Source organism: Xenopus laevis, chromosome 7S (genome assembly GCF_017654675.1).
Source record: "Xenopus laevis strain J_2021 chromosome 7S, Xenopus_laevis_v10.1, whole genome shotgun sequence".
NCBI classification, from domain to species: Eukaryota; Metazoa; Chordata; class Amphibia; order Anura; family Pipidae; genus Xenopus; species Xenopus laevis.
The window spans coordinates 68,849,629-68,921,717 of NC_054384.1; the positions used below are offsets into that span (position 1 = coordinate 68,849,629).

Consider the following 72,089-nt stretch of genomic DNA (forward strand, 5'->3'; position numbering starts at 1 on the left):
GGCAGGTGCAGCTACAGCAAAGCTGATGCTTTTGTATTAATAAAAATGATGATAACTATCTCCTCAAAGAAGGAGCCTACAATCTTATATTTATCAAACAAATAAAAAAAAATCATCCTAATTATTGAGTGCGCAATAGACGCAGCACTCATGCCAAGTAGACACGATGCGCAATAGACGCAATGCTCCACGACATTAACAATTTTCCTTTCTGGGGCAGCTGGGAGGAGCAGGTCTAGGCCACTGGCCCAGTCCGACCCTGCACTCAACGCATTTAACCTGCGTACACCCTACCTATACTATGGTTTTGCTTATATTGCACGAAATGGAAACAGATACTTGGTAGTCATTATATTTGTGATTTCTGTTATGCTGAGCAAAAAAACAGAGGGCATCATTTGTTATTTTGCTTGAGGAAGGAAAAAGTAAACAAAAAAGTGAAGTTTGCTGGCCATAGAAAGGGAGAAACAGCCAGTTTACAAATCACTATGCTTATGCAATATGCTGTTTGAAGGAAGAATGTTTGCATCTACCCTTCCTTATACTCAACCCCCTCATTCAGACACGCAAGTCTGATTTTTGGAAGGGCTTTATGGGTGAAAACTGCTTGTCTGGATTGCCAAATTAGGAATCAAATAAAATTAATTGATTCATAATAATCAGCACTGGCTGCCTACACTTAGGGGCAAATTTACTTATGGTCGAATATCGAGGGTTAACTAACCCTCGATATTTGACTGTCGACTGTCGAATTAGTTCGATCGAATGAAAAATCGTTCGATCGAACGATTAAATCCTTAGAATCGTTCGATTCAACCAAAAAAGATAGCAAAGCCTATGGGGACCTTCCCCATAGTTTAACATTCACTTCGGTAGGTTATAGGTGGCGAACTAGGGGGTCAAAGTTTTGTTTTTAAAGAGACAGTACTTAGATTATCGAATGGTCGAATAGTCGAACGATTTTTAGTTCGAATCGTTCGATTTGAAGTCGAAGTTTGTAGTCGAAGGTCAAAGTAGCCCATTCGATGGTCGAAGTAGCCAAAAAAAACATTCGAAATTCAAGTTTTTTTTATTCTATTCCTTCACTCAAGCTAAGTAAATGGGCCCCTTAGACACATACTTGGTTAAAGCTAAAAACATTCAAACTGAGAACAGCTTGTAACTGATGGACAATTCAGTCAAGTTCAGCCAATCACTTTTGTACTGTAAATGAAATCCTATGCTTTTGCAAGTAACAAACAGGAAAAAGGTCTATAAGCACAAGGCATCAGCACCCCAAAGAAAAAACAAGAAATTCTTAAATTTTATTTTAATTTGAGCATATAATTTTTTTCTTCATAATAGAAAGAGCCCACACTTTGAGTCTTTAAGAACAACCCCATTTGTTAGAACTTTGCATTTCATGAACACAGCATATTAGAGCTTATTATTACATCTTCCATTATTAGTGGTTTCTCCCATATAATAGATAAAGATTTTTGTGCCAGGGGAACATTTGAACACTTCAGAATAACAGTAATGTTATTATTTACCCTGCAGATAAAGGTGGAGTGAGGGCTAATTAATGAAGAATACTGCCAGCATGAATAGACAGCTTCGGAATGGCCCTGTTTATGGAAGCTAATCGATTAACCTGCCAAAAAATAACTGTAAATCAGTCAATTAGTTAATGGGTTAGTTGGTTAGTACAGTAATTTATCCTCAATGTCCTATAATCTCTGTGCAGCCCTAAAAAACCTATACTAGGTTAGGTGCCCTTTCCAAATTGAGGCACTACAGGACTACTGGTTGTCTGACCTGCATTGGCTTGTCCCAGGGGCTGACCTCCACCCTCCCTCACATATAAATAAAGGATTTATCACAGACTCTCCTGTCTCAGTGTACCTTTCCTGGAGCCCTTGTTGCTTAAACGGGAATGCTGATTTGCCTATAGCAAATATTATTGGGCCAGCATCTGTCACCAAATTTCTGCCATGTAGTTATTGACCATGTTCCCCCTCTCAAAAGAAGTGGGGACAGAAACATTGAACTGCTACAACTAGTAACATTGGATACACAAACTGAGATGTATCTAAATGTTGGATGTTTTGCAACTTCTACTGTGTAAATTAGATACAGTGCTTCTGTTTTATTGTTTTGTTTTTTTACTTTTGTTCTTTTCCCGAAGTTTTTTCTTTTTCCCCATTATCATTTTTTAGCAAAGTTGTTTGTGTTTTTTTGTGTTAATTAACAATAGGCAATAGTGTGTTATGTTAATGTGCTTTACCCTCCAAGTTATCTGATTCTTGTTCAAAATGCTATTTTTTGGTTCCACATATAATTGCTGATACTCAGTTTAGCATTAACACTTTTACTGGATCCCTTATTGACCCCAGTACTTTTTCCAGACTCGGTTTACATATTTATTTTTTGCCCTCTTTTTTCATTTATTTTATGTGCTTCTATAACTTTTGGATTGTGCAGTATCTAGATTGTCTAATATGTCCATCTGATTTCTGAGTGGCCATAAGAGTCACCATGATAATGGTGTTTTAACACTGATCATTGGAAATTATTAAACACAAGGAGACTTTTTTTGCCTGATTTATGGCAAGATTCTGTGCAAATCAATCATAACAATAATAATAATTTTGTAAAGAGAACAAAATAGAGACATTAATGGTTGCCAATATAACAGGTCAGTTAATAAGCCACAAAGGGGCTTCCAAAATTATACATACATAGGCAAAAGCAATCAAACAATAAGTTGAAACAAATATCAAAGATATTGGCATGGTCAGCAATATGAAATGCCTTGATAATAGGTATGGGATCTGTTATTCGGAAACCCGTAATCCAGAAAACTCTGAATTATGGAATGGCCATCTCCCATAGACTACATTTTATCCAAATAATCCTCTACTCTGTAGTAATAAAACAGTACCTTGTACTTGATCGAAACTAAAATATAATTAATTCCTATTGGAAGCAAAACCAGTGGGTTTATTTAATGTTTACATTATTTTAGTAGATTTTAGAAGATCTGAATTACAGAAAGATCCTTTGACCGTAAAAACCCCAGGTCCCAAGCCTTCTGGATAATAGGTCTTATACATGTAATGAATTTAAAAACTGACCATAAAATGCCATTATAAATGGATCATTAATCAATTTAAATCTGTTAAAACTAGCGATGGGCGAATTTGTGCCGTTTCGTGAAACGGCGCTGGCATCTCGTTTTTTTGACGCCCGCGTCCATTCTTTTTGGACGGCGACGACATTTTTTGTTACGCTGGCGAATTTTCTCTGCCGTTTCGCAAATGTATTCGTCGGCGGCGAATCACGCAAATTCACCGTGAATTCGTGCCTGCCGAATAAATTTGCCCATCACTAGTTAAAACTCATCTGCACAAATCCAGCAGTTAATAATCAAGGTTAGGACCATGGCACTACTCTATAACCTATGCTTTAAGATTTAAGATGACTTGTATCTAAGTTATGGACCCCCTGGCAATGTATTTAAATATATAATTGCTGAGAATGTATCTGTATTCTATGAGCAGAAAGGGTCTGATTGTACATCGTATCTAACACAAACCACATTTACACATCTTCAATTAATGCCAGAGCCCAATCACGCACCAGGAATTACCGCACATACTGTACCTAAGTTTGCCAAAGGGATAATAAGCATATACCCTTATAAAGGTCAGGATAAATGCACTGTGTACCTATGGAATTTTAGAAAATGTGTATTTAATACAAAATTAATTGTTATTGCTGTTTAAGACAGCAAGCCCCCGTAACATTCTAAACATACCCCTCCCTATCCTGTAATATTAACCTTGAGAATGTCCAACTCATTACCTTTAACAGTTGGGCTAAAATATCATCATTCACCTTTTACACTTCAAGCAAAGGATGTCTCTTTTTTCTGCGAAGGCACATGACCTGATTCAATCCATTACAAACTCAAGGGAAGAGCGATTTCAATTCACAGTGAATGAAAGAGATAACCTTCTAGCTAAATCTTTCCTAGCTCTATTTCAGGCACAAGGCTGTACTATATTAAAGATTACCTTAGTTAAAATTGCCAACACAGAACCAATAGAAGAAATATAAATATATGAGCAAAGATCTGTGAGTTAAAAAAATATTGTTACCTTTTTACCAAAAAAAAAAATTAACAATTGTTAGCCTGATTGACATACCACATAATTACCTATTATTAGCTAAGTGGAAGGCCTCAGGTCACATGTGTCTATCCAAGAGATTTTTAAAATGTTCAGACCATTCAGGTGCTCCATTGATGTCATTGGACCTCATGATCAGTTTAATATAAGCTGACACTCAAATATATAGTATATAGAGACAGCTGGATCCCACTGATCTAGAGGTATTTCTAGTCCACACTATACAACCATTACAATTGTGTCTGTGTGCAGTTGTTTCTTTCCATCAAATTAAATGAGCTAGAGCAATTGTTCCAGTCCTTAAAAAAAGAAAATGTCATGTATGATTTATAATAATGAATCCAGCAGAAAATAGTTTTGAGCATTAACATTGTAATTGCTGTATAAAGTTATTTGTTTGCTATAAAATGAAAAACGTCCATTTAAGAGGTATGCAAAAGCTCCAGAATTCAGTATATCTCTGAAGGAAGTGTGGAATTGTGAAAAGGCTTTACCCTGCTAATATCGAAACCTTTTACAATCTCAAATAAAACTACATGAAATGGCATGCTTTATAATTGTGACGACGAACAAAAAAACCCTAAAAAGCATTGCTGTTTTCAATGAGCGCACTTTTGTTAGCAGCTCACAATATGGCACCATCAGGTTGAAACGGGTAACCATTAATTGTTAATGCATTTTGCATTAACCCTGGGAGATCCCAGCCCCTGTGGTCGCAGGATTAAAAAATGATTTCCAGCATGTTGTTAAAATGGTTGCAAAGCAGCAGGACTCAATTACTTTCAAAGTAATATACTGTGACTTAAATGGCAATTTAAAATTAGGCCATTAACAATTTGAGTCAATTACTAGGCTCTTTCAATAATATTATTTTACATTTTGAATTAACTGTCAAAATTAGATTAGCTATAAATAGTTTGTATATTTATCTGATAGGTTATTTATTCGCTACATGAATTGAGTTGAGAGTTTTAATCTAAGTGCATCTGCAGCAGAAAACTAGTAATCATGTCACTAAACTATGCACAAAGAGGGTCAAGCAACTGGCTATATACCTTTTCATTTGTGCTGCTTAGAGCCAAATTAATTCTGCTTTAATTGTTCATTATTATAAAAGAAAATGTAAAGTTTGTTGGTGTTGATCTGTAATGTTTTACACTATTTTACTAATACAAAATAAAACAGAACAGGACTGACATAAATATATTGATACAGGTGTGTATATAAATAATATATAAAATAATGACGTAAGTGCAAAAAAACCCTTACCTATTTCCTTGTCTGAACAAAATCCTTTGAGAACTGGATGATCCAAGTGGGGTATGAAGTGAACAACAAATAGCTTGGGGTGACAGTTATTTATACCACTTTTTTTGCCACATTAGTGTTTAGAAATCAAATTAAATGTATTTTATCACAGGACGGCCTATTTGCCGAAATTTGTGCAATTGTCAATGTTTTTTTATACTTCAAATCAACTTTAAATGATAAAAAAAAACATGAACGTTACCTTATTTATTTAAAAAAAAAATCAGAATATAAAAAACTTGAATTCATAAAATTGTGTGGGGGGGACTTGAATACCTCATGTGGTGTCGTTTTTATTTCTAAATTACAATGTTTACATTACAAATAATTCACTTTACCATAACATCTCAGGTCATTGTGCCTGATAAGCGAAATTAAGCTATTGTTTCTCCTACTCAATGTAACTGGAGGATTTGCAGTGGGACTTTTACTATTGAGTGCTATTCTCATATCTACCAGGGAGTTGTTATTTTGAGTCAGGGCGCTGTTATTTGTTGTTTGTTGCTTGGGGGGAGGGGGTGATATCTTGCAGCACAGCAGTAAAGAGTGACTGAAGTTTATCAGAGCACATGGCTGAGTGTACCTAGGAAGCTAAAAGCATGTCTATCCCCATGTCATATTTCAAAATTAAATATAAAAAAAATCTGTTTGCTCTTTTGAAAGATGGATTTCAGTGCAGAATTCAGCACTATTAAAGGAAAACTATACCCCCCAAACAATGTAAGTCTCTATAAAAATATATTGCATAAAACAGCTCATATGTAAAACCCTGCTTCATGTAAATAAACCATTTTCATAAAAATATACTTTTCTAGTAGTATGTGCAATTGGGTAATCATCAATAGAAAATTGCCATTTAAAAAAATAAGGACCGCCCCCTGAGATTGTACGATTCACTGTGCACACAAACAAACCAAACAAACTATACTTCTTAGGTCACATGAGCCAAAAAACAGACAGAGTTGCGTCTTTTGCTTCAACACTATTAACTAATGTTGGCCAGTGTACAGCTACTGTAGCTTTAGAATGCAGTTTCTATACCATATAAAACAGGGATCCCCAACCTTTTGAACCCGTGAGCAACATTCAGAAGTAAAAGGAGTTGCGGAGCAACACTAGCATGAAAAATGTTCTTGGGGTGCCAAATAAGTGCTGTGATTGGCCATTTTTGTAGCCCCTAGGGATCACTGATATAAAACATACATTTTTTAATAATGAATTGTCCCTTTAAGTTTCAATACCTACAAGGTATGTAGGTATTTTGTTGTGTATTTTCTGCGACTCTAAAAGAAGGCATTGAAGAAATCATAGATGAAATGAAATGGCCAAATTTATGACAAATTTGTGGTTTTATTATTGTTTTTAATTCACACAGTGTATGTTTTAATTCACTACGACAATGTAAGTAAATTATATTGTAGTATATGCCACATAAAACCATCAGTCCTGATTTCAGACTCAATAAGTTGGATAAGAACTTTTTAATAGGCAGCAGTGTGTCCTTTACACAATATTGAGTCACAAATAAAATGACTGAATAACAATGTTTTATTAATGAAAAACTCAATTAAATAAAACATAAATAAAAAGAAAATACTGTGTACTACTATATCACTACAATGCAAAGAAAATAAAAGCAACATTATTACTAGGGTTGCACGGAATGATTCTGTTTGAATCTAACATTTTTAGATTCAACTGAATGCCAGTTCTCCTACAAAAGATTTAGTTGAATACTGAACTGAACACAAATCTTAAATTCCGCATTCCAACTTGAATAAAATAAAAATGCAACAGCTTTAATAAAAAAAAAGTATCACCTTTATAGAAGAATCCAGCTTTAAAGGGGAAGGAAACCTAGTTGGCGCAAAAACCCTCCCCTCTCCCGTGTGTTGTCCACCCTCCCTCCTCCCCCCTGGCCTTCCCGTCCCGCTGGGCAAATGCCCCTAACTTGTTACTTACCCTTCTGCGCAGGTCCAGTCCAGGGAGTTCACAGACGTCATCTTTTTCCTCGCGATCTTCTTCCTGCTTTGAACGGCGTTTTGGCGCATGCGCAGTAGGAGCATTTCGCCAGTGCGGATCTACTGGGCATGCGCCAAAAGTCACAAAGTACTTTTGGAGCATGCGCAGTAGATCGTACCAGCGAAATGCTCCTACTGCGCATGCGCCGGTCAAAGCAGGAAGAAGATCGCGTGGAAGAAGATGTCTTCTGTGAACTCCCTGGACTGGACCTGCACAAAAGGGTAAGTAACAAGTAAGGGGCATTTGCCCAGCGGGACGGGTAGGCCAGGGGGGAGGAGGGGGGGTGGGCAACACACGGGAGGGGGGGAGGGTTTTTGCGCCAACTAGGTTTCCTTCCCCTTTAAGGGATTCAGTGCACCCTTACATTTGTTTTGAAAGGCTCTATTGCTCTATAGGGGAGCTGAAGAAATTCTGGTCTCACATCATTTCAAACAATCTTGCATGTGGCCTGGAGTTTAAAGAATTTCATGGAAGCTGCATTTAAGGAATAACTAAAAAGTCTTCTGAGTTTTCCCTCTCTTAGCCAGCAGTTCATAGGTAATCGGCAAAGCAGGTATTTTGATGACATTGATACACTCACAGTTAATGTCTCTGCCAGAAATGAATGCCGTGAAAATAAACAAGTCTATTTGTGTTATAAGATTGTGCTCTTTTACTAAATGTTCTGATAACTGTCCAGCATCACAAAAGGATTGTTTATAATAAAAATAATGGCAAAATACATAAAATATTGGTTCACATTTATGTATCATATTCAATACTCTCCTATAGATGTTAGAGTTCAGCAAAGAGTATTGAACTCTAACACCCTACCGATTAGGTAAAGTTTCATGCATGCATCTATTGATTAATGCTTTTCTGACTCTTTGAATTGTATACAAGCGGCTGGTAAGTGCGTTCAGAAGTAAACCATGGTTTGGTACCGGAATAAAAGGCTAAAAGCTAAGTGTAAATATTTTTTTTTGCACTGGATAATCCAAGAATGAAAACATTCAGATTTCTGTAATAAACACATTATAGCAAATGCAATGCCATCATGGAGCCGTTAAGGTTTGAAATGTAGCTATATCTACTGTATGTCTTTTCCTGACCTGCAGCTTCTGCAGTCTTAGACAGCCTTAATTTCAGAGAATAATAACTCAATAAAACATTGTAAATCTCTTTTGGCTAAATCTAATGGTGCTTTATTCTACAGCATAGAATGGTGTGCTAACATGATGGAGACTTGTTATTGAGTGCAAACTCTGCATGCATTTACTTTTGCAATATAAAAAAAACATTCAGAGAGAAAGGATGCTCTTTAGAGTTACTCATAAAGAAAGAAGCTCAAAAGAATAACGTTAAAGGACTTGGAAGGGGTATTTTCTCTCCACTAAGTGCATCCTTCCCATGAAATCTTTGTGTTGATTTGTATCGTTTGGTTTCATTGGTGTCCAATTTAGTTATATTGGAACAAAAGCCATAACATTTCATAGGCTATTTTCTAACTAATTATCAACTAAAGGATATGAAGAGCACTCAAAGCTGCAACTGCAACCTTTTCTTGTTCATGCCTCATTTGAAGCGCTTCCAGCAACTTTATTTGGGAGGAGAATTGATCATGAACTACTGGCTGTGTGGATCTTTCTTCTTTCTTCTGCTCAGTAGGCTTCGGGAAAGGTTGGGGCTTTGGGATATTCTTTGCATATTCCAGACCCTGTAAAACAAAGTTATGGTATTTAAAATGGTCAATGCTCTAAAAAGAAACAATGTATACATTCTGAAAAAAGGGATCTTGGTTTCAAGCAATGTCTCTTGTTTAGGATGTCACATTTTGCACTTTGTGCTTCACTCTCCGAACTTTATCCTGAATTCAGTTGCAGAATCCACAAATCCAGTGAAAGGAGTTCAAAGAAAGATAGATGAAAAGCAAAATACAGTAATTGCACACTTGACAGCAACGAGCCATTGACCACAACTGTTGTTTTCTATCAAGAACTGTTTGGGTCAACAAACATTTTACATTTTTGTGCTGTAATAAATCATTGAAAACCCACAGCTCCTCTGTAAACACAAACACGTGGAACCCAGCTATGGCATGTGTCAAACAATATGAAAACTTACTTGAGTTGTAAAGTTGTACAAATCCATATCATAAAAGAAGTACATCTTTTGCCAGCCAGGCTAAAACCTATTTATATAGTGAGAGCACAAACTCTGAACATTTTGAAACTCTGAATAAAGCTGCCAGCTAGTATGATTAGTCATATCAGTATCTGAAAAAAATGTATGTCCCCATTCCATTATGTCATTTGGCTCTAACACTTGCAATGTGCTTGCACTTTATAGGAAGGGGCTATATTTGTGGCAAAACAATTTTTCTCTACATTACTATATTTCCAGTAGTAATACTGAATATTTTTCATGTGGGGAGTATTAGTATTGTGGTTTGACCAGAAGGAATCCAATCGCCAACCACTGTACATAATGAAATCTGGCCATTCCTGTGTTCAGGGTATAGCTATAAACTTGCTTATGTTTGTAGGTCTTGCTTATCTTGCTAAACATACATTTCATTACACCTGCAATAAGATGTTTCAAAAACCATAAATAGAAAGTGTTTTATAATGTACTTTGTGCCATGCTCCCTTATTTCTGTCATTTTGCTCTGTCTGCAGTTCAGGAGCTTTTCGAACAGTAGCAGTTTTATTTCTGTTGCATTCTTGTATAGCTTTTGCATATTCCTTCTGACTGTGTAGTTGTTCTTTCTGGAAGAAAAAATAGATTTCTCTGTAAACTTAGCAACTCACCATATTGTTAAAAAAATAAAATCAAAGAAAGGAAATAAAGAGTTAATTGCGATGGAGGTGAAAACTAACCCTAAAAAGTTTTTTAAATATATTTATAGTAAGAAGATGCAGGTTGAGAGTGTTGCTCCATTAAATAATGGTACCAGTATGGTTGTAACAGATACAGATAAGGCAAATGTGTTAAATCAGTTCTTTTCTTCAGTGTATACCAGGGATCCCCAACCTTTTGAACCTGTGAGCAACATTCAGAAGTAAAAGGAGTTGGGGAGCAACACAAGCATGAAAAATGTTCTTGGGATGCCAAATAAGTGCTGTGATTGGCCATTTGGAACCCCTTTATGGATTGTCAACCTAAATTGAGTCTCTGTTTGGCAAAACACTTGGTTTTTATACAACCAAAACTTGCCCCCAAGCCTGGAATTCAAAAATAAGCTCCTGCTTTGAAGCCTCTGGGAGCAACATCCAAGGGGTTGGAGAGCAACATGTTGCTCACGAGCTACTGGTTGGGGATCACTGGTGTATACAATAGAGGAGTCTGAATTCCCAGGCTTACTTTATAGCTGCACTAATGGCTCAGCTCAATCTAGTCAGTGGCTGACTCAGGATATGATTCATAAAGCTTTAATAAAAATTAATGTAAACAAGGCTCCAGGGCCTGATGGCATACACCCCCGGGTTCTAAGAGAGCTTGGTTCAGTTTTAGACCAGCCCTTATTTCTGATTTTTCTCAGATTCACTTTCATCTGGTATGGTGCCTATGGATTGGAGAAAAACTGATGTTATTCCAATATTTAAAAAGGGATTACGATCTCAACCTGGCAATTATAGGCCAGTAAGATTGACATCTGTGGTGGGCAAATTATTTGAAGCCTTGTTAAGGGATCACATTCAAAATGTTGTCCTAGTGAATGGCATTATGAGCAGCAATCAGCATGGCTTTATGAAGGATAGGTCATGTCAGACTAATTTGATTGCTTTTTATGATGAGGTAAGTAAGATGCTGGACAGTGGGGGGGCAGTAGATGTGACCTATTTGGATTTTGCCAAAGCGTTTGATACTGTGCCCCACAAACGACTGCTTTCTAAACTAAGGTCTGTTGGGCTTAATGAAGTCGTTTGCACATGGATAGGAAACTGGCTACAGGATCGAGTACAGAGGGTGGTTGCTAATGGGACATTCTCTACTTGGAGTAAGGTTCTTAGTGGGGTCCCTCAGGGCTCGTTATTGGGTCCACTTTTATTTAACTTGTTCATTAATGACTTAGGGGAGGGTGTTGTAAGTAATGTATCAGTGTTTGCAGATGACACAAAACTATCCAGCCCAATTAATTCCATCCAGGATGTGGCATCCTTGCAACATGATCTTGACAAACTAGCAATCTGGGCAGTTAAGTGGCAAATGAGATTCAATGTTGATAAATGTAAAGTCATGCACCTGGGATGTAAAAATATCCAAGCCACTTATACCCTTAATGCACTAGGCAAATCCATTATGGAAAAGGAACTTGGCTGTAGCAAGCAATGCCAGTCAGCAGCATCAAGGGCAAATAAGGTCATGAGATGTATTAAAAGGGGCATAGAGTCATGGGAGGGAGGGTCATTCTTCCACTTTATAGAGCACTTGTAAGGCCCCATCTAGAATATGCCATTCAGTTTTGCTCTCCATCACTCAAACAGGACATTATTGTATTAGAGAGGGTACAGAGAAGGGCAACTAAGCTTGTGAAAGGTATGGAAAATCTTAGCTATGAGGAAAGACTGGCCAAATTGGGGATGTTCACACTGGAGAAGAGGCGCTTAAGGGGTGATATGATAACTATGTATAAATATATAAGGGGATCATATAATAATCTCTCTAATGCTTTATTTACCAGTAGGTCTTTCCAGCTGACACAAGGTTACCCATTCCGATTAGAAGAAAAGAGGTTCTGCCTAAATATTCGGAAGGGGTTTTTTACAGTGAGAGCTGTGAAGTTGTGGAATTCTCTCCCTTAATCAGTTGTACAGGCTGATACATTAGATAGCTTTAAGAAGGGGTTGGATTGCTTTTTAGCAAGTGAGGGAATACAGGGCTATGGGAGATAGCTCATAGTACAAGTTGAGCCAGGGACTAGTCTGATTGCCATTTTGGAGTCAGGAAGGAATTTTTTCCCCCTCTGAGGCAAATTGGTGAGGCTTCAGATGGGTTTTTTTTTTTGCCTTCCTCTGGATCAACTGGCAGTTAGGCAGATTTAAAAAAAAAAAAAAAGTTGAACTTGATGGACGTGTGTCTTTTTTCAAACTTACTTACTATGTTACTATGTTACAAAGAAACACTGTCAACAACAATGGCTCTAAATTTCAGAAAAATAACTTTAATACCTTAGAGCAAAAACACAGGAAAGAAATGTAAAAGTTGTCAAGAAACAAAAAATAAGCAACTGATCACTTAATACAAAAACCATCCCCCCTCTAAATATGTACAGTAGGTATATAAACAGAAAAAGATGTATTGTGCCAACCCAGTTCTTTTTCGCAGTGTATACAATACAGCAATCAAAATAAAGTCTAAAGAATGGTGACTGGGAGTCTTATTTATTAAACTTTATTTAGAATTTTAGAATTTTTTAAATTCAAATAAACTTACTAAATTTGAATGTGTGTTTATTAATGAAAGAACTCAAATATAAAAAAACGTAAAAACCCCAGGATGCAACAAATTTATATTGTACTCATCATTTTCAGTGCGTCTACCAACTCTCAAAAAAATTTGAAAAATTGCAAAACTTTCCTTTGAATTTACCAGCTTTTAGATGCCAAATTTTACATTTGAGGGTTTACATTTAGGGGCCGATTCATCAAGGGTCGAATATCGAGGGTTAATTATCCCTCGATATTCGACTAGGAATTGAAATCCTTCGACTTCGAATATCGAAGTCGAAGGATTTAGCGCAAATTCTGCAATCGTACGATCGAAGGATTATTCCTTCGATCGAACGATTAAATCCTTCGAATCTAACGATTCGAAGGATTTGAATCCAGCGATCGAAGGAATATCCTTCGATCCAAAAAACTTAGGCAAGCCTATGGGGACCTTCCCCATAGGCTAACATTGACTTCGGTAGCTTTTATCTGCCAAACTAGGGGGTCGAAGTTTTTTTTAAAGAGACAGTACTTCAACTATCGAATGGTCGAATAGTCGAACGATTTTTAGTTCGAATCCTTCGATTCGAAGTCGTAGTCGAACTAGCCCATTCGATGGTCGAAGTAGCCCAAAAAACACTTTGAAATTCGAAGTTTTTTTACTTCGAATCCTTCACTCAAGCTTGATGAATAGGCCCCTTAGTGTTTTTTGACCGTACTAAATCTAAATTTTGAAAACTCTTATTAGAATGGAGTAAGGAAGGTCTTAGTTATGAGAACAGATCAACTGTGGTTATTTAACAACAAGATTCCCTGTCAAGTGTACTACATGGTACAACTAAAGGATTGCAGTTTGATAGACAATAGGTTCTGTTCAGATCTTTGATTTTATGTAAAAAAGAGCTAAAAACTATGAGAATATGCATTACATTCTGGGGGTTATTTACTAAAATTCAATTTTTTCTCATATTTTACCAGAAGCAAACTCTACCTAACTCCCATCCACAAATTTTGCTTATTTACTAATATATCAGGTAAAAAAATCGGATTAAAAGAAAACTAAAACTTTTCGAGTTTTCCAAAAAAACTTGAAAAATTAGCGTTTCAATTTGAATCGTATGTCTTTATCGAATTGCCACTCAAAGAACTGTAATTTATCAAGTTTTCGAGCGAAAACCGATGTCAAACACCCCAAAATTCGTGAAGGTTGCCATTGACTTTTACATGAATTTGACAAGTTTTAGATGGCGTTTTTTCAGTTTCAAACTTTTTGCAGCTTCAGGGCATAACATTTTTTTCAGCAAAAATTAAAGTTTTTTCACAAAAATTCAGAGTCGCACTGATGCACTGTATGAAGCACATCATCAGTAAAAAGGGTTATGTAGCTTATCCTAGGGGAGAATTATTAAAATCAAATGACAGTAGTGTATAAATACATACATATTTTGTTAGTTACAAGAAGAAATGGAACAAATGTGTGAGCAAGGTAAAGAACCGGTGGATAAATTGTTATGCCATTTAGTTCATTTGGCACAGACTACCAATCAGCCATACTTGCATAATTATACGTCAGAAATAAAATCTAAAACGGGCTATGCCATGTTTCAAATCCAAATCAGAATGAAATGCAACACTTACTTTCTGTTTGCTAATTATATAACTAGGGCCAATGCCTCCCAGCTTTATCTCCTGGTTTACATATCCTTTAGGAATCTGTTATAAACAAAGAAAGAGTATTCATTACTTTGCAAACGTATTTCATTTCATTTACATTTTTTTCATCTGGATTTTGTTGGACTCTGTTCACAACTCAGTATTACAAATTACAAAACTTTCTTGAGTTGGGAACAAGTTATGAAATTATACAACTCTGTAAACCACTGAAGAGTCTCTGGGTTTTTTCTGTGATATATAAATAAGAAATAGTAACAAGGTTTGGCCGCGTAAATAAAGAAAAATCAAAATACATTTTTATGTCTCTAGACATTTGTGATAAAAGATAAAAGATAATTCAATATTTCAGAGGATTTAAAGACACAGCAGCAAAGGGAGAGAGAAAGACAGCTGAAACCTTGATTTTACAGAGAGACGTATTACTTACAAAGACGGATACATGATAATCATTCATAATAAGACCTCACTACAGAGACTAAATTACTTTAATGTGGATAGCTTTTGGAAGAAAAAGGCAACAAAGAGCATAATGCTCATATACATTAATATATTTAACAAAATACAAGAGCAAAGTATGTTAGAGAAAGAGCCCATCTACTTAAGTACAGAACTAAAGATCTGAAAATAAACACAATTAGCTCACAAAATTTATTTGGGATTACTACATGATGGAAAGGATATTACGATTAAAAAAACTCCACCAAAAGCAACAGGTGCTAATGCAGTATGGTAGTTAAAATGAATATGTAGGGATAGATATGGATTGATCTTGACTATATAGACAGAATGTATTTAATGTGAACTAGAACTTTACAAAAAATTAGGATATGATACATCTTATGTTTTGGACCTCTGTAGCAGCCTGAGACCACCACAGCCCTTCAGCAGTTAAAATCTGTGCAATTTAAAGGAGAAGGAAAGCTACTGAAGCAGTTTATTGCCAATAGATTAGCCACAATAGTGCAAGCCATAACACTATATTTATTCTGCAGAATGTTGTACATTCCTGAGTAAACAGCTCTAAAAGTTTTCTCTGTTTGTGTAGAATAGCAGCTGCCATTTTAACTTCTTGTGACTTCACTTCCTGCCTGAGGCTCTTCCTGGTCACTCATAGCTTTGGGCTCCGATTACAGCAGGGAGGGTAGGAAGGAGGGGGAAAAGGGAAGGGGATAGGGAGAGAGAAGCAAACTGAGCATGCTCAAGCCCTAGCCCTGGTGGTTTATGCTGAAAACAGGAAGTCTGATACAGAAGCCCATGTGTACACAATAGAGGGAAAGAAATGCTGAGTTTCTTTTAACAGAGGATTCAGAGAAGCACTACTTTGAGGGATTACTGATGTATTTATATAGGCCTTTCTGAGAAAGCTTTCTTAGGGGCAAATTTATCAAGGATCAAAGTGAATCGAGGGAATTTTCGAAGTTAAAAAATTCAAAATTCGAAGTAATTTTTTGGATAATTTAACCATCGAATAGGATACTACGACTTTGAATTTACTTCGAATTCGATTCAAAGTAAAATAGTTTGAATATTCGAATATTCGATAATCTAAGTACTGTCTCTTTAAAAAAATGTCCACTTCAATAGTTCGCCAAATTAAACCTCCCGAAGTGCTATGTTAGCCTATGGGGACCTTCTAATGCATTAGTCGAAGTAAAATCATTCGATCGATTGCTGAAATCGTTCGAATCGTTCAATTCGAACGATTTAATCGCTAGGTTGAAGATTTTACTTTGACCGCAAAACGGTCAAATTCGGTAAAGAAAACTTTGACTTCGATATTCAAAGTCGAAGTATAGCCATTCGATGGTCGAATTTCGAAGTATATTTCATTTCGAAATTCGACCTTTGATAAATCTGCCTAAATTCAAAGTAAATTCAAAGTCGTGGTATCCTATTCGATGGTCGAAGTATCCAAAAAATTACTTCGAATTTCAAATTTTTTTACTTCGAAAATTCCCTCAAATTCACTTTGACTCTTGATAAATCTGCCCCTTAATGTTAGCCTTTCCTTCTCCTTTAAAATCCCATGATATACACATCTTCGCATATAATCTGGGTTGCTGTTAGTTAACAGGGCACAGGGAGCGACAATACACAATAAATATCCACTATACAATTCATGATAGAAGCCTTAAACAATAATTCAGATTTACATAACAAGGCAAAAGAAAAACTAATTTAGCATTTAAATTCAGCTAATTGTCATTTCCACATATGAATATATGCACTTGCTTCTCATGAACCTTACAATAGCTAATATTATAAAAATTGCCATTTATCTCAATGGGGCAACATATTTCACAATTTTACCTGGTATTTTAAAAACACAATAGAGTTTCTTTTAATTATTTATATACATTTCAATAAAGACTTCTGTAATTCAGTGCCATATGAAAGGTTTACAGCTGTGAATAACAAAAATCCATAGACCGGCAAGACCAATTTCCAACATGCATTAAACTACAGTCCTTAGCCAGCAACAAAATCAATAGCTGGAACAAAATGAGAAGTGGATTATTAAGCAAATATAAGTTATGCCTGCGGATACATAACATAACTTGGTGTATTATAGCAGATTTTGTCCTAAATGGTATTGACAAAGTAGAGTGGGTACATTTGTTTAATGTGATACAGTCTAATGAAATAAAGTGTCATTCATTATTGTACTAAAATAAACATGTTCCTATCACAGTTAAATAGTGTTGTAACTCAGAATCAATATGAATAATAAGGGAATATTTAAGAACACCTCTGGTATTATAAAATACTGGCTAGACTATTCAATTTTAAAGTCGAAAAAGTAAAAATACTGTATTCTGCATGATTGTATCACTGTATTATGTACTCATTAAATAAAACACAAAATGCATGCACTTAATTAAATGATTTTGAACATATGAATTAAAACTTTCAGTAGAAACCTTTATTTTAAAAAAAGTTAGGGCATGATATATGTGTGTTAAAAAGCAAATGTCTAATTATTTCTAAACCATTTTCTCCAGCTTCCCTAAGGATAATGGCACCCACTTTGATCAATGTAGTTCCTTCAATGAGATTTGGGTGGTTATTTACCAAATAAAATAAAATTTGTTATTTTTTTAAATAAAATTTGACTTTTAAAATATCACAAATTTTTCAGAATTTATTAAACCCTGAGGATGGAAAAATCAGAATCTGAAAATCCGGCATCTCAGACTTGTCGAGGTTGCATGTAAGTCAATTGGAGAAGTCCCAATGATTTTCTGATGTGTGCTGGGTTTCGTGCAATACCCTGAAGTTTTCGGAGTTTTCGGGTGAAAATTGAGAAAATCGTGAAAAACGGATCGAAAAATCAGAAAACAATCATGAAAATCTGATTGTTTTCCTGCAAAGCAAATTTTCAGGGAAATGTAATAATAAATAAAAATAAAAACCCGGAGTGGATTTGATCAGAATTTGTAGCAAAAAATATTGAGATAAATTTGGCCTATTGATAAATAACCCCCATAATGTGGTCAAAATGCCATCCTTTGCTTGCAGCTGCCTTTTGTGTTCCCAAGATACATTCTACATATTGAGGGTACTAATGCTGAAAAGCTGGGTCCTCTGACAAATAATTCTGGTAAAACGCTGCTTATAAATTGGAAGGGTCTGCTTTTGAAAGTGCCTGTTTGACAGATTAACATATATATATATACATTAACATATATACTGTACATATATGTATCCATGGAACTGCCACCAGTGTGACTTAGATATCTACTGCCATGCATCAGTAGAGATATTAAGTGAACTTATCTAAAACATATATTGAGACATACAGTAGATGGTTGCAAGGTGATCCTGAGACAACTGCTCAATAAGATGGAAGGGAGCTTATTATTCATGTAATCCATGTAAATAAATACATCATTAATAAATCAGACTGGACTCATATTAAAGACTTATTTGCTCTAAAGACCTTTTCTTATAACAAGGGCACGTGTTCCAGTCTTGTTACTTATGGCAACCAGTCCGCAATTGGCTTTGCCTGCTAATAGGTAAAAGCAATCATCTAGGATCTATTTATTAAAGGATCTATTTATTAAAGGTCAAGTTTCTCTGGTGAAAAAAACTCTGTATTAAACTGTATTATGCCCCAAAGCAGCAAAAAATCCAAATCTGAAAATACTCCAGCTTAAACCTGTTGAACCTGTTGAATTCATGTAAAAGTCAATGGCAGAGGTTCCTTTAACCATTTAAAGATGTTTTTGCCTTCATAATTTTCGGGTGTTTGATGCTGGTTTTGCTAAATAACTCGATATATTCAAATTTGTTACGTAACAGTGACAGTTGTGTAACAGTCAATTGTCTCATTATTTTGTCATGACTTTTTTGTCTATTTTTATGTGAATAATTATTAAGTGAATAATTATTAATAAATGAAGGGGATTTGGGTTTGAGAGTTTGGTTGAATTTTTTTTAATAAAGTGAGAAAAAGTCAAGTTTTAGTAAATAAACCCCTAGACTATGGTAATGTTTTTCCATGTTATGTTATATCCCTGTGTTTGTGTGCATTAATAATCTTTTTCCATTTCACAATGGGTTGTGTGCAATATCCTTTATTGTATACAAAAATGTATCCTTTATAGGTTACTTTCCAATGTACATTCATTAAAAAAATGCAGTGATTTTAAAGTTATTTAAAAATGTGTTCAATGTTAAAAGCAAAATATGCACCCCTGGCTCTGACTCCTGAAACAATGCCACAAGCCAGCTGATTAAAACTAAAGAAGAGCTGGCTCCTGTTGCATAGCCTTAAAAGTCAGACTCAGAGATTGGAAAAAGGATAAACATATACTGATTTTAAATTATAATTTACAAATTTAGTGGAATCAGAATGTAGCCAATAAAGTGTTTACCTTGTTAGAAGGTGCAGCCTGCTAATCAGAGAACATCAGAAAGTTCGTAACAAAAATAGAATAACAAAACCAACAATTTAAAGCTATAGTAAAAGTACAGGACTAAGAGGGACATAATGGCTTAGCAACGTTCTTTAAATATCTGCTTATCAATAGACACCCTTGTTGCTTGACAATGTGTCAAGCTTCTGAGCAGTCCATTTTACAAGAAGCAATCAATAAAATAAACAGTTCTCTTGCAAATGCTCTTATTGAACTATTTTGAAGTATCAGCTGATGCCTACAAATAACATCATATGGCAAGAGACATGAGCGACTCCAATGGGAATGAATCAAAATTCAGACAGATTTTGTAGAGATAAGCATTAATCAGCGATTGATTCAAACTACTCTGAACTGATTTAAAATTCTTTGTTGAGTTCATTGCCTGTGATTTATTGTTAACATCCTCTATCTCCTTGGGCCCTTACAGCATACAGATGAACCCAAATTAAGATTCCACTTGATTTTACCCAATCCATGCTGGAGTAGGGGGGGAAACAACACTGGAAACATTAGCTGCTAGGTATCCCCTAATAATCTTCTGTACTGAATAGTGGAACACTTAGTAGTGCAGCCGTTTCACTGTGACCAGTGAGATAAAATGTATAGTACTAGTTTGGACTGTCACCACCCCTTACAGACTATTCTGTGCACACTTCAGAATCAGTTCCAAGGTTTACAGTGAGGATTGATATGTCCCAACTTACATGTGATAAATAGGAACAAGCAGGTCCAAACATTTATTGTGATTTGTGGACAAACCACTAGCTTTCTAGAAAAATCTAACAGGAAAATTATTTTTTTAAGTGCCAATAAAATATATGGAATCCAACGTTTAAAGGCAATGAAAACAACATACAGTTTTTAAGTGATACCACCTAGAGACTAATTACTCTGACTTCTAAAACCCGAGGAAGGGATATCTACATGTAAACCCACATAACAACTGGGTTGTAGGCTTGGGTGAATTTGACACATTTCGTTTCGGCAAAAATTTGCAGCCAGTGAAATGCCACCGATGCCCATTAAAGTTTATGGGCGTCAGAAATATTTTTTTTGACGTGCGACACCATACTAGTCTATGGCCGTCATTTCCGAGGTGAAAGGAGGCGAATAAATTCGGCCATCCCTACTGGGTTGTTATCATCTAGAATGGGTATCACTTTGATTTATATGGAGCAAGTGCCACAATAGTGCCCACTATGGCCAATATAATAGCCATGCTCTCTACAACTAACTGATCTTTGTTTTTTATTAATGAGATCTTATTATAATTTTCTACCTTAAGTTGGGGAGACCTGGGAAGAGGGGATCTGCTATATGGCTCAACCACACTTGCTGTGCTGTTCTTTGCTATAGTTTGTACAGATGAGGACACTTGGGTGTGAACGCAGCTTGGAGGAAGAATTTGGAGGGGGGGGCTGGCCAAATCATGTTATGACACTGGATAACAGACACAATTTTAAGTTTGAACTTCCTGCTTAAAACACTCTGGTGAATAGTCAGTATCAATTGATGGGAGAGTCAGGAATTGATGGGAGAGTTTCAGGTAAATATGGGGTATCTCTTCAGATACTGAGAATTTTAAGATAAGAACGGATTTTGTAGTAAAACAATAGTTTTCCTATCAATGCTAGCTGAATTTATCAAGATATATGCAAATTCATATGGAGAAAAAAGAAAGGCTAATTGTTATAAATGGTTATAAATTCCCTGCAATACAATATTCACAAAAACACTTGAGAAAACAGGAATTCAAAATCGAAATTTTGCGAAGACCAGTAATTTCCTCTTTTGCTCCCCTACTTCTCCAATCTAGGGTTTCCTTAAACTTAATTACAGATGCAAGAGGATTCTCCATCATTAATCATTCCTATTAGTCTTTCATTAGTCTCTATCTACTATTGAAATTACCGTGCAATTTTTCCTTGCCATTTCCTTGCAAATTCACTAAAGTCCTGGGAAGGATTTGCCACACTTCGCGTCACTTCGTCAGACGTTAATTTGCAGCGCATATGTTAATTCATCGAAATGCGAAGTTATGTCTCGGCAGCCGAATACTGGTGAAGTTTTGCTAGGTTATATTCGTCAGTGCAAGCATTTCATATCGGACTTTCACTTGCGTTCATTTCTGCTTGTCGAAACTTCATTAACACACTTACACTTAGGTCAATTTGAATAGGGCAGGTACATATAGGTCTTATATATGTCTTTTAGTGATGTTGGTGCAAATGCTTGAAGTGTCACTTATTAGGACAAATGTTTAAGGAAGCAAAATAAAGAGATCATCTAATGCCCTAGACATGAGCCCACCCTAAAGCAATGTGGCATGACCCTCAAAAGGTTAAAAAAAATATCAAAACAAAAATATTTAAGTTTTAACTTTTAAACACCATCCCACTTTAAAATATGAAAAATCGCCAGTTTTGTTTTTTTTACTTTTCAGCATACAGGATATGATGTCACTGACATAACATTGAGGAGGATTTAGCTTCAGCTTATCAGTTCACCAGGTCTAAGCTGGCGAAGGAAACTCTGGCAAAAGGGGTAGCGTAATGGAAAATTTGCACTTTAGTGAATTTGCAGAGTAATGATCGTTTGCCTGAGCGAAAATTCGCCTGTGAAAATCGTTTTCTTCAAAACTTCGATTAACTCTTTCGGTACAGAATTGCCCTCTACACCTGTAAAATAGTGATGTCCCTGTGGATTGTATTTCTGGCGAATTTTTGTTAGCGACGGCCACTTCAGCCTTTAGCAAACATACCCCTGCATTTCCACCACTCTAGTGTTTATTCTTCTGATCATTTTTACATTGGTATCTGCACATTCTACAACTATCCCTTGTTTCTGAGACTTAAACTGGCCATAAATGTGCAGACTTTATTCTTTGTGCGACATACAAATTTGTTTCAGTCAAATGATATGACACTAACCATTCTGATAAAAATAAGAAGGAAAAATAACAAATGTTCTGGTCATTAATTGTTGTGTCTCCTGCTTGGTGTCTCCTGTGGTCTGGAATGAAGTGGTTTAATGTATGAAAAGGGACAGTTGGTAGAACAAGCACATCTAAAATATAGCATATATAAGTATTTTGAATTCTGTTGTGCTGCCATGTTAAATTGCCGCCATTTGTTTTACAAACATGTTTTATATAGAAAACAATCCATGCTTTATAATATTATGCTGCATAATATATCTGCATTTTTTAATTCCCTCAATTCACTTACTGGATTTCTTATTGTCTGTTTAGAGACCAAACTGTTTCTTCACTTTAAAAAGTCCCAATAGTGCCAGGATTTATTATTTTCTCCATTTTTTGTGAATTGGTCACCCAGGCATCGATTCTTACATGAGAATATGGCTACCTTCTATCAATGGAGTAGGAATGCTTATTTGATAAGCCAGAAATTGTGCTCACTATACAGAAACCTCAAGTATATTATCTAAGTATAACCATATTACAATTAAAAAATACAATCAAAAAAAATTTCAAGCATTGTGAAATTTCTCATTGTTGATAGCTTACCTTTCTTTGGGTTTCATGATTCTTTTTCAACACTGTTTGACATCCATCGGATTCTGGATTGGAATGGGTATTCTGATTTCTGTCTTCTTCGTTTATGAAATTATCATTTTCCATTTGCGATATTGTAGTCAAATACTCATAGACTTTAACTCCATTAAATGGTGCATATCCCATTTCAATATGATTTTGATTCAATAAGATATCATCACTGTGTATGAAAAAAATACAAAAATGTTTGTCTATGTAATTTGGATCACCATATCTTCCCTCTGATTTTGCAACCAATATGGATTTATGCAGCTTAGGTATTGTTTTATTACTACTCAAAAAAGGAAATAATTTTAAAATGGACACTTTAGAGCAGTGATCCCCAACCAGTGGCTCCTGAGCAACATGTTGTTCACCAGCCACTTGGATTTTGCTGCCAAAAAAGGAGCTTATTTTTGAATTCCATGTTTGTAGGCAAGTTGCATAAAACCAGGTGTACTGCCAAACAGAGCTAAGAAATAACCATTCACAGCTCTTATTTGGCACCCCAAGAACTTTTTCTGTGCATGTGTTGCTCCCCAACTTGATTATGGCTCACAGGTGAAAAGGCTGGGGACCCCTTCTTTAGGAGATGGCCTTCCCATAATCCAGACATTTCTGGATATCAGGTTTCCCAATACGAAATCCCATAACTTTATTCACATTCAGGAAGGAAGACATGGTATGGCTATGTGGATCTATGAAGACTTATGGAAATAAATGTCAGTAAATCGTCTTGAACCTTGCCACCCTCCCCAAAGCATATACACACATAGGTACAGGTGCTTAGAGTAGTCTAGAAGTTCTTACAATACCTTGTTATAGAACCGTGTCCTCCCAAAATGATATTTTTCATTTCAATAACATCATAAAAATTGTGTCTGTCTTGATTTGGTTGATATGTTTTGTTCTGTTTTTGTGCTTACCATTTTGTGTCTTGCCATTGGTTGAGATGAAGGTTATCAGTAGCAATATAACCATTCAATACTTGACCAGAAGAAAGAAAATGTTTGTCATAATAATTGTCTTTTGCAGCTGGGAAGAATCCAGAAGGGGACTCCTTGGGAGTAACCTGTTTTGTTGTAGTGTATTTTTGCTTTGATAAATCCATGTTCAGTAATAAATCTGGCATGCTTGTTGAAGATGTTATGTTAATGAATTGTCTGTCTTTGATAATGTGACTTGGAATATATGTATCCTTAGGCATTTCATTTGCTAAAACAGTTTGCTTAAATTTGTGTGCCGATAAATGATGTTCTTGACGTGTATGTTTTGGTTTTCTAGATGGTTTCACCAAATTTGCAACTCGACTTCTAGGCTCTGTTATATTCTTTACAGAATTGATTTCTTTATTTTCTTTAACCTAAAAAATATGAAAGGATCATTGCAATTGCAAAAAAAAAAAGGATGGGTTATAACCTTAATGTAGAAAAGATGAAACAAAGTGATAGCAGTAGCAGTGAGGATGCTGCTAAACAAAAATATGGCACAAAGTCCAGACCACATGAGCAAAATGAACAATCAAAGGTTTAGATCAGAATAGACATTAGGTGAGGTTGATAGGATCAATGTTAGGCACTGCTTGCAAGATACATTATAAAAATCTCAGTTTTCATAAACATGTTTTTAGACAAAGCACGTAATTGGTAACAGGATCAATCTAAGCATTCAGATGGGTCATTTTGAGTATCAATTCTATTCTTAACCTAAGTTCAGCAGGAAGAAGTTCAATAGTCAGACAAGATAGTACGCCACCTAAAATCTGCCGAGTTCATGTGGAAGTCAATAGCAGATTACTATCAAATTCGAGTTGTTCCCAGGGTCAAGGTATGATAAATCTCGAATTTGAATACAATTTTGGATTATTCCCAACTAGAATTTGTTTTTGACCAAATGAGAATGAGTTTTGACCAAAAATCCAACTCGAAATTTTAAATTTGAATTTACAATTCAAACCTTAATAAATCTGCCCCCAAGTATGGTGTGCTTTTCTGCAACTTTGTTCATTCTATAGCTAGCATTCCATGTCCATATCTCATTAAGTCTAATTGACATTTGGTAAGTAAAATCAGTGCTGGCCAAGTCATTTGATCTGTAGTATTCAAATTAATGCCTCCAATCTAATTTGGACATAACATGTGTAGAATAATACTTTGGGAGATGACGCACACAATAGGGGGCAGATTTACCTAGGGTCGAATATCGAGGGTTAATTAACACTCGATATTCGACTGCCGAATGTAAATCCTTCGACTTCAAATATTGAAGGATTTACCGCAAATAGTTCGATCAAATGATCGAATGAAAAATCGAAGGATTTTAATCCATCAATCGAACGATTTTTCTTCGACCAAAAATTTGTTAGAAAGCCTATGGGGACCTTCCCCGTAGGCTAATATTGCACCTCGGTAGGTTTTAGGTGGCGAAGTGGGGGGTCAAAGTTTTTTTTAAAGAGACAGTACTTTGATTATCGAATGGTCGAATATTCAAATGATTTTTAGTTCAAATCGTTCGATTCGAAGTTGAAGTCGTAGTCGAAGGTCGAAGTAGCCAATTTGATGGTCGAAGTAGCCAAAAAAATCATTCGAAATTCGAAGTTTTTTTTAATATATTCCTTCACTCAAGCTAAGTAAATGGGCCCCTTGGGCTTCAATAAAAAAAAAAGTCTGGAATAATGTCCATCTTGTTGTGACCCATTTGAAGATGTTAATAGCCTTTATGACATTCAAGTTATTTTGGAGAAAAACTCGAAACTAGTTTCATTCGAATTCGATTAGAATTCAACTTTTTTGGTCAATAACATTTGTTTGAATTTTAGACATTCGAGTTTTTTCTAAAACAAGAACATTTGAGTTTTAAGTAAATTCAAATTTATTAGAGTAAAAAAAAATCACATAAATTCAAAATTCGGCCTTTGATAAAATGTTCCAAAAAATAAACCCTTTCTAAAACAATAGATATAGAATGCTACAGTTAGCTCACACTCGATTTGAGTTTAGTCGAATTTGATTCAAATTCGATTCGAGTTTTTGGGTCGGTAATATTCGTTTGAGTTTTAGACGTTCAAGGTTTTTCTTAAACAAGATTCTATTAGAGTTTCAAAGTCATTCGAGTTCAACTTTTGATAAACATGTCCCTTGGTGATAATGATTAGTATTTAACACAACTCAGTTGATTATACAAATATGTTGAGATATATGTATATCTTTGTATGCATATATATATATATATATATATATATATATATATAAAATATATATAAATATATATATATATTTTTTTTATTAAACATAATCTACATGGTTAAAAATAAAAAAAAAATCCTTTTGCCATTCTTTTTGTCTTTTTATGATTATATTGTTTTGGAAAACACAGTGCAGTGCAGTGATAGTTTACAGGGCCAGTAAAGCATACATCTACATTATCCCTTTGAAAGTGGAACAGGACACAACCTCTGGTAGCATTTTTTGTGAACTATTCTATTAATACCAATCAAATTGAGAAAATGATCAAATGAAATTGCATTTTGAGCATCATAAGCTGTGTAATGTCTATTCTGTTAAATTGAGGCCTATAATTGTTTCTCCACAGAAAAGGTACAACAAAGACAGCAATCATGTCATGTCATTATCCAAGACTAGAAAACCGGCCTTAGCAGCCAAGACTTCAAAGGCTTTTGGTTCTCGAATTGCATTTGGCTGCTATTGTAGAAGCACAGACAATCTTGATTAGGTGTTTACACGGAGGCAAGCCGTAGTGCACTGAGAGTCTGAGTGCCTTGGTCTAGAGCCATTAAAAATTTGTACATTATGTTCCTCCCTTTGAAGTGATGGTTTGTAGGTAGGAAAGCAACTCATTTTGAGTACAGCTGAGCTAGATTGGACATCTACTTCTCTTTCTCTCAAGAAAAATCATAAGGTTCCTAGAGAATAAGAAAACACTAAAAAGTTGATATTATTTTGAATATTATGAGTTGACAAATGTGCATAAAAATACCCATAAACACACTCAGCAACTGAAAACAGCAAACCTTGAGAACAATTATGATTTTGTGGAATTAAGGTAAATCCCATTTTTGCATGAATGGCAAATATTATGGGTAGTGTAGAATAGCAGAGATATTTATTAATATAGTGTAGTGTAAATATATATATAAAACAGTCTCTGTGATCCACACTCCTATTTTGTACATACCCGGGTGCTGCTCCTGGGAAGTAATAGATACAAGAAAATGTGGTAGCGCACTCCTGGGATTTCTTCAATAAAAAATAGTTTATTTCGACATGTTTGCAGTAATCAACGTTTCGGCTTGTGTCCAGAGCCTTTATCATTTTCTTGTGTGTGTATATATATATAGCTCCCACCCTTCCCAGCTATAGTCAGGTGATCCCACTGGTGTCTAATAAAAGGGCAGCCAAGTTTGGGAGTTTTACTTTGAAAGCAGCAAGTAAGTTGCAGGTAAAACCTAGTCCCTTTGTAAAATGTATAATGAAGCAATAGAATTCTTAATGAATCAGATAAAATTGAGCATAGGACTGGCCAGATATGAGATGACTTTGACGTAGTTGGCCAGCTTAAATATATTGCAATATATGGACAAACAATCCCTGTTTTGTTTAAAGGGTAAGGCATTTTTAGTATCAGTATGCACAAAATGTCTCTGTCTTAAATATATTGATAATGGGTTGAGTGCAGAGGACTCTTGTAGTTGACTATATGTATTTTGTGGTCACAGCCTCATTGCACCCCCGTCTAATGGTTTTAAAAAATAGTGGTGAGCACAACTTTCCCTTGTTTGTTATAGTTATACAGGAGCAGTGACCAGCTCCATGTTGTAGCTCCCACCCTTCCCAGCTATAGTCAGGTGATCCCACTGGTGTCTAATAAAAGGGTAGCCAAGTTTGTGAGTTTTACTTTGAAAGCAGCTAGTAAGTTGCAGGTAAAACTTAGTCCCTTTGTAAAATGTATAATTAAGCAATTGAATTCTTAATGAATCAGATGAAAATGAAGCGTAGGACTGGCCAGATATGGGATGACTTTCCCTTGTTTGTTATATATATATATATATATATATATATCATCATCATTTATTTATATAGCGCTATATATATATATATATATATATATATATATATATATATATATATATATGTGTGTGTGTGTGTATGTATTTTTTTTTTTCTTTAAAAGGGGTTTAAATTTAAGGGATCTTCTAGTTAAGAATGATCCAGTTGGATGCTATCAAGAAAAGCCTATTGGTTGGTTAGCGGGAGTGAAACCTGTCTCGTTTCGTTGCCCTACTTGCACTTCTTGCAGGTATATGACTCTTGACACGTCCTTTAACTAAATGGATCAGACACTGCGGCTAAGAATGGATATACATCTATCAGCAATTAGCACAGTGTTTAGAGATGGTATAACCAATATACCGGTTGCCAAGCATTACCTAGAAATGGGACATAGGTAGTCTACATTTAAATATGAGGCTAGCCTATAGACCATATCCAACCTATGAGGAGAGGAGGTGATAGGTCTAAATTACTCCCCCCAGAGGGAGTCTTTCTGGATACATAAATTAAATACCCTTGCCCCTTTGGGTTTGAATACTGTTCCCTCTGACTGAAAAGTCGATTGAATGTTACATTGATTATAATATTAACGTTATATCATATTTAAGTTAAATACATACTTGTTACAATATATGGATCTCTGTTTCCTGGTGCAGGGTTTCCTCCCAGTCAAATGATCTAGTGGGTGTGCACTTTATCTAGTTAAGTAATGTTGTTTTACTGTGAACAGGTCTTGAGAAAGGTCTTAGAAAGAGACCAAAACATTGGGCAGTTATTTAAAATGTAACCAATAAAATATGAATTTTTAATTTCTCTACAAATCCAGATGTGCACCTATTTTTGGAATTATTGGATAATACAGCTATCTGTAGCACCCTGGAATGTAGTAAGGTGGCCATAAATTAATAAAATAAATTGATAAAAAGCCTAATTAATCCTATCCTAAATAATTTATGGTCACCTTACTACATTCCATACTTTCTTAATCAACTTGGGAATATTTTAACCTACTGCACTTTATATCACTATTATATCATCAACTTGTTAGCACTATTTAGGATTATAGGACCCAATTAAGGGATTTTTATCCTCACAATTGTGTTTTTTTTTCAATTTATTATTTAATGTATTATTCAATCAATTGATGGGACTAATTAATTTTGCACTGCACTTTAAAATATAATAATTAATTAATTGGTGGATACTAAATTGATAATTATTGATTGTATCAGTAGGCTGTATACTTAAGATTTTTCCTAAAGTTGCATTTACAATTGAAGGTGTATGACCAATTGTAATGAGTTAATTGGATTGGACAGGGTTCTTTGTCTTCTCTTTTTATCTTGTGAAACTTATTATACTGACCTTTGGTCAGACCTTTGATACAAAAAAAAGGATAAAATAACTTTAAAGACCTATCAAGGGTGTCTTCCGTTGTCTTTTTTAAATAAATGCGTATCCTTACAGAGCATTTGTTATTAGATGGGGTCAGTGACCCCCATATGAAAGCTGGAAAGAGTCAGAAGAAGAAGACAAATAACTATACTATATAAAAACTATACCAAATAAATAATGCAGACCAAATGAAAAGATGCTTAGAATTGGCCATTCTATAACATACTAAAAGTTAACCTAAAGGTGAACCATCCCTTTAATATTTATGCGTAATTAATTATTTATATGTAAAGTCTATTTTTGATATATACACAATTCTATTGTACAGCACTGCAAATGCATTGACTTTTATAAATAGGTGTCAATATGTGTATGCGTTAATAATATGTATACGTGTTATTAATAATAATAGTGATAGTAATAGTGGAAAATAATAGAATTTTCCTTTTGGGAAACTTCTAAGGAGTATTCTAGCAAAAAGAGAAAAGGCACAAATGTAATTTGGTATATACAGACAATATGGAGAGTATGTATATTTATAGACAAGTAAAATTTAAATATACATATATATATACACTCATTCTCAATAAAAAAAAAATCAGTTACAAATGTTATCTTACCATATCTGGTGCGTCCTCTTTTTTCTTTGTGTACATATTGAGATATGATTGTTTGGTATGGGTGGTATGTGTCCCAAGCGTGAGCTTATTTGTTTCTATGAAATCTTTATTTGACTTAACAGTATTTGATTCTGCAGACTTGAACCTGTGTTTATTGACTTTGGTAACTCTCAGTTCCTCACAAGATTCACTTTTCCTGTTGCTTAAATCATTAGGTACATTGTTTCTGTGTTTATTTGCCATCCTGCATGGCAGTTTGTTTTCAGTTTTACCACTTATAACAAGAACGGTTTCATCATCTGCTTTTTTCTGATGCATCAATCTATTATGTACTGACAGGTCATCTGAGAAACTAGAAGAGACATCAGAGAACTCCTCTTGGTCCGTATAAGCTGCCATGCTATGTTTATGGCTTTGGTGTTTTTTCCAGTTGGGATCATATCTAAGATCACAATAACTGCTATCTTCTTTCTGAAAACTGAAAAAAAAGAACACAAATTTCTGCATCACTGCTACTGAATAAATCGCACACAGAATGATAGAATGTTTTGACTGTCGTGGTAGTAAAGCAGAAAGCAGAGGTACCAGAAGCAACTTCATGTAGAAGACTGGGGGTTATTTATAAATAGGGATGTAGCGAACGTCGGAAAAAAAGTTTGCGAACATATTCGCGAACTTGCGCAAAAACGCGAGCGGTTCGCGAACGGTTCGCGAACCCCATAGACTTCAATGGGAAGGCGAACTTTAACATCTAAAAAAAAAATTTCTGGCCAGAAAAATGATTTTAAAGTTGTTTAAAGGGTGCAACGACCTGGACAGTGGCATGCCAGAGGGGGATCAAGGGCAAAAATGTATCTGAAAAATCTGCCTGTGTGTGCTTGGAAGAGATAGTGTAGGGGGAGAGCTGTTAGTGATTTCAGGGACAGATGATAGTAAGTTTGCTGGCTAGTAATCTGCTTGATACTGCTCTGTATTGGAGGGACAGAAGTCTGCAGGGATTTGAGGGACATTTTAGCTTAGGTAGCTTTGCTGGCTAGTAATCTACTGTTCTCTTTAAACAACTGCCATACGTTGACCTTGTAGGCATTGTTTGCCCAGTTTTTTTGGACGCAGCCACTGAAGCACAGTTGCCAGAAAAAATATGCCATATAAATGCTGAAAATAGTCATTTTTCGCCATACGTTGACCTTGTAGACATTGTTTGCCCAGTTTTTTTGGTTGCAGCCACTGAAGCACAGTTGCCAGAAAAAATATGCCATATAAATGCTGAAAATAGTCATTTTTCGCCATACGTTGACCTTGTAGACATTGTTTGCCCAGTTTTTTTGGTTGCAGCCACTGAAGCACAGTTGCCAGAAAAAATATGCCATATAAATGCTGAAAATAGTCATTTTTTGCCATACGTTGACCTTGTAGGCATTGTTTGCCCAGTTTTTTTGGTCGCAGCCACTGAAGCACAGTTGCCAGAAAAAATATGCCATATAAATGCTGAAAATAGTCATTTTTTGCCATATACGTTGAGTCAACGTATGGCAAAAAATGACTATTTTCAGCATTTATATGGCATATTTTTTCTGGCCTCTGTGCTTCAGTGGCTGCGGCCAAAAAAACTGGGCAAACAATGCCTACAAGGTCAACGTCGTTGACCTTGTAGGCATTGTTTGCCCAGTTTTTTGGCCGCAGCCACTGAAGCACAGAGGCCAGAAAAAATATGCCATATAAATGCTGAAAATAGTCATTTTTTGCCATACGTTGACTCAACGTATATGGCAAAAAATGACTATTTTCAGCATTTATATGGCATATTTTTTCTGGCCTCTGTGCTTCAGTGGCTGCGGCCAAAAAAACTGGGCAAACAATGCCTACAAGGTCAACGTCGTTGACCTTGTAGGCATTGTTTGCCCAGTTTTTTTGGCCGCAGCCACTGAAGCACAGAGGCCAGAAAAAATATGCCATATAAATGCTGAAAATAGTCATTTTTTTGGTCGCAGCCACTGAAGCACAGTTGCCAGAAAAATTATGCCATATAAATGCTGAAAATATGCATTTTTTTGGTTGCAGCCACTGAAGCACAGAGGCCAGAAAAATTATGCCATATAAATGCTGAAAATATGCATTTTTTTGGTTGCAGCCACTGAAGCACAGAGGCCAGAAAAATTATGCCATATAAATGCTGAAAATATAAATTTTTTTGGTTGCAGCCACTGAAGCACAGAGGCCAGAAAAATTATGCCATATAAATGCTGAAAATATGCATTTTTTTGGTTGCAGCCACTGAAGCACAGAGGCCAGAAAAATTATGCCATATAAATGCAGAAAATATGCATTTTTTTGGACGCAGCCACTGAAGCACAGTTGCCAGAAAAAATATGCCATATAAATGCTGAAAATAGTCATTTTTTGCCATACGTTGACCTTGTAGACATTGTTTGCCCAGTTTTTTTGGTTGCAGCCACTGAAGCACAGAGGCCAGAAAAAATTAAACCAGTAGGGTTTGCACCCTAGTTTGTAACGGTGGCGGAGGGAGGAGGAGGACGCTAAAGGACAGCTGTGTGTGGAGTCATGAGGCTTGAAGAGAAGGACAGCTGCATAGAAGTCAGAACAAGTCTTCCGGCGTGCAGTAACCCTCCGAGATCCACCCCTCATTCATTTTAATAAAGGTCAGGTAATCGACACTTTTGTGACCTAGGCGAGTTCTCTTCTCAGTTACAATCCCTCCTGCTGCACTGAAGGTCCTTTCTGAGAGCACACTTGAGGCTGGGCAAGACAAGAGGTTCATGGCAAATTGTGACAGCTCTGGCCACAGATCAAGCCTGCGCACCCAGTAGTCCAGGGGTTCATCGCTCCTCAGAGTGTCGATATCTGCAGTTAATGCCAGGTAGTCCGCTACCTGCCGGTCGAGGCGTTCTTTGAGGGTGGATCCAGAAGGGTTGTGGCGCTGCCTTGGACAGAAAAACATTTGCATGTCTGACGTTACAGACTGGCCAAAGGGCTTTGTCCTTGCAGGTGTGCTCGTGGCAGGATTACTGGCACCTCTGCCCCTGGAATGTTGATGAGTTCCTGAAGTGACATCACCCTTAAAAGCATTGTACAACATGTTTTGCAGGCTGGTTTGTAAATGCCGCATCTTTTCGGACTTGTGGTATGTTGGTAACATTTCTGACACTTTATGCTTGTACCGAGGGTCTAGTAGCGTTGCGACCCAGTACAGGTCCTTCTCCTTAAGCCTCTTGATACGGGGGTCCTTCAACAGGCATGACAGCATGAAAGACCCCATTCTCACAAGGTTGGATGCAGAGCTATCCATCTCCGCTTCCTCATTATCAAGGACTGCATCATCCACGGTCTCCTCCCCCCAGCCACGTACAAGACCAGGGGTCCCCAAAAGGTCACCACTAGCCCCCTGGGAAGCCTGCTCCTGTTGGTCCTCCTCCTCCTCCTCCACAAAGCCACCTTCCTCCTCTGACTCCACTTCTGGCACCTCTCCCTGCGTTGCAGCAGGTGCCTGGGTTCGTTCTGGTGATTCCGACCAGAAATCGTGCGCTTCCAGCTCCTCGTCACGCTGGTCTACAGCCTCATCTGTCACTCGTCGCACGGCACGCTCCAGGAATAAAGCGAAGGGTATTAGGTCGCTGATGGTGCCTTCGGTGCGACTGACCATATTTGTCACCTCTTCAAAAGGTCGCATGAGCCTGCAGGCATCGCGCATAAGCACCCAGTAACGGGGGAAAAAAATCCCCAGCTGTGCAGATCCAGTCCTACCACCCAGTTCAAAAAGGTACTCGTTGACGGCCCTTTGTTGTTGCAGCAGACGTTCCAACATAAGGAGCGTTGAATTCCAGCGAGTCTGGCTGTCAGAAATCAAACGCCTGACTGGCATGTTGTAGCGCTGCTGAATGTCAGCAAGGCGTGCCATGGCTGTGTAGGAACGTCTGAAATGGGCCGACACCTTTCTGGACTGGGTGAGAACGTCCTGGAATCCTGGGTACTTGGAGACAAAACGTTGGACTATTAAATTTAACACATGTGCCATGCAGGGCACATGTGTTAAATTGCCTAGTCTCAACGCTGCCAACAGATTGCTTCCATTGTCACACACCACTTTTCCGATCTGCAGTTGGTGTGGGGTCAGCCACCGATCGGCCTGTGACTGCAGAGATGACAGGAGTACAGATCCGGTATGGTTTTTGCTTTCCAGGCACGTCATCCCCAAGACAGCGTGACAACGGCGTACCTGGCACGTCGAATAGCCTAGGGGGAGCTGGGGGTGCACAGGTGTGGAGGAGGAGAAGGAGGACCCAGCAGCAGAGTAAGAAGAAGAAGAAGACGAGGTAGAGAGCGATGGAGGAGTAGAGGTGGTGGCAGAACCGCGTGCAATCCGTGGCGGTGACACCAACTCCACTGTTGTTGTTGAGCTACCCATTCCCTGCTTCCCAGCCATTACCAAGTTCACCCAGTGGGCAGTGTAGGTGACATACCTGCCCTGACCATGCTTGGAGGACCATGCGTCAGTAGTCATATGGACCTTTGGCCCAACACTAAGTGACAGAGATGCGGTAACTTGGCTCTGCACATGTTGGTACAGGTGTGGTATTCCCTTTTTAGAAAAAAAATTGCGGCTGGGTACCTTCCACTGCGGTGTCCCAATTGCTACAAATTTGCGGAAGGCCTCAGAGTCCACCAGCTGGTATGGTAAAAGCTGGCGGGCTAAGAGTGCAGACAAGCCAGCTGTCAGACGCCGGGCAAGGGGGTGACAGTCAGACATTGGCTTCTTACGCTCAAACATGGCCTTCACAGAAACTTGGCTGGTGGCAGATGACTGGGAATGGGAACAGGTGGTCAAGGTGGAAGGCGGAGTGGAGGGTGGTTCAGACGGGTCAAGGAGAGCAGAGGTAGAGCAGTAAGATGCTGGACCAGAAAGAGTGTGGCTTTTAGTTTGCCTGTTGCCTTTGAGGTGTTGCTCCCAAAGTGCTTTGTGCTTGCCGCTCATGTGCCTTCGCATAGAAGTTGTACCTATGTGGCTGTTGGGCTTACCAAGGCTCAGTTTCTGACTGCACTCATTGCAAATTACAATGCTTTTGTCAGAGGCACACACATTAAAAAAATCCCACACTGCTGACTTTTTGGAAGTGTGCGATCTGGCGGTAACAGTAGAAGTTGGCGGCATTGGCGGCAATGGCGGGTGCGTTGGCCGGCTGAACACAGGTGCCGATACATGTTGTTGCCCTACTGATCCCTGCGGGCTGTCCTCCCTGCTTCTTCTAAGTCTTATTCTCCTACTGCCTCTCTGACTCTCCGTCTCTCCATCTGAACTACCCTCCTCTTGCTCTCTTCTACTAGGCACCCACAAAACATCAATCTCCTCATCATCATTCTCCTCAGATGCATCAATTTCTTCTGACACATCACAGAAGGAAGCAGCAGCGGGGACCTCCTCCTCATCACTCATTATGTCCATCTCTGTCGTGTTCTCTGCCAGAATTAAATCTGGTGTAAGGTCCTCATCTCCTTCATCTTCTTCTGGCAATAATGGTTGCGCATTACTCAGTTCAAGAAACTCATGGGAAAATAACTCCTCTGACCCCAGTGAAGAAGGGGCACCGGTGGTGGAGGAAGTGTTACGTGGGGTGGCCATAGCAGTGGAGGATGAGGAGGATGTTGTGGTAAAGTTAGAAACGGTAGAGGATGGGGTGTGCTGTGTAAGCCAGTCAACTACCTCTTCAGCATTTTGGGAGTTCAGGGTCATTGGCTTTTTAAAACTGGGCAATTTGCTAGGGCCACAGGATTGCATAGCAGCACGGCCCCTAGCACGGCCTCTGCGTGGCGGCCTGCCTTTGCCTGGCATTATTTTTTAAAAAACAACAACAACAACAAAAACTCAGTTGGTTTTTCTGGAAACGATAATACACACAGCTAGATGGCGGGTTGAAGAAAACAGTGTGCAAATAATGCCTACAAGGTCAACGTATACACTACTACAGCGGTGGATACGGATTACGTAAAATATATTATGGCTGCTTGAAAAAAGTCACTCCGGTGTTTTTTCTGGAGACGGTAATATTATGGATATTTAGACAGAATGTGAACAAGGTCACACAGCTAGATGGCGGGTTGAAGAAAACACTGTGCAAATAATGCCTACAAGGTCAACGTATACACTACTACAGCGGTGGATACGGATTACGTAAAATATATTATGGCTGCTTGAAAAAAGTCACTCCGGTGTTTTTTCTGGAGACGGTAATATTATGGATATTTAGACAGAATGTGAACAAGGTCACACAGCTAGATGGCGGGTTGAAGAAAACACTGTGCAAATAATGCCTACAAGGTCAACGTATACACTACTACAGCGGTGGATACGGATTACGTAAAATATATTATGGCTGCTTGAAAAAAGTCACTCCGGTGTTTTTTTCTGGAGACGGTAATATTATGGATATTTAGACAGAATGTGAACAAGGTCACACAGCTAGATGGCGGGTTGAAGAAAACACTGTGCAAATAATGCCTACAAGGTCAACGTATACACTACTACAGCGGTGGATACGGATTACGTAAAATATATTATGGCTGCTTGAAAAAAGTCACTCCGGTGTTTTTTCTGGAGACGGTAATATTATGGATATTTAGACAGAATGTGAACAAGGTCACACAGCTAGATGGCGGGTTGAAGAAAACACTGTGCAAATAATGCCTACAAGGTCAACGTATACACTACTACAGCGGTGGATACGGATTACGTAAAATATATTATGGCTGCTTGAAAAAAGTCACTCCGGTGTTTTTTCTGGAGACGGTAATATTATGGATATTTAGACAGAATGTGAACAAGGTCACACAGCTAGATGGCGGGTTGAAGAAAACACTGTGCAAATAATGCCTACAGGGCAAATAATGCCTAAAAGGTCAACTTATACACTACTACAGCGGTAGTAAAATAAAAAAAAGTAAAATAAAAAAAAAATGAATATTAAAAAAAAAAAATTAAAGTTGGTGCTGCTGAACTACTAGGAGCAGCAGATTAGCACACCAGTCCCACTCCCCAACACTGCTAGACTAATAGCACTGGGCTCTTATAGTAGTAGTAGTAGTAGTAGTAAAACAACAAAAAAATAAATAAAAGCAGTCCTTACAAGGACTACTGTTATTGCAGCAGTCAGTAGGGATGTAGCGAACGGCGGAAAAAATGTTCGCGAACATATTCGCGAACTTGCGACAAAACATGCGAATAGTTCGCGAACGTCGCGAACCCCATAGACTTCAATGGGAAGGCGAATTTTAAAAGCTAGAAAAGACATTTCTGGCCAGAAAAATGATTTTAAAGTTGTTTAAAGGGTGCAACGACCTGGACAGTGGCATGCCAGAGGGGGATCAAGGGCAAAAATGTATCTGAAAAATCCATTGTTGACACAGCGCTGCGTTTTGTGCTGTAAAGGGCAGAAATCACACTACGTCACTCAGGTGATGTTTCTGGACACGGAATGTGAAAAAGCTCACACAGCTAGGTGGCACTTGGTTAAAGACTGGGCAAATAATGCCTGCAAGGTCAACGTATACACTACAGCCGTTGGATACGGAATATATTATTGCTGCTTGAAAAACGTCACTCGGGTGGTGTTTCTGGAGACGGTATTATTATTGATATTTAGACAGCTAGGTGGCAGTTGTTTGAAGAACAGATGCAGATGAGAGATCAGCAGCAGGACAGACAGCTGCCCACAGCAGCTACATACAGAGCACTGCAGTAGAAGGTAGATTACTAGCCAGCAAAGCTACCTAACCTAAAATGTCCCTCAAATCCCTGCAGAGTTCTGTCCCTACAATACAGAGCAGTATCAAGTAGATTACTAGCCAGCAAAGTTACTATCAACTGTCCCTCAAATCACTAACAGCTCTCTCCCTACACTAGCTCTTCCAAGCACACACAGGCAGAATGAAAAAACGCTGCAAGGCTTCAGTTTATATATGGAAGGGGAGTGGTCCAGGGGGTGTGGGGGTGGTCCAGGAGGGAGAGCTTCCTGATTGGCTGCCATGTATCTGCTGGTCTGGGGTGAGAGGGCAAAAATAAGCGCCAGCTAAGGCGAACCCAAATTGGCGAACGTCGCGCGACGTTCGCGAACATTCGCCGAACGCGAATAGTCGATGTTCGCGCGAATTAGTTCGCGGGCGAACAGTCCGCGACATCCCTAGCAGTCAGCAGATGAGATCAGAAGCAGGACAGCTGCCCACTGCAGCTACATACAGAGCACTGCAGTAGAAGGTAGATTACTAGCCAGCAAAGCTACCTAAGCTAAAATGTCCCTCAAACCCCTGCAGACTTCTGTCCCTCCAATAACAGAGCAGTATCAAAACGATTACTAGCCAGCAAACTTTCAACTGTCCCTGAAATCACTAACAGGCAGCAGCTCTCTCCCTACACTATCTCTTCAGCACACACAGGCAGAGTGAAAAAACGCTGCAGGGCTTCGGTTTTTATAGGGAAGGGGAGTGGTCCAGGGGAGAGCTTCCTGATTGGCTGCCATGTACCTGCTGGTCTGGGGTGAGAGGGCAAAAAAAAAGCGCCAACAATGGCGAACCCAAAATGGCGAACGTCGCGCGACGTTCGCGAACTTCCGGCGAGCGCGAACACCCGATGTTCGCCGGCGAACAGTTCGCGACATCTCTATTTATAAACACCGGGCAAATTTTCACCTGGGCAGCAACCCATGGCAACCAATCAGATGATTGCTTTCAGTGTTCAACCAGCAGCTGGCTGAAAAAAGCTAATCAGTGATTGTTTGCTATGCGTTACTGCCCAGGGGCTAATTTGCTCAGTATTTATAAATGAGCCCCAATTGGTATTGGATGTTTACATTTTAAGCTGTTTAAGTTTTTGAAATTAATTCAAAATTTGAAAATAAAGGGTAGAATGTAATATCACTGCTTTCCAGTTGTTTCTTCAAGTTTTTATGCAATTGAGTTTTTCAGTTTTGTGTTTTTTCTTAAATAAGCGGACATTTAAGATTCTTATTTTTTTTTAATATATATGGTGGCCTTTGCATGACAATAACAGAGGTCACCCATTCCGATTAGAAGAAAAGAGGTTATGCCTAAATATTCGGAAGGGGTTTTTTACAGTGAGAGCTGTGAAGATGTGGAATTCTCTACCTGAATCAGTTGTACAGGCTGATACATTAGATAGCTTTAAGAAGGGGTTGGATTGCTTTTTATTAAGTGAGGGAATACAGGGTTATGGGAGATAGCTCATAGTACAAGTTGATCCAGGGACTAGTCCGATTGCCATTTTGGAGTCAGGAAGGAATTTTTTTCCCCTCTGAGGCAAATTGGTGAGGCTTCAGATGGGGTTTTTGCCTTCCTCTGGATCAACTGGCAGATAAAAAAAAAACTAAAAGGTTGAACTTGATGGACGTGTGTATTTTTTCAACCCTACCTACTATGTTACTATGTTACTTTGAATTTTAGTAAATCTGCTCTAAAGATTCAGAGAAAAACATAGGAAAGCAGTAAACCATTTCTCCTGAAACCATTTCTATAATGTTCATTGAGTATAGGCAATGTCTGCTGTGGCTAGAGTTGACAAAGCATACAATAAGAAATTGTAGTTCACAAGCTGCATGAATAATCTAAGAACACATTCCATTCATTTTTTTTCATCATAATCTGATTCAAACCACATAAGAATTATATCCTGCAGAGTTACTTGATATATTTTTTTCAACTGTTTAAGATACAGTTTCACCTGAATTAACATCTGGCCATCTTGCCTTGCAACTATTTACAGGCACAATTAAAAAGGATCTGTACCAAGAGAGTAGCAGCTGCTGCAGTTAGCACCATCTGGATATGCTGTGTTCTACAGCCTAATGCCATACTGGTACACATTAGTAGCTATCATTTTCATCCAAAAGTGGGGCATTTAAAATTCTTCATGGAGAGCTGCTTTAAAATATAAATTCAAGATTGCTGGATTTCTTTGGCTTTAGAAAACATTTTTTTTCAAAACCCTGTCCACGTGAAATCAGTATTTTTAATTCTATTCATTTGCATCCAAATATAGCAAGATGCAGTAGAAATGGTTAAAAAACAAAGTGTTCTTTTTTGTTGAATGTTAATTAAAGGGGTTGTTCACCTTCTAAACACTTTTTTCAGTTCAGTTGTTTTTAGATTGTTCGCCATAAACAAAGACGTTTTTCAATTGCTTTAAAACTTTTATTTTTTACTGTTTTTTAAAAATGTACGTTTAAAGTTAAATATTCCTTTCTCAGCTCAGTGATCCAGCAGCATTCTGAACGGTTACAATTTAGTTGATACATTTCTCAACAGAATCTTTGGAATATTAGCAACTATTGTATCAATTCTAACAGCTGCCTTTAATGAAACTCAGGGATTCTGCTCAGCAGGGACAAAGATAACAAATGTATCAACTAAATGTATCAATTAAGAACAGGTAAAGAGTCGGCGACCTCCCCCCCAGAGCTGCTTTGAAAGGTGAAAATTTAAACGGCAATATTAGAAAAACAGTCACAAATAGAAAATAGAAAGTAATTAGAAAATGTATTTATTTCTGGTGAACTATCTGAAACCAATTGAATTGAAAAAAAGTGTTTGAAGTTGAACAACCTCTTTTATATAATACAAAGCTGACTTGGGTTCCAAAGGCCACTTTGTGACAAAATGAGTCTTGCCCCAGATGATACAGTGGTCCCACGACTGTGAAAAGGACCTTACTGCACCCAGCCAGCCAATGGTTAAGTGGGATAGTGCACATGTATGAGACAGATTAAATGTTCCATATCCAAGCGGTTAAGGGATGAATGGTAAGGATTCAACATGATATTTATCATGACAGTTATCAAAATAATTCGGTGAAAATACACCAAAAGCCCATACAATGGAATTGGGTGCATGTGTGAATAATCTTTTGGAAATGTTATTGCGTCTGTTTAACTTTTTCAAACTTTCATATATATGTAGCTATGCCTGTGTTCCTCCTGTATGAGGCTGGTTAACCAGATGCCACAACTCTGAAGCAGGGTGAAATAATTACTGGTCATGGGGCTGTATAGTTCCTTTTTTAACAGGGTGCAAAACTGCAGTCAACAGTAATAACATTATCTAAATTGTACTAAATGCATAGGCCTGATCCCCGTATTGGTAATTATGTAACTGTCCCTTTTTGAGTACTAGTGTATCCAGTATTACCTCTATTTTTCTATAGTAAGTGAGATTGGTGCACCCCCTGATAAATTGTGGTTTAGATCACCTGTGCCAAATGCTGTAATTAGTGATGGGCGAATCTGACCTGTTCCGCTACGACAAAAATTCAAGAAACGGCACAAATTCGCCAAAATGGATTGAAGTCTATAGGCATCAATTTTTTTTTGTCACATGACAATTTTTTTCACCGATAGGAGTCTATGGGGATCATTTTGTGGCGAAACTCTGCGAAAAATTTTGCTCATCACTAGCTGTCATTTTTTGTTCGATTACTGATTATATTTGCACTATATACACACTTGTACTTATTCTGAACCACCCACTTCTCCGCATACACAGTTTTAAAAGGTGCACACAAAAGAATCCAAAAGGAATTCCTCAAAGGAAAAGATAGTGACACCAACTGTAACTTTAACCAGATCTGTGTCCCATATACAGCAGGGCACCTTCCAACTACATCCAGTATATGCAAAGAGACAAGTAAAATCATATTCTTCTAAAGCGAGTGTTCTACTAGCAGTCTAAAGGTGTTATTTATCCAAAAAGTTCCCACTATTTTCTGAAAACTACTCCGAACAAATCCACACTGAATTTTCCACCCTATTTATCAATACATTTTTCCAAAAAATGTTTTGTAAGGGAAAAAAATCGTGAAAATTGTGAAAAAATCTGCATTGTTTTTTAGATTTGTCATCGAAAACTTCCTCAAAACCACAAATTGAACAAAACCCAGCGCAGACCGGGTTATCAACGGGACACCTGCCATTGACTTCTACATGAACTCAGCAGGTCTGAGTTGGAGTACTTTTTTATTCTGACTTTTAACATGAAACAATGGTGTTTTTCCCCTTTAAAAAAATTGTTCTTTAATAAATAGCCCCCTAAAGATTTAGCAGACCTGTGCCTCAGTCACTATTGAAGTTCTACCAGAAAAGATACAGAGGTTTTGAAGATGATCAGATTTATTTACATATAGGGAATAAGTGCACAACACAAATAACTGGTGCATTTTGCCATACTATTTACCACAATACAGAATTTCCCAAGTATTTATGTCTAGGTCATGCACTCACATGAGGGACTACAATGTTATACTGTATGTGGCGTTGAAAAAAAAGGTGTGCAAGTCCCGTATTTGTCATTATATGCACATATCCATCTCTGAGCAGTTTCAAATATGCAAAAAAGAGGCCACATAGAGGAACCCTGTTACAATGCACCTGCTCAGTGGAGGCTTGCCTTTTGCCTTAGAATAATCTGCAGTGTATCTAGTGGCTCAGTCACAATTGGTAGGAACAAGGCAAAAGCCATACTTAATGTAAGCTTATTCTTTATGGCATTATAAAATGTGCAAGCATTGCAACAGCAAAACCATGTGTGCTAATGTGGTAGCATAAATGCAATCTTGACTTTTGTTCTTTATTTCCAAACTGTAAACCTAAAACACATACTGCCAGCCTGAAACATCTAAAATATCTTGCTTATAATCCATACTTGTCTTTCATGGAGATAATACCCACAACAATAACTGTTTAAATATGCATTTGGTTAGCAATTTCAAGCAATACCCAAATAAGCACGGAGGGGGTGTTATTTCAGGTTTGAGTTACCAAATTTGTTCATATCAATTCAATTTCCTTTTTTTCCTATCTGACAGGAAACAGTGTTTAATGCGCATTACGTAATTAATTTGCCAGCCAAGGCCTTTGATAGATTATGTAATAACTCCATGGGTAGAGAAAATGGATGTGTAAGTGATCATTGCAAGCTCAGCTCCCCACAGGTCTTTTATTCTTTCCATTCCATTAGTCTTCATGAGAGCAATGCTACTCTGCATGTAGCCTTAATGGCTATTTCTTTCATACGGATCTATTCAGCAAATTTTCAAAACTGCGTTTTTTATCGAGAAAAAAAATATCAGACTGTAGCGTACTTTTTATTCTGTATAGTACATTATTTATTCAAAGATTACCGATCACATTCATCTTTTTCAGTATAATTGTGTTTTTATTGTTCATGACAAAAATGGCAGACTAGATTGGTACAAATATATATGTATATTGGTATGAAATTTATTATCTTAAAGCATCTAACCCATAAGGCTCTATACAGCAGGCCACTTCCCATAGTGTTTGACTACTTCAATATTTTTTTTTTTTAATGAATAACTTTTTCTCTGCAAAACAAGGCAAAATTTTTTGGACGCGCGTCTTTATTTGTTTTGTTCACGCATGACGCCATACAAGTCTATGGGTGTCATTTGTGAGCGAAATAAGGTGAAACAATTCGCCCATCCCTACGTATTATAAAAAAATTCACAATTGCAGTACGACACAATGGACACAATAGTTGCATGTCTTAGTGATCTTAATTAAAGGTCCATGCAACCAAAGACAATCCTTGCATTTTGCTATACTTGCGCTAGTGAACGTGACCCCTTCCTCTACTAAATAGCATGCACGTGTTCCTATTTCTGCAGAGGAACCCTCAGTGTCGAACTGGAGGGTCCGAGGCCTTCCAGGGCTTCAAACCAGGGGCCCTACCCCAGCCACAACCAACCTATAGGGCTCCCTCCCCAGCTGCAACACCCCTCCGGGCCCCTCAACCAACATGTGTACCTGTTCTCTCGATCTGGGCCAGGAGGGGGAAGATCGGGTGTAGGTCTGGGTCAGCGGGGCCCAACTGGTATTTACCCATTGTTGAGCAAGCCCAGTCTGACCCTGGGAACCCTGTAGCTATTGCCACCATGAAGCTGGTGGTAATTCCAAGGCTCCCTCTGAAGGCTGCATAATTGACACAGGTGACTTGTATCCAGTGAGTCACACGCAATCCTAATAATGCATAATATTAGAAATTATGATATCCCACTAACAAACTCTGTATGCAATTCCACAAGATTCATAAAAACACCACACAATTGCAGGTGTTGTTTAAAAACAAACACATCTGACTGATTACTATGGGTTATTAATCAATGTCAGCAAACTTAATGGGGAATTATCACGTCATTGTAATATAATAAGAAACTTATTCGATTTTCATAATAATTCCCCTTTAAAGGGCATGTAAAGGCAAAAAATTAAATCCCATTTGAATTTTCTTTAATTAAATGAAACCTATCTCCAATATACTTTAATTAAAAAATGTGTAGTTTTTATAAGAAACCTGACTGTAAGCAGTGAAATTCTCCCTTCATTTACTGCTGTGGATAGGAATTGTCAGACGGTCCCTAACTGCTGAGCAGGGAAACAATCATACTTATGAACAGCAGGGGGAGCCCCCGCCTTACTTCCCAGCCATGCAGAACTCAAGCAGCTTTGTTTATGATGATCCCTAAGCAGCCCAGACCACACTGAGCATGTGCACAGTCATAGTCTTGCAAAGATGTTTAACAAAGTTACAAGATTTTGACTCCCTGTAGCCAAATTTGAAAGCATAAATTATTTGTTTGATTAGGCTTGTGGTGCAGTAAGTTCATGTTTATATTTAGTATACAAAATACAGCATTTCTAGCCTTATTCTATTTTAGACTTTACATGCCCTTTAAAGAAACAGTTCAGTGTGAAAATAAAAACTAGATAAATAGATAGGATGTATTATTATATATTAGAAAGATTTTTTATTTTGCACAGCCTATTTACCCAGTTTTTATTTTTACACTAAACAATTCCTTTAAATGATAACTAAACCCTAAAAATGAATATGGTTAAAAATGTCATATTTTATTTACTGAACTTATCTCACCACCTTAAAGATTCAATTTGTTAATAGCAGCAATGATCCAGGAGTTTAAACTTGTCACAGGGGGTCACCATCTTGGAAAGTGTCTGTGACACTCACATGCTCAGTGGGCTCTGAGCAGCTGTTGAGAAGCTAAAATTAGGGGTTATCACAAATTGACCAGCAGAAAATAAAGTTAGTCTGTAATTTGAGATGATGCTACAGGGCTGATTATTAAATTCTGATGCTAATTGCACTGGTTTCTTCGCTACCATTTAATAATTATCTGGGTTAATTACAAATCAGCCTTGTGACATTTATAATCTATGTGTACTGTATATTTTGAGTGGGTTCCTAAAACAGTAAGTGACAGCAGCACAGAGCATGTGCAGTGAATCAGCAGAAAAGAAGATGGGGAGCTACTAGGGCATCTTTGGAGGCACTGATCTTCCCTGCAAAAGGACTGTGGTTGTCTTGGGCTGGTACAGAAGCCCAAAACATGTACAACATTTCTAGCTACTTCTTTAGTTAAGCTTTAGTTAATGTAACATGTTTCAGTGGCAATAATAATGTTCACAAACACCTTTGCAAACGTTTGAGACTGTTTGTGTCCTTTTATGATTATAGACCTCAATGACTTCCTCGCAATGTTTGTGAACAAATGGCTTTTGCAAACACGCGCATTATATGTAATACAATTTCGTAATCGTAAATATTTAACAAAACTCCAGAGTAGGTGTAAATGCTAACCTGTGCTTAGTGATGCAATATTGCGAGCAGTGCTAAACATTTGCAAAAATGTCATTTTAAAAAATGCTTGCAATCTAACTTTTAAGGGTATTTAGTGAAACTCGACTTTATTTCACTATTATTCTGAAAAAATTCTTGTTGCCTTGGCAACTCGACTATCATTATCGAACTAAAACCAGCGCCACAAAACTATTGTTAGAGAATCAGAAGTGTGCTTGGGTCTTTGTGCCTGACTATAATTGCAATCATAGATATTATTCAGATTTGTTAATCATTTAGAACCTTACCTTATTTCCTTGTGTCCAGTCCCTCCATTTTTGTGGTTAGGCGTATTTGCAATTTTATCATTTTCATCAACAATAGCATCTTTTCTTGCTCTGTCAGAATTAAAATCCTTTTGTTTGCCATAATTTTGGCGTTTGTCAGGCTGTACATCCTTTACAAGTTCTTCGATGTTAAAAATCCTGTCTTGCAGTTGTGACTGATATTGTATCTCCTGGGTTAAGCTTTCAGTGTCAGATTCATCTAAGCTATCTAAACTTAGATTTAGGTCTAATTCCTCTAAGGGTTGTGTTGTTCTTTCTCCCATTAGTAATTTTTAGATACTGATCAGCAAACCAATCCTAAATTGAAGTAAAAGAACATGTTTCTAAAAGTTGCTGTAACCACAAAATGTTTATATACAGAGTGCATACAAATATCAAACACCTAACAAAATGCCAAACTAGTGTTCCCCACATTAAAATAATGCACTTTTTCATACATCCCTATTGCAAAATTTTCACCTGTATTCCATCTGGATCATTTAGCTTGCGGGTTGTCTTACCTCTACTACACATGCTCAGTCCTGAATAGTAAAGGTAACCCATATTTTACCTAGGAGCAAATTGTGGGGCATAAGAATGGGCATTCTTTTAACAAATAAGGGATATGACCCTCAGACCTAAAGGGGGAAATTTACTAAAGGGCAAAGTGGCTAACGCTAGCGAAAATTCACCAGCGTGACGTCATTTTGGCACTTCGCCGATTTACTCACGGGTGCTGGTGTAAATTTGCTAGCGAAATAGACATACGCTAGCACTACTTTGCATCCTTATGCCAGACGAAGTTGCGCTCTGGCGAAGGGACATAACTATGCTAATTCACTAACTTGTGGATTTTACTGAACGTTACCTCTTGCGCCAGACTTGACTTCTAAGACCTCTATTTTATCTAATGAGTGTTTCCCAGACTTGTGTAGTGTAATGTAGTTTATGCTGCATATACGTCCATTGTACTTTAACTTGGCACCGTATGCAAATTAGGCATCGCTAGCGTAACTTTGCTTTGCTTTACAAATTAACGCTAGCGCAACTTTGCTACCCTTCGCCTCCCTGGGCGCAACTTTGGATTTTAGTGAATTTGAGCAGCCCTGGCGAAACTACGCCTGGCAAAGTATGTAAAGTGCAGCGAAGCCGTCACTATTGCATTTTCAGTTAAAGTGTTTATGTGTTAAATGAACAGCTACAAATGTATTTCTTGGCAACAAATGTCCTATTTATTATCTATGTACTATCTGATGCTAAAAGCCCTGGTTTCAGGTAATGAGAATCTGAATCAATTACTAATCAGCCTTATATTGTGACATGACAGTATATTGTGAGATGGCCCCTATCCTTAGATAACTCGCAGCAGCACAGAGCATGTGTTGCAAATCAGTTAAAAAAAGGAAATTGGGGAACTCTTGTGAGCATCATTGGAGGCACAGATCTTCCTTGCTAGGGAAGGGCTGTGGTTTCCTTGGGATGGTGCAGAACCACAAAGCATAATGTGCAGGATTTCTAGCCTACTTATTTGTTGAGTAATATCATATGTCCATAATGTATTTAAAAACTATAAATATGTATTAAAATTAAACACTTTAATAAAACACTAACAGGAATGTATAATCTTACTATAAATGCCAAATTGGCTAGTCCAGAGCTGAGTAAGCTTTGCTACAACTTCACGTAATGAATGGCAACATGAAACTCAACATTTTTCAAGCATGTGGGGCCTCATTCACATGCTGTGCATCAAACTGCAAAAATCAGCACAGTTTGCCATGTTGTACCCACCATATAATAGTTATCCCAAGATTTCAATGTCATCATTCCAACCACAATACTGACACACTAATGTAAGTGCAAATGTTGCATCCCTTTGTAAAGTAGAAATAAATTGCATCACACTACAGGAGCTTGTTGTGAGAGTTTTCTTACACACCTAATATTTACATGCTATTAATCAACAGTCTCAGAAAACCTCTCCTGAAGTATATAGAGAAATCTGCAACTGAACTGGAATATCTACTATATATACTACAGGTATGGAACCTGTTATCCAAAATGCTCGGGGGCCTGGGGTTTTCTGGATAATGGATCTTTCTGTAATTTGGAACTTCATACTTTGGGGTATATTTATCAAAGAGTGAATTAAGAGATCGCCACAATCCTCTAGAGTGAAATTCCGCCACTCTCCATTCATTTCTATTGGATTTCGAAAGGTGTATTTCTGAAAGGATGAACTTTCACTTTCTTTCATTTTGCTCTAGATTGACTTTACTCCTTGATAAATATGCCCCATAAAGTCTACTAGAAAATCATGTAAACATTAAATAAACCCAACAGGATTGTTTTGTCTCCAATAAGGATTAATTATTTCTTAGTTGGGATCAAGTACAAGCTACTGTTTTATTATTACAGAGATAAAGGAAAACATTATAAAAAAATTGGAGTTTTTGGATAAAATGGAGTCTATGGGAGATGACCTTTACATAATTTGGAGATTTCTAGATAATGGATTTCCGGATAACAGGTCCCATACCTGTACTGTCAAATTATAATGGACCCAACATTTGCCTGGCCTGAGTATGACCTTTAAATGTAATAAACGTTTTAAATGAAAATGATTCTCTTGAGAATGAGCATAAGCTCTCATACAAACTGAAACAAAATATATGTTAAAATTATCACTTTTCCACTGAGCGTGTGTTTATCAATATGTAAAATTTGGGAATTTTACCAGTTTTAAGAGATTTTAATCAGCTTATAAATAGGGCCAAAATGCCACTGTGAATGCATGTATATACAGTTATTTCTTACATTCAATATCTGAGTTTATTTATGATATTTAGTATATAAAAATGGTTGTGAATTTGCCTCACAATTTACCTCCCAATACCTCATGCCGTGTTACTACTTATGCAGGTTTATATGTTTAAGGCAATGCTGTTCTTTAACAATTAAAGGAACAGTTCAGTGTGAAAATAAAAACTGTGTAAATAGACAGGCTGTGCAAAATAAAAAATGTTTCTAATATAGTTAGTTAGCCAAAAATGTAATATATAAAGGCTGGAGTGAACAGATGTCTAATAAAACAGCCAGAATCCAACTTCCTGCTTTTCAGCTCTATAACTCTGAGTTAGTCAGCGACTTGAAGGGGGGCCACATAGTACATTTCTGTTCAGTGAGTTTGTAATTGACCTGACCCTCAGCATTCAGCTCAGATTCAAAAGCAACAGATATGACCCATGTGGCCCCCACTCAAGTCTCTGATTGGTTACTGCCTGGTAACCAGGGTAACCAGTCAGTGTAAACCAAGAGAGCTGAAAAGCAGGAAGTAGTGTTCTGACTGACATGTTATACATCAAATCACACATTTTTTTGACATTTTTTATTTTGCACAGCCTATCTATTTAGCCAGTTTTTATTTTTACACTGAACTGTTCCTTTAAGCCTTTGAGGCAAAGTTGTTTTTAAGGGATTTGCTACTGTAACAATGTGCTGATAAACAGCAAACACTCTAACACTTGAAATCCTGAAATAAAGTGTTTTATTCCTTACCTGGCTAGTTTCAAGCAGGATACCAGCAATGTAATGTGCTCTCTCTCCTAGCTGCTTCCTTGTTAGTGATCCCGGGGGTTGCTATGGCTCCCAAGTGAACAACAAACAGCCCATAACAAAGGGTTTCTTTGCACACAACACTGCTGAGGCCTAGGAAGTCATCACTGCAGAATGTGCCTGAATAGGAGAGAGATGATTGAATTGCCAAGCTGGGTTATTTCATTACACTTCAGGAGAGATGTTCAATGTGCTTTGTGCATTCATTTGTCAAACTACTATACGTTGGTTTATGAAGATTTTATAGCAACAGCCATGTGTTTCTAAGTGATGTTTTTTTAAATCCTTTCGTTTACCACAGAACGAGGAAACCAGTGAAAATAAAATGACAGCTTTTATAAACCTAGACCAACTTTTTCAGTAATTCACACTATTATCATTATCGTTATTGCATTATACTAATACAGGGATTAGACAAAATAACCAATAGACCTAACAAAATCAACAAATAGTATGATTTATAACATTTCCGATCAGATTTCGTTGAGGCATTTCAGATTTTTCATATGAATGAAAACCTCAAATATAATAAAGTCACCATCATATTTTGTCTTGATTGTTCATGTTTCTAAACTCGAAAATTTAATTTTTATGGAATATGCTCTAAAATATTGAAGAATAGCCAGATAACATAAGTTTCTACAAATGTTCATCATGAGTGCTGAATCGTATCTTTCACGTGTTCTATTTTCGCAAAGCAATTCCTAATTCAAACAGTAAATGGAATAGGGTTTACCACAAATCATTTTTTGCATGAGGGGATCTTGGGTGCAACAGTTGTATAACTAGATGTTTATACTGGCATTTTCTATAAAATACAAGAACATGTCTGTATAATTTACTTACTTATGAAACCCCACATTCATGTTCTCTGACAAAACTGTCCCAAGCCACCTCCATGTCCAGTAGTACCTACTGCAATAAGACCCAAACTGCCTATGATGGAAAGACGGTTCTGTCACTCATTCACTCAAGTTGGGGTGGAAATTTTTTTTTTGCACAAGCAAGATCAATGGGGTTTCTTTTTATATAAAAAAAGGTTAAAGAGAAGGAAGGAAAAGGAAAGAAAGAGGTGGGAGAGGGGAAGTTGAAGTCGGATGGGAATAGCCTCCATTAGTTGTTAGAAGTAGATGGCAATTCAAGCCATGGAGTCCATATGTTATCAAAGGTAGGTAAGCTTATACAGATCCAGTTGTGAGTTAACTAGAGCAATCCATCAGTTGAGAGTTAGTGGTGATGGGCCCATCCAGAGTAGTGGGATCATCTCATTAGCATAGAATAAGAGTAATCTCTCATTAGATGTCTGGTATGCACTCTGGGCACCAGGGAGTCCAGTAGGTACAATAAGCAAGTAGCTGAGTTAGGCTCTTAGGGAAGTGGCAACTCAGTGGCCATAAAATTTATAACCCATTTCAAAAATGTGTGTATTAGGGGGCAATCCCATAGTAAGTGCAAGAAGTTAGCAGTTGGGGCTCTACATCTAGGGCAGTTGGGGGAGCTAATCCTTTCCATACAATGTAACTTTTGTAGTGTTATATTTGATGGATAATTATGAATTGTATAAGCTTGTTCCTTGAACTTCCTATAATAAAATTAATTCAGACTATGTATGGTTTATGTCCTGCAAGATCTTCTTGGGTGAAGTGGGTGAAGGTTATGTTGTAAGAATAGTGATGGATCTTTGTGTATAGATAACCCCAGAATTTAAAATTTTCTGCCAATTTAAGAGTACATTTTGGGTCTGTCATCAGCGGAGGATGTCCATCTAAGAGAAAAACAATGGACATATATCAATTGATTTGGAGGCCCGAAAATGTACCAAAGTGTTTAATGATATTGAAGACAGAGGTGAAAGAGTCATGGAGGTCTGCTAAATATAGTAACATATCATCTACATATAATGAGATTTTTTTCTTCAACAGTTTTATTTATAAGTTTTCAGACCTGTTGAGAGTGCCTGATTTCTCTTGCCATAGGTTCAATTTCTAACACACATGTTAGTGGGGGAAGGGGGCATCCTTGGCAGAAGCCCCATGTGAGGTGAAATGTAGGAGAGTCAATTCCATTAACCCAGATAGATGTCTTTGGTTCATTATACATTAGCTTGATCCACTAAGTGAAAGAGGGGCTGAAACTTATTATAGTTATGACTTCCCAAAGATGGAAAAGGGTAAAATGGAGCATGGAACAGGACAGCCCTAGGAACTGTGCCTAATCCTGGGTTTGTTTTTGACTTTATCCTCTCTTGACTTTGATCCCAGCTGCCTGCTATGAATTTTGCTGCCACCCAAATATGATTCTGCTTGATTCTGGATCATACTTTTCTTTGGTTATCTCTCTGTGTTTGGGTTCTCCATCACTGCAACAGCAGAAAGTTCCAGGGCGGGGAAAAAAGTGCATTGTTTACATTAGTATTCAATTGTATGGAATGTTCACCCGGCATGAATGACTGAAGCTGCACTCTCTCCACATCACTCCCTCAGGGACTGGATGGGTATGCACTTATCGTCTGAGATGATTTAGGGGCAATTTCATCAAAAAGAAGATTTCTTTGCTTTATTACAAATAATACTGACATAGTCCTATTATAGAAGCCAGTATTACTTTAAGGGACCCCATGACAAAATTATTTTATCTGAAGAAAACTACAACACAACAATTAACATTCCACAGAACACAAAATCCACTGTAACCCATTCAAGCATAGGCAATCAGCATTGTAGAACTACAATTGACAGCATACCATCACTTGCTCTCCACACTTTGGATTTCTAAAAGCTACTAAGGATCCTTTAGTAAAAGGGGCAGTGTACTCACAAGGCACCCTTTGCAGATTATCTATCATTTGTTGCTTTCTTGTAAATATGTTATTGCTGTGCAAAATTAATGAAAGTTTAGAATCTGTGTGTAATTATTATATGCAAGGGGTTACTTGAACAATCCTAAATCTATGCAGGCTGTATGTAGCATGTAACCATGTGAATGCCAGCAAGTCTACAGGGGAGATGTATTAGAGGGGTGATGCACCAATAGGGTAACATTATATTATGGTAAAGTGATTGCTATCAATGAGTGTACACATGTTTACAATATTTACACATGATAGATCCCATTTAAGAATGAGGCATAAACCAGATATGTAATGGAATATGTCTAAATATTCACTGAAGCTGGACTGGATTTGAAGCTATTTCTGGAAGTCAAATAGGTGATATTTGGCCTTCTTGGTTATTTAGTTTTCTGCAAATACCACAGAAGTGCATATGTTTTGTAAAACATCTTTAACCTGATTATTGGCATTAGAACATTGCTAGAGATTTCTGGATAATTTCCTTCTGGATGGTGGATGTCACCTGCATACAGTACTGTATATATGGCAACAAATCACATAAAAATAATTCAGCACTTATAAAGCAATCATTAGCCAGAAACACATAATACATAAGAAAGCTACAGTAACTGTACATCACTATATACAAAGTCATATCTGAATAAAGCTAGCCAAATGTTTGCTATGTTCACAATCGAAGCCATTAGATTAACGTTTCATCATTGCATTAAACAATTGGTTCCTCTTGTACTGATTGATTGATCCTTGCTTACCAACCATGAGAAAACATAACAATTATTTAGCTTTACATGCAGTAATTTAAGTGCTAGGTTAAGTATTAGTTAAGTATGTCTGGTGAATGTGTATTTGAAGTCCATTTGACAAGGGATAGAGTTTTGGTACTGCATATACCAGTGATCCCAAACCAGTGGCTTGTGAGCAACATGTTGCTCACCAACCCATTTGATGTTGCTCCCAGTGATCTCAGATCAGGTTCTCATTTTTGAATTCCTGGCTTGTAGGCACATATATAAAGGCACAAAAATCAGGTGCACTACCAAACAAAGTCTTCTGCAGGCTGCCAGTACACATGGTGCAACCAAATAACCAATCAAAACCCTTATTTGGCACTACCTATGAATACTTGTGTTCAGTGCTGGGCCAGGTTGGCCTGACTCCAAAATGGCAATCGGACTAGTCCCTGGATAAACTTATACTATGATCTTCCATAACCCTGTATTCCCTCACCTGCTAAAAAGCCATTCAACCCCTTTTTAAAGTTATCTAATGTATCAGCCTGTACAACTGATTCAGGAAGAGAATTCTACATCTTCACAGCTCTCACTGTAAAAAAACACTTCTGAATATTTAGGCGAAACCTCTTTTCTTCTAATCGGATTTGGTGATCTTGCATCAACTGGAAAGACCTACTGGTAAATAAAGCATTAGAGTGATTATTATATGATCCCCTTATATATTTATACATAGTTATCATATCACCCCTGAAGAGCCTCTTCTCCAGCGTGAACAACCCCAACTTGGCCAGTCTTTCCTCATAGCTAAGATTTTGCATACCTTTTACCAGCTTAGTTGCCCTTCTAAAACAATAATGTCCAGTTTGAGCACTGGAGACCAGTGGTTCTATCTAAGCTGATCAGATAACCCTGCACTACACTGATGAGCCTCAAGAAAGGCGAAACTGGTCTGTAGTTGGGAATCTGATCAGCTATTATCCTGGCTTCTGCTTTAAAAACCCAGTGGGTGAGCTTTAGCCTATAGGATAAACCCATGTAAATGGGACTTTCTTGGAGCTTGTTTGGAATTCATTCCCAGGATTCCTTTTATTTATTTAGCACTGGAGACCAAAACTGTACGGCATATGAGGTGTAACAGTATGCTATTTAGGCTAAGAGCTTCGCTTTAAATGTGGTATCAGATGCTTATCTACATAAGCCTCAAAAAAACAAAGTAAAGCAAAATGTATAGAATAAATAAAGAGGGGGAAAAATGGATAAAATACTGGAAAGGGTTAATAAAGACAAAATAAACTGAATTTCAAATGTATAGGACCCATTTATAAAATATAATTTATTTTCCAGTGGCCTTTATAAAGCTTAAATTGAAATTAAATTTGAAACAATATAATATCTGACCATTTCTCACTTTGTCCTTTGTCACTAAGGTGACCATGAAAAGAAAACAAGTACCGTATATTAAAAAATGCAATTTGTGTGAAAAACTGTTTTTAAACAAGGTCGCTTTAATATTGCTTAAAAGCAATTAACACCAATTGATACATCGTCACCTTTGGTTCCTCACACCTATTGCCATAAACTAAAAATGAAATAAAAAATGTTAGTTTAAATTAAAGTTAATAATATAGGTAAGTTTTTGCTAACCATGGCCATTTTCTGTTTGTTTTTCATTGTTTGACCTAGATTTTGTGCTTTCTAATGTCTGATCAGAGGTTTAATTTTCTGTTAAAAAAAGTTTAAGTTAAAGACTTTTAAATAGGCAGTTAATGTTGTCATCTGTGCATGAATGTTTGCATTAATAATAACAACATTTTTTACATTATCTCTCAATTTTGATAATAAAAGTCAACCATATAAAGTATTGTTTATTTCTCCAGCTCAAAAGAGTAAGCATAAGAGCACAATAATCAGTCAAAAAGCTCATGGATATTTTACCCAAGTAGGGAACATTCACTTATCAGCCATTTCTAAAGAAGGAAAGAAGCAGGGTTAGCAGGTGTACAGTCCCTGAACAACAAAAACATAGCAAGTGCATAGAATTCCCAGCTGCACGTATGAAAAAAAAGCTTTCGTGTGTTTGTTATTTTAATTTATTTTTTTCAGACTCATCATAATTCCTTGATTGTGTCAGTTTGTGGATTCTAATGTAGGGCCATCTTTTGAAAGGTGGAAATAAACAGCCTTTCTCCATTAATTAATTAAGCTCCCATTAGTAGACATGTGCATACATTTGGAGAATGGTCTGTATTACTTAAGATGTTATTCTGCCATCAATAGTTGGAAGTACTTTACTAATGGTTTATCTATGAGATGCTGTAGGCTTGAACATTACTGATAAGTGAATTGCAGTTACACACAGCTTAAATCAAGTCCTTTTTACATTTCAGCTTTAAAATGCTGTAATTTAATCATTTCTCATTAGAGGAGATGAACTATGCTCTAGTCAAAACATTAAACAACAATTAACACAGTCACTTAATATTCCAAGACATTCATTTTTACTTTGCTTGCTTTTATAGTTGAGCATGTATGTTTTTATTGAAAAATGTAAAAGGAAATATTTAACGAGGTCACTAAGGTTTATTCTATCACTGTATAAAAGTGAAGCAAATATGTTAGACTTCTGCTATTCACTTCATGCAATTATCCTCTAGTATCCTTATATAAAGCTTTTTTCTGCCCTTCTAGTTCATGAACCTTCATGGTTTTATATCAATTAACACAATAGTATATAAAAATAATGTAAGCCAATGTAAACATTTTCAACTAGGATACCTATCTTCAAAGGCACTGAAACAAGATTAAGGAGGTACAGAAAACTTTCATTAGGACCTTTTCTGTTTAGCCGATTACTGTTGATTTCTAGTGATTCCAAATAAAAAATAAAGAATTTAAAATGGATTTGTATGCAAGTTATCCAACACATAAACAAATATCACATCTGCTTATTTGAGCAGATTTGGAGGCGTGAATCATCATTTTCTTGGTTTGTGCTGTAAAAGAATGAAATAATGTACAGAGTATCTAGCTTTGTTCTCTTTCCAGGGGTTATTCTGTTAACATAAGCATAAGATTAGGCAACTGCTCCTAAAATGAAAAGACATTCACTAAGCATTAGACCATTGTCATTTGTTTCAGGACCTTGTATTCCATATCTACATTTGGTTTAAGATGCAGCAAAACTATTTATTTAGACACAAGCATTTATCTTTTTTATTTGCAACAGAATTATGTGATAGAATTAAGTAAAGCTGCAGAGAAGTAGATACGTTTGTTGAGTTATGCAAACACAACTATCATGGTTCTAACCTTTCTTTCATTCAGCATTCGCCTTTTTCAGTTTCAGGGAAAAAAAATGGACTATGATTGTCAAGAATGATATCATAAGGGTGACCCAGATAAGAACAGTATTTGATGTGCAGATACTTTAAAATCTGAAAAACAGTTTAACGGGAGACTTACTTTCCATAATGTAACTATGTCAACTAACAATTCTTCTAAATGATGTAACATACAGACACTCATGCCTTGGAAACCTGGCGGTAATTTTACATGTAATTTTAAAAGTGTAAATATTCTAAAAAATCAACCCATTCTGAAACATTAGATTTTAGAATGCTACAGTTACGTGTAATGTAGGGTATCCCCAACTCAGAACTAACTCAAGGATCCAGTCTCGTCTCACTCTCCTGCCTATAGCAGCCGCCTTTGGCTTAGGGAGGAGCCCTCCGCTACTCAGATGCCACCAGGTCTTAATGTGAGAGGACCAAGTTGAGAAAGAGAGTTCTGAGCAGGCTAGGGAACCAAACGTGTAGTAGTAGAACGGGAAGCAAGAAGCATAGTCAATGGGCAGGCCAGGTCAGTAACAATCAGGCAATGCAGTACAAAATCAGGAACAGAAGCATAGTCAAGGTCACAGCCTGGGGTCAAAAGCAAACAGGAACATGGTACACAATCAGAATCCAAAGAGTGGTCAAGAGCAGGCTAGGGTCAGGTCAGGCAGCAAACAATAGAAGGTCAGGGCCAGGCAGGATCAAGAACAGGTTTAAACAGACTTGGAAACATACCCAGGAACTATACAAAATAGACCTTATGTTTGGCAGCATGTTATGAAGCACAAGCCCTTTAAATATTTGAATTTCACTGCAATGCTCAATGACGTCACGCAGCACGCCGAATAAGGCCGAAGATACCTGACCCCCGATTAAAATTGGAAGCAGCAACATCAGGAGCAGCACACAGCAGAGGAAGAAGACAGCTGGCATCCCTGCAGTGAGTGCTGCAGGCATCCCTGCTTTCCCACTAGACCACCAGGTATTCTTAAGTTAATGTTATGGGTAGAAACAAAAAAACTAGAATTCAGCTCATGTACTTCTTCTCTTCAATTATGGAAAAGTTAAGAAATTACCTGATGTAATAGGTTGGTTGCTGGCTGTATTATAAGTAGGGATGCACCGAATCCAGGATTCGTTTCGGGATTCAGACAGGATTTTCAGCAGGATTTGGATTCGACCGAATCCTTCTGCCCGGCCAAAAAGAATCCGAATCCTAATTTGCATAAATTCTGTATTATTCGGTATTAGTGAAGGATTCAAAAATAGTGGCCGAATTCAAAATAGTGGATTCAATGCATCCTTAATTATAACTGGATATTATTTCCATGTGAAAACTGGAAGCTTTTTGCTCTGAGAATGGAGACAATGATAATAAAATATAGATACTCCATCTATAATTATGTAAAAAATACCAAGAGCAATGTAAATTATATTTTTCATTAAAATTTAAAAAAAATTGCAGTATTTTTTACAACCTGGATATAAATAGGGATGTAGCGAACGTCGGAAAAAAAGTTCGCGAACATATTCGCGAACTTGCGCAAAAACGCGAGCGGTTCGCGAACGGTTCGCGAACCCCATAGACTTCAATGGGAAGGCGAACTTTAACATCTAGAAAAGACATTTCTGGCCAGAAAAATGATTTTAAAGTTGTTTAAAGGGTGCAACGACCTGGACAGTGGCATGCCAGAGGGGGATCAAGGGCAAAAATGTATCTGAAAAATCTGCCTGTGTGTGCTTGGAAGAGATAGTGTAGGGGGAGAGCTGTTAGTGATTTCAGGGACAGATGATAGTAAGTTTGCTGGCTAGTAATCTGCTTGATACTGCTCTGTATTGGAGGGACAGAAGTCTGCAGGGATTTGAGGGACATTTTAGCTTAGGTAGCTTTTCTGGCTAGTAATCTACTGTTCTCTTTAAACAACTGCCATACGTTGACCTTGTAGGCATTGTTTGCCCAGTTTTTTTGGACGCAGCCACTGAAGCACAGTTGCCATAAAAAATATGCCATATAAATGCTGAAAATAGTCATTTTTCGCCATACGTTGACCTTGTAGACATTGTTTGCCCAGTTTTTTTGGTTGCAGCCACTGAAGCACAGTTGCCAGAAAAAATATGCCATATAAATGCTGAAAATAGTCATTTTTCGCCATACGTTGACCTTGTAGACATTGTTTGCCCAGTTTTTTTGGTTGCAGCCACTGAAGCACAGTTGCCAGAAAAAATATGCCATATAAATGCTGAAAATAGTCATTTTTTGCCATACGTTGACCTTGTAGGCATTGTTTGCCCAGTTTTTTTGGTCGCAGCCACTGAAGCACAGTTGCCAGAAAAAATATGCCATATAAATGCTGAAAATAGTCATTTTTTGCCATATACGTTGAGTCAACGTATGGCAAAAAATTACTATTTTCAGCATTTATATGGCATATTTTTTCTGGCCTCTGTGCTTCAGTGGCTGCGGCCAAAAAAACTGGGCAAACAATGCCTACAAGGTCAACGTCGTTGACCTTGTAGGCATTGTTTGCCCAGTTTTTTTGTCCGCAGCCAATGAAGCACAGAGGCCAGAAAAAATATGCCATATAAATGCTGAAAATAGTCATTTTTTTGGTCGCAGCCACTGAAGCACAGTTGCCAGAAAAATTATGCCATATAAATGCTGAAAATATGCATTTTTTTGGTTGCAGCCACTGAAGCACAGAGGCCAGAAAAATTATGCCATATAAATGCTGAAAATATAAATTTTTTTGGTTGCAGCCACTGAAGCACAGAGGCCAGAAAAATTATGCCATATAAATGCTGAAAATATGCATTTTTTTGGTCGCAGCCACTGAAGCACAGTTGCCAGAAAAATTATGCCATATAAATGCTGAAAATATAAATTTTTTTGGTTGCAGCCACTGAAGCACAGAGGCCAGAAAAATTATGCCATATAAATGCTGAAAATATGCATTTTTTTGGTTGCAGCCACTGAAGCACAGAGGCCAGAAAAATTATGCCATATAAATGCAGAAAATATGCATTTTTTTGGACGCAGCCACTGAAGCACAGTTGCCAGAAAAAATATGCCATATAAATGCTGAAAATAGTCATTTTTTGCCATACGTTGACCTTGTAGACATTGTTTGCCCAGTTTTTTTGGTTGCAGCCACTGAAGCACAGAGGCCAGAAAAAATTAAACCAGTAGGGTTTGCACCCTAGTTTGTAACGGTGGCGGAGGGAGGAGGAGGACGCTAAAGGACAGCTGTGTGTGGAGTCATGAGGCTTGAAGAGAAGGACAGCTGCATAGAAGTCAGAACAAGTCTTCCGGCGTGCAGTAACCCTCCGAGATCCACCCCTCATTCATTTTAATAAAGGTCAGGTAATCGACACTTTTGTGACCTAGGCGAGTTCTCTTCTCAGTTACAATCCCTCCTGCTGCACTGAAGGTCCTTTCTGAGAGCACACTTGAGGCTGGGCAAGACAAGAGGTTCATGGCAAATTGTGACAGCTCTGGCCACAGATCAAGCCTGCACACCCAGTAGTCCAGGGGTTCATCGCTCCTCAGAGTGTCGATATCTGCAGTTAATGCCAGGTAGTCCGCTACCTGCCGGTCGAGGCGTTCTTTGAGGGTGGATCCAGAAGGGTTGTGGCGCTGCCTTGGACAGAAAAACATTTGCATGTCTGACGTTACAGACTGGCCAAAGGGCTTTGTCCTTGCAGGTGTGCTCGTGGCAGGATTACTGGCACCTCTGCCCCTGGAATGTTGATGAGTTCCTGAAGTGACATCACCCTTAAAAGCATTGTACAACATGTTTTGCAGGCTGGTTTGTAAATGCCGCATCTTTTCGGACTTGTGGTATGTTGGTAACATTTCTGACACTTTATGCTTGTACCGAGGGTCTAGTAGCGTTGCGACCCAGTACAGGTCCTTCTCCTTAAGCCTCTTGATACGGGGGTCCTTCAACAGGCATGACAGCATGAAAGACCCCATTCTCACAAGGTTGGATGCAGAGCTATCCATCTCCGCTTCCTCATTATCAAGGACTGCATCATCCACGGTCTCCTCCCCCAGCCACGTACAAGACCAGGGGTCCCCAAAAGGTCACCACTAGCCCCCTGGGAAGCCTGCTCCTGTTGGTCCTCCTCCTCCTCCTCCACAAAGCCACCTTCCTCCTCTGACTCCACTTCTGGCACCTCTCCCTGCGTTGCAGCAGGTGCCTGGGTTCGTTCTGGTGATTCCGACCTGAAATCGTGCGCTTCCAGCTCCTCGTCACGCTGGTCTACAGCCTCATCTGTCACTCGTCGCACGGCACGCTCCAGGAAGAAAGCGAAGGGTATTAGGTCGCTGATGGTGCCTTCGGTGCGACTGACCATATTTGTCACCTCTTCAAAAGGTCGCATGAGCCTGCAGGCATCGCGCATAAGCACCCAGTAACGGGGGAAAAAAATCCCCAGCTGTGCAGATCCAGTCCTACCACCCAGTTCAAAAAGGTACTCGTTGACGGCCCTTTGTTGTTGCAGCAGACGTTCCAACATAAGGAGCGTTGAATTCCAGCGAGTCTGGCTGTCAGAAATCAAACGCCTGACTGGCATGTTGTAGCGCTGCTGAATGTCAGCAAGGCGTGCCATGGCTGTGTAGGAACGTCTGAAATGGGCCGACACCTTTCTGGACTGGGTGAGAACGTCCTGGAATCCTGGGTACTTGGAGACAAAACGTTGGACTATTAAATTTAACACATGTGCCATGCAGGGCACATGTGTTAAATTGCCTAGTCTCAACGCTGCCAACAGATTGCTTCCATTGTCACACACCACTTTTCCGATCTGCAGTTGGTGTGGGGTCAGCCACCGATCGGCCTGTGACTGCAGAGATGACAGGAGTACAGATCCGGTATGGTTTTTGCTTTCCAGGCACGTCATCCCCAAGACAGCGTGACAACGGCGTACCTGGCACGTCGAATAGCCTAGGGGGAGCTGGGGGTGCACAGGTGTGGAGGAGGAGAAGGAGGACCCAGCAGCAGAGTAAGAAGAAGAAGAAGACGAGGTAGAGAGCGATGGAGGAGTAGAGGTGGTGGCAGAACCGCGTGCAATCCGTGGCGGTGACACCAACTCCACTGTTGTTGTTGAGCTACCCATTCCCTGCTTCCCAGCCATTACCAAGTTCACCCAGTGGGCAGTGTAGGTGACATACCTGCCCTGACCATGCTTGGAGGACCATGCGTCAGTAGTCATATGGACCTTTGGCCCAACACTAAGTGACAGAGATGCGGTAACTTGGCTCTGCACATGTTGGTACAGGTGTGGTATTCCCTTTTTAAAAAACAAATTGCGGCTGGGTACCTTCCACTGCGGTGTCCCAATTGCTACAAATTTGCGGAAGGCCTCAGAGTCCACCAGCTGGTATGGTAAAAGCTGGCGGGCTAAGAGTGCAGACAAGCCAGCTGTCAGACGCCGGGCAAGGGGGTGACAGTCAGACATTGGCTTCTTACGCTCAAACATGGCCTTCACAGAAACTTGGCTGGTGGCAGATGACTGGGAATGGGAACAGGTGGTCAAGGTGGAAGGCGGAGTGGAGGGTGGTTCAGACGGGTCAAGGAGAGCAGAGGTAGAGCAGTAAGATGCTGGACCAGAAGGAGTGTGGCTTTTAGTTTGCCTGTTGCCTTTGAGGTGTTGCTCCCAAAGTGCTTTGTGCTTGCCGCTCATGTGCCTTCGCATAGAAGTTGTACCTATGTGGCTGTTGGGCTTACCAAGGCTCAGTTTCTGACTGCACTCATTGCAAATTACAATGCTTTTGTCAGAGGCACACACATTAAAAAAATCCCACACTGCTGACTTTTTGGAAGTGTGCGATCTGGCGGTAACAGTAGAAGTTGGCGGCATTGGCGGCAATGGCGGGTGCGTTGGCCGGCTGAACACAGGTGCCGATACATGTTGTTGCCCTACTGATCCCTGCGGGCTGTCCTCCCTGCTTCTTCTAAGTCTTATTCTCCTACTGCCTCTCTGACTCTCCGTCTCTCCATCTGAACTACCCTCCTCTTGCTCTCTTCTACTAGGCACCCACAAAACATCAATCTCCTCATCATCATTCTCCTCAGATGCATCAATTTCTTCTGACACATCACAGAAGGAAGCAGCAGCGGGGACCTCCTCCTCATCACTCATTATGTCCATCTCTATCGTGTTCTCTGCCAGAATTAAATCTGGTGTAAGGTCCTCATCTCCTTCATCTTCTTCTGGCAATAATGGTTGCGCATTACTCAGTTCAAGAAACTCATGGGAAAATAACTCCTCTGACCCCAGTGAAGAAGGGGCACCGGTGGTGGAGGAAGTGTTACGTGGGGTGGCCATAGCAGTGGAGGATGAGGAGGATGTTGTGGTAAAGTTAGAAACGGTAGAGGATGGGGTGTGCTGTGTAAGCCAGTCAACTACCTCTTCAGCATTTTGGGAGTTCAGGGTCATTGGCTTTTTAAAACTGGGCAATTTGCTAGGGCCACAGGATTGCATAGCAGCACGGCCCCTAGCACGGCCTCTGCGTGGCGGCCTGCCTTTGCCTGGCATTATTTTTAAAAAAACAACAACAACAACAAAAACTCAGTTGGTTTTTCTGTAAACGATAATACACACAGCTAGATGGCGGGTTGAAGAAAACAGTGTGCAAATAATGCCTACAAGGTCAACGTATACACTACTACAGCGGTGGATACGGATTACGTAAAATATATGAATGCTGCTTGAAAAAAAGTAACTCAAGTGGTTTTTCTAGAGACGATAATATTATCAATATTTAGACAAAATGTGAACAAGGTCACACAGCTAGATGGCGGGTTGAAGAAAACAGTGTGCAAATAATGCCTACAAGGTCAACGTATACACTACTACAGCGGTGGATACGGATTACGTAAAATATATGAATGCTGCTTGAAAAAAAGTAACTCAAGTGGTTTTTCTAGAGACGATAATATTATCAATATTTAGACAAAATGTGAACAAGGTCACACAGCTAGATGGCGGGTTGAAGAAAACAGTGTGCAAATAATGCCTACAAGGTCAACGTATACACTACTACAGCGGTGGATACGGATTACGTAAAATATATGAATGCTGCTTGAAAAAAAGTAACTCAAGTGGTTTTTCTAGAGACGATAATATTATCAATATTTAGACAAAATGTGAACAAGGTCACACAGCTAGATGGCGGGTTGAAGAAAACAGTGTGCAAATAATGCCTACAAGGTCAACGTATACACTACTACAGCGGTGGATACGGATTACGTAAAATATATGAATGCTGCTTGAAAAAAAGTAACTCAAGTGGTTTTTCTAGAGACGATAATATTATCAATATTTAGACAAAATGTGAACAAGGTCACACAGCTAGATGGCGGGTTGAAGAAAACAGTGTGCAAATAATGCCTACAAGGTCAACGTATACACTACTACAGCGGTGGATACGGATTACGTAAAATATATGAATGCTGCTTGAAAAAAAGTAACTCAAGTGGTTTTTCTAGAGACGATAATATTATCAATATTTAGACAAAATGTGAACAAGCTCACACAGCTAGATGGCGGGTTGAAGAAAACAGTGTGCAAATAATGCCTACAAGGTCAACGTATACACTACTACAGCGGTGGATACGGATTACGTAAAATATATTATGGCTGCTTGAAAAAAGTCACTCCGGTGTTTTTTCTGGAGACGGTAATATTATGGATATTTAGACAGAATGTGAACAAGGTCACACAGCTAGATGGCGGGTTGAAGAAAACAGTGTGCAAATAATGCCTACAAGGTCAACGTATACACTACTACAGCGGTGGATACGGATTACGTAAAATATATTATGGCTGCTTGAAAAAAGTCACTCCGGTGTTTTTTCTGGAGACGGTAATATTATGGATATTTAGACAGAATGTGAACAAGGTCACACAGCTAGATGGCGGGTTGAAGAAAACACTGTGCAAATAATGCCTACAAGGTCAACGTATACACTACTACAGCGGTGGATACGGATTACGTAAAATATATTATGGCTGCTTGAAAAAAGTCACTCCGGTGTTTTTTCTGGAGACGGTAATATTATGGATATTTAGACAGAATGTGAACAAGGTCACACAGCTAGATGGCGGGTTGAAGAAAACAGTGTGCAAATAATGCCTACAAGGTCAACGTATACACTACTACAGCGGTGGATACGGATTACGTAAAATATATGAATGCTGCTTGAAAAAAAGTAACTCAAGTGGTTTTTCTAGAGACGATAATATTATCAATATTTAGACAAAATGTGAACAAGCTCACACAGCTAGATGGCGGGTTGAAGAAAACACTGTGCAAATAATGCCTACAAGGTCAACGTATACACTACTACAGCGGTGGATACGGATTACGTAAAATATATTATGGCTGCTTGAAAAAAGTCACTCCGGTGTTTTTTCTGGAGACGGTAATATTATGGATATTTAGACAGAATGTGAACAAGGTCACACAGCTAGATGGCGGGTTGAAGAAAACAGTGTGCAAATAATGCCTACAGGGCAAATAATGCCTAAAAGGTCAACTTATACACTACTACAGCGGTAGTAAAATAAAAAAAAGTAAAATAAAAAAAAATGAATATTAAAAAAAAAAATTAAAGTTGGTGCTGCTGAACTACTAGGAGCAGCAGATTAGCACACCAGTCCCACTCCCCAACACTGCTAGACTAATAGCACTGGGCTCTTATAGTAGTAGTAGTAGTAGTAGTAAAACAACAAAAAAATAAATAAAAGCAGTCCTTACAAGGACTACTGTTATTGCAGCAGTCAGCAGATGAGATCAGAAGCAGGACAGCTGCCCACTGCAGCTACATACAGAGCACTGCAGTAGAAGGTAGATTACTAGCCAGCAAAGCTACCTAAGCTTAAATGTCCCTCAAACCCCTGCAGACTTCTGTCCCTCCAATAACAGAGCAGTATCAAAACGATTACTAGCCAGCAAACTTTCAACTGTCCCTGAAATCACTAACAGGCAGCAGCTCTCTCCCTACACTATCTCTTCAGCACACACAGGCAGAGTGAAAAAACGCTGCAGGGCTTCGGTTTTTATAGGGAAGGGGAGTGGTCCAGGGGAGAGCTTCCTGATTGGCTGCCATGTACCTGCTGGTCTGGGGTGAGAGGGCAAAAAAAAGCGCCAACAATGGCGAACCCAAAATGGCGAACGTCGCGCGACGTTCGCGAACTTCCGGCGAGCGCGAACACCCGATGTTCGCGCGAACAAGTTCGCCGGCGAACAGTTCGCGACATCTCTAGATATAAATAGAAAAGCTCAAGACTTTACCATTCAGTATTACAATATTAGGGATACAACTAAGAAATTATGAACAGAAGGCTGTAAAGAAAAGTTTGGTAAACACAATGATAAAGTGACAGCAATTATATTCAGAGCTTTTCCACTGCACTGCTGTCCATGTGTTATAACCATCTAAAGTACCATTTATTAATAACCAGCAGACTGCAGTCATATTCTATCTGCCTGATGTTCAATGCTACTACATGAACAGGTTTTTAAGGGTGCATAATGTAGCCCAAAAAGTATTGCATGTCAACTCAACCAAAAACAAATATGGGCCACAAATTAGAATTAAGCATTGGGTTCTTAAAGGGAATGTAAAGTCTAAAATAGAATAAGGCTATAAATGCAGTATTTTGTATAATACTGTAAATATAAACATGAACTTACTGCACCACAAGCCTAATAAAACAAATCAATTATGCTTTCAAAGTTGGCTACAGGGGGTCACCATCTTGTAACTTTATTAAACATCTTTGCAAGACTAAGACTGTGCACATGCTCAGTGTGGTCTGGGCTGCTTAGGGATCGTCATAAACAAAGCTGCTTGAGTTCTGCATGGCTGGGACGTAAGGTGGGGGCTCCCCCTGCTGTTCATAAGTATGATTGTGTTCCAGCAGTTAGGGACCGTCTGACAATTCCTATCCACAGCAGTAAATGAAGGGAGAATTTCACTGCATACAGTCAGGTTTCTTATAAAAACAGTATACATTTTTTAATTAAAGTATATTGGAGATAGGTTTTTTTTTTCATTAAAGAAAGTAAATGGGATTTTTTTTGCCTTTACATGCCCTTTAATTCAGAATTTGAATCGTGAATGGAGCACAAGGACTTGTGCTTTTCATCAATACAGTGCTGACTACATTCAGCAGAACTCTATTCATCTGTATTCATGAGTGGAGGGTTGGAGGTGGATTGTAAGTGCCTCTATCTTGCCACCTAGCTGCAGGAGACATGCAAATTGGGGAATGCTAGTAGCAGCATTTTGCATCTTTTTGATCTGACACAAAATGTACAGATCCAAGTGCTGTGTAAATGAGTACTAATAATTATCCTTTACTGCTCTTGCTTGCTTCAGGGCCATAGGTAAATTACCCCATATAGTTAACTAATACATACTAGCTTTAAGTATTATTTTTATTAACACTGGATGCTTTTTTTTTATCTAGTAATGGAGACAATAATGCACCTTCTATAAAAAGAAATATGAAGCATACTAGCAGAATTTGGTTTTGTACTCAAAAAAGTATTTTGTGCACTTACAATTTACAAATTTGAAATGATGACTGTACTGTCACTCTATAAAAAGTAGTCAGATATGTCTTTGCCATTTTTATGCAAATATAGCAACTGGAAATTGCAATGCACACACATAGTTACCTCCTGTAGTACTGTATATTTGGCTGTTGTTCTCTTATAATCTTTTGCTGTATTTCCATCTATGAACTGCAATGCAGATGTTGCTAAAATTAAAAAATAAACATATATTTCTAATTCCCTTAGAATGTTATGGCTATAGTAAAACTACTATTTAAAGTAAATAAATTACTATTTTAAAGGAATAATTTGGAATATATGTTATGTTAGCTCTTCAGCTAAATAAGTCATCTTTTAAGGTTAAGGTGAATTAAATTGTCCATCACTGCCATCCAGTTAGAATTAGGTGTGGACAAAATACCACTCCCCGTCTGTCACCTCTTCTCATACTAGATTTTTTTTTATTGACCTGCTTACTGGGGGGGGCTATATATATATATATATATAGTCAAATACAAGAGTCCTCTGCACTCAACCCATTATCAATATATTTAAGACAGCGACATTTTGTGCATACTGCTACTAAAAAATGCCTTACCCTTTAAACAAAACAGGGATTGTTTGTCCATATATTGCAATATATTTAAGCTGGCCAACTACGTCAAAGTCATCCCATATCTGGCCAGTCCTATGCTCAATTTTATCTGATTCATTAAGAATTCTATTGCTTCATTATACATTTTACAAAGGGACTTGGTTTTACCTGCAACTTAACTTGCTGCTTTCAAAGTAAACCTCCATACTTGGCTGCCCTTTTATTAGACACCAGTGGGATCACCTGACTATAGCTGGGAAGGGTGGGAGCTACAACATGGAGCTGGTCACTGCTCCTGTATAAACTATAACAAACAAGGGAAAGTTGTGCTCACCACTATTTTTTAAAAACCATTAGGCGGGGGTGCAATGAGGCTGTGACCACAAAATACATATAGTCAAATACAAGAGTCCTCTGCACTCAACCCATTATCAATATATTTAAGACAGCGACATTTTGTGCATACTGCTACTAAAAAATGCCTTACCCTTTAAACAAAACAGGGATTGTTTGTCCATATATTGCAATATATTATACCACTCCCCGTCTGTCACCTCTTCTCATACTAGATTTTTTTTTATTGACCTGCTTACTGGGGGGGGGCTATATATATATATATATATATATATATATATATATATATATATATATATATATATATATATATACACTCAGCATTAGCAAATAATAGCACTCACAGGATAAAAAGGTTGTCTTTATTCAACTTTTCGGCCCCCTTACATTTGGCCGGTCATCAGGATGTGACATTCTGATGACACACACACATGTTAGGTTACCACTATATATACACACACACACACAACACACATATCTTAGGTTACCACTAAATAAATAACTTTGTATACTTTACTAAGCCCTGATTGCTATAAATTTTGCATACTTTTTTTAAGCTCCCAGACTTTTACACTTCAAGTGTAGAGTTTTCCCCTTTGAACTCCCCTTTGAGCTCCCTCTGATACTATCCTCAACTGTTACAATGAACACATTACTTGCTGCAATTTTTGCTGCTGCTGAGAGATGTATCACCTAATGAAGCAAATGTAGCCATTTGGCTGGCTTACTCAGCAGGGCAGGGGGAAACTTTTTTTTTTTGTAAAAAAAAAAAAATGTAAGAATAGTAAAAATCTATTTTTTCTGGTGTGTTTTTTGTAAAAAAAAATGTTTGGTGCTGGCTTGACTATAACAGTAGCTTTTTTCCATTTAAAATTTGTAATTGTTATTTAATGCTCTAGACTAGAGAAACAATAGACGTACTTCCACTTTATTTCAGTTATATGGAAAGTAAGCAATAGGCACAGTAAATATTGATTTAAAAAGGAACACAAAAATGTAAATTCCCCTCAATTTGCTAAAAATAATAAAATCTATAACAAAGATAATTAATACAGTCTACAGAAATGTGCACAATGAAAATATCATATTTGCTGGAACTGGTGAGGGTGTAGAATCCCTCTGGGTACAGATTTTAACTGGGCAAAAGGTTACAAAGAAAATTATCATTGGTGTATGCTATAAACCACCTCGTATAAGTGATGAGTATGAAGCCCAGCTACTCTTGCAGATATGTATAGAAAAATGGATCAGCGCCTCTGGCATCGGAGACAAATAAAATCTTTTGCGGTTTTGCATCTATTTGCGAATTTTTTAACTTTTTTTGCAACCTTTTGCGGTTTTGCATCTATTTGCGAATTTTTGAACTTTTTTTGCAACCTTTTGCGGTTTTGCATGTATTTGCGAATTTTTGAACTGTTTTTGTGTTTACTCTTGCATATAGAAGCGGCTTCAAAATTAGGTCAAGTTATTACTATGGGTGACTATAATTATCCAGACATTGACTGGGGTAATGGGTTTGCCAAGACAAGAAAAAGCTAGTAGGTTTGTAAATATGCTGAATGACAACTTTTTATTCCAGTTTGTTCAATAACCTACTAGGAATAACTCTCTTTTGAATCTTGTAATAACTAACAATACTGAACTCATCTCTAGCATTTGTGTGGGTGAGCATTTAGGGAATAGTGATCATAACATGGTCTCCTTTGAGATTCTGTTGCCGAGGCAATTCTATAAGGGAGTAACTAAAACACTAAATTTCAGACGTGCATTGACAGTATAAGGGCATCTCTGCAACATATTAAGTTTTTGTACACTGAAATGTTATTGCCACCTGAAGTTTTATTCTTTTTTTTTTTTTTTTCCAATTCTTTATTTATAAATTTTTTGGGAATAGGATACAGAAAGTAAGAAGGGGAAGGGAGGGGGTAAATTGGGAAATTTAGCATATGATTCACATAAAAACAACTAATAACCTCGAATTTGAAACATCATTAGGAACACCAGGTTCTTCTATTTACAAAGCCGCTCGTTTATGTTGCTTACAGATTTAATGTTTTGATATAATTCACCCAAGGTGACCATATTTCCCAGTATATTTCACTTTGGCTATGTATTAACCATGTAATCTCCTCCATCTGTCTAATTTCTTCTGTATTTCTCAACCATTCTCTAAATGTTGGTGGGTCAACTGATTTCCATAGTTTAGGGATTAACACCTTTGCAAATTAAAAATTATTTCACTTGGATTATCTATTTTAAATTAATTTTTTGTTATCTCCCCTCTCAATTATATTTTTCCAATATTGCTGTAACCTTGGGCATGATACCCAAATATGCGTATGATTATCAACCTCTCCATGGCACCTCCAGCAACTCCCTGAATTATTCGGATACATCCTTTTAAGTTTCATTGGGGTGTAATGCCACCTTAAGAGCATTTTGTATGTAGCTTCTCTAGTTTTAGCTACTTTGGATGTTCTATAGATTGTTTTAATAACCTCTTTCCATAGATCCTCAGATATCTCAATGTTTAACTCCATGCCCCAATCCCTGCGTTGTGATTCAAAATTAGGATAATGGGTCTCGAGGAGCAACTTATACATTTTGGATAGAGGTTTACTAATTTCTATCTGGGAGATGATTATTGATTCCCATTGCGTTTCCGTTCGCTCCCAATCTTCTTTCAATCTTGAATATATGAACCTTTGTAGCTGGGTATAACACCAGCCATCTCTGGGATGCGAGCTCCATATTTTTTGCATTTCTACCAGGGGAATTATTCTCTTCTTTATAATTAAATCTCTTATTTTCATGGTTTTAGTTCCCCATTCCTCCCATCTACTGAAGGCCCTATACTCCATACTAGGTTTGAACACTGGATTTTGTAACAAGGTTTGTAATAAATATGGGGTTCTTGTCAAGCCATATTTTAATTTGTTTTTATGCCAAATTTTCAAAGTAGTGCCCACTAAGGGGTGTTGTATTGTCTATCTCTATCCATAAATTATTTTCAATGGGTAGCCTACTATATCTTTCTCTAAATGCACCAGTCTGTCGTACCAATCCTGGATTCATACTAAATGGACCGCTACATAATAAAGGTAGGGATCAGGGAGTCCTAGGCCACCTTTTTCTTTTGTAGTTCTTAATACTTCATATCTTATTCTGGGAGTCTTACCTTTCCATATAAACCTAGATATCATTGTTTTGATTGTGGAGAAAAAGGATTGGGGTATTGCTATAGGCAATACTTGAAAGTAATACAGTAGTTTTGGCATAAAAAACATCTTAATCGCTTGTATTCTCCCCAGCCATGACAATAAAAGCTTTTTCCAATTATCTAATAATTTCTGAAGAGTACTTATCAGGGGTAAGTAGTTTTATTGATATAATTTCCCCATTTCTGTCCTTAATTTAATTCCTAAGTAGAAAATTGATGGGGCTGCCCATTTAAATGGGAAGTTTTGTTTAAGTGATTTGGCTCTAACATAAGGGATATTAACATTCAATATCTCTGTTTTGTTATAATTAACCTTAAAGTTGGAGAAATCTCCAAAATTTCTTAGTAAGACCATTCATTTCGACAATGCTAAGTGCGGTTTTGTAATGTACATTAATAGATCCAAGAGTGAAGAGAACTGGCGAAAGTGGGCACCGACCTGAAGTTTTCTTATTGACGAATTATGCCATAGAAATAATGATGTATACTACTAATGTTACATAAAGCAATCGGGTGGCTTCAAATAAAATAATCATTAACGTAAATTTATTGTTTATTTTTACTAGGGATAGACTGAATCCAGGATTCGTGCTGGGATTTCGACCAGGATTCTGCCTTTTTTCAGCGGGATTCCTATTCGTCCAAATCCCCATGCCTGGCCGAACCAAATCTGA

General features: G+C 37.9%; 1 protein-coding gene across 1 annotated transcript; it reads right to left on the reverse strand.

Annotated features, from left to right (window-relative positions):
• Nucleotides 1–7,825: 7,825 nt before the first annotated feature.
• LOC108697608 (jhy protein homolog) lies at nt 7,826–49,790 on the reverse strand. The gene is made up of 8 exons (XM_018227798.2): nt 49,703–49,790; nt 46,127–46,462; nt 30,150–30,627; nt 23,992–24,428; nt 23,039–23,246; nt 14,552–14,626; nt 10,115–10,249; nt 7,826–9,198 (listed from the first exon to the last, which is right to left on the reverse strand). Exons 2-8 carry the CDS (start codon nt 46,426–46,428, stop codon nt 9,001–9,003), a joined length of 1,833 nt encoding a protein of 610 aa, XP_018083287.1. The 5' UTR covers nt 46,429–46,462; nt 49,703–49,790; the 3' UTR covers nt 7,826–9,000.
• Between the last annotated feature and the right edge of the window lie 22,299 nt (nt 49,791–72,089).

Bases quoted from the DNA above. Each gene is read 5' to 3' on its own strand.
- LOC108697608 (XM_018227798.2), bottom strand. From the start codon at position 46,428: ATGGGAGAAAGAACAACACAACCCTTAGAGGAATTAGACCTAAATCTA. The intron at 14,627-23,038 runs GTAAGCTATCAA...TGTTTATAACAG, and splicing joins ATCATGAAACCCAAAGAAAG to ATTCCTAAAGGATATGTAAA. The intron at 10,250-14,551 runs GTAAGTGTTGCA...TTTTTCTTCCAG, and splicing joins ATATAATTAGCAAACAGAAA to AAAGAACAACTACACAGTCA.